The 72,089-nt window shown below is 43.3% G+C and overlaps 1 protein-coding gene, 2 long non-coding RNA genes and 1 pseudogene across 12 annotated transcripts; 2 read left to right on the top strand and 2 right to left on the bottom strand.

The window, feature by feature from the left end:
* Nucleotides 1–12,369: 12,369 nt before the first annotated feature.
* LOC131747617 (uncharacterized) lies at nucleotides 12,370–57,193 on the bottom strand. Of its 2 annotated transcripts, none has more exons than XR_010838404.1 (2): nucleotides 56,332–57,193; nucleotides 12,370–13,906 (listed from the first exon to the last, which is right to left on the bottom strand). It is a non-coding gene; the product is annotated as an uncharacterized lncRNA (long non-coding RNA). The 2 variants fall into 2 exon arrangements; XR_010838403.1 differs by lacking the exon at nucleotides 56,332–57,193 and adding an exon at nucleotides 15,142–15,423.
* On the top strand, nucleotides 15,573–45,111 carry ZNF596 (zinc finger protein 596). 9 transcript variants are annotated; one of them, XM_067022308.1, is made up of 8 exons: nucleotides 15,573–15,715; nucleotides 22,547–22,776; nucleotides 24,084–24,166; nucleotides 25,701–25,827; nucleotides 26,539–26,634; nucleotides 27,480–27,571; nucleotides 33,589–33,675; nucleotides 44,115–45,111. In XM_067022308.1, the coding sequence occupies exons 3-7, from the start codon at nucleotides 24,155–24,157 to the stop codon at nucleotides 33,613–33,615; spliced, it is 354 nt and encodes a 117-aa protein (XP_066878409.1). In that variant the 5' UTR covers nucleotides 15,573–15,715; nucleotides 22,547–22,776; nucleotides 24,084–24,154; the 3' UTR covers nucleotides 33,616–33,675; nucleotides 44,115–45,111. The 9 variants fall into 9 exon arrangements, with proteins under 9 accessions (XP_066878409.1, XP_066878406.1, XP_066878405.1 ...); XM_067022305.1 differs by lacking the exons at nucleotides 33,589–33,675; nucleotides 44,115–45,111 and adding an exon at nucleotides 28,049–29,559 and having other exon boundaries at nucleotides 27,489–27,571; XM_067022304.1 differs by lacking the exons at nucleotides 33,589–33,675; nucleotides 44,115–45,111 and adding an exon at nucleotides 28,046–29,559 and having other exon boundaries at nucleotides 27,489–27,571.
* LOC136793292 (uncharacterized) lies at nucleotides 56,556–66,236 on the top strand. Its single transcript, XR_010838405.1, has 3 exons — nucleotides 56,556–56,599; nucleotides 63,646–64,112; nucleotides 64,871–66,236. It is a non-coding gene; the product is annotated as an uncharacterized lncRNA (long non-coding RNA).
* A 3,155-nt stretch (nucleotides 66,237–69,391) lies between these two features.
* On the bottom strand, nucleotides 69,392–70,331 carry LOC131747594 (ubiquitin carboxyl-terminal hydrolase 17-like protein 6; annotated as a pseudogene).
* Nucleotides 70,332–72,089: the final 1,758 nt, after the last annotated feature.

Below are 72,089 nucleotides of genomic sequence, written 5' to 3'. Positions count from 1 at the left end.
AGATTGCCAACAAACCCATGAAAGAATGCTCAACATCATTAATCATTAGAGAAATGCAAATCAAAACTACAATGAGATATCATCTCACACCGGTCAGATTGGCCATCATCAAAAACTCTAGAAACAATAAATGCTGGAGAGGGTGTGGAGAAAAGGGAACCCTCTAGCACTGCTGGTGGGAATGTAAATTGATACAGCCGCTATGGAGAACAGTATGGAGGTTCCTTAAAAAACTACAAATAGAACTACCATACGACCCAGCAATCCCACTACTGGGCATATACCCTGAGAAAACTATAATTCAGAAAGACTCATGTACCAAAATGTTCATTGCAGCTCTATTTACAATAGCCAGGACATGGAAGCAACCTAAGTGTCCATCAACAGATGAATGGATAAAGAAGATGTGGCACGTATATACAATGGAATATTACTCAGCCATAAAAAGAAATGAAACTGAGTTATTTATAATGAGGTGGATGGACCTGGAGTCTGTCATACAGAGTGAAGTAAGTCAGAAGGAGAAAAACAAATACCGTATGCTAACACATATATATGGACTCTAAGGGAAAAAAATGTCATGAAGAGGTTAGTGGTAGGACAGGAATAAAACACAGACTTACTCGAGCATGGACTTGAGGATATGGGGAGGGGGAGGGGTGGGCTGTGACGAAGTGGGGGAGTGGCAGGGACATATATACACTATCAAATGTAAATTAGATAGCTGGTGGGAAGCTGCTGCATAGCACAGGGAGATCACCTCTGTGCTGTGTGACCGCCTGGGGGGGTGGGATAGGGAGGGTGGGAGAGAGGGTGATGCAAGAGGGAGGAGATGTGGGAGCATGTGTGTATGTATAACTGATTTAGTTTGTTGTAGAGAGAAAACTAACACACTACTGTAAAACAATTATACTCCAATAAAGATGTTAAAAAAAAAAAAAAAAAAAAACTCTAGAAACAATAAATGCTGGAGAGGGTGTGGAGAAAAGGGAACCCTCTTGCACTGCTGGTGGGAATGTAAATTGATACAGCCACTATGGAGAACAGTATGGGGTTTCCTTAAAAAACTAAAAATAGAACTACCATATGACCCAGCAATCCCACTACTGGGCATATATCCTGAGAAAACCATCATTCAAAAAGAGTCATGTACCAAAATGTTCATTGCAGCTCTATTTACGATAGCCAGGACATGGAAGCAACCTAAGTGTCCATCGACAGATGAATGGATAAAGAAGATGTGGCACATATATACAATGGAATATTACGCAGCCATAAAAAGAAATGAAACTGAGTTATTTGTAATGAGGTGGATAGACCTGGAGTCTGTCATACAGAGTGAAGTAAGTCAGAAGGAGAAAAACAAATACCGTATGCTAACACATATATATGGACTCTGAGAAAAAAAAATGTCATGAAGAGATTAGTGGTAGGACGGGAATAAAACACAGACCTACTAGAGCATGGACTTGAGGATATGGGGAGGGGGAAGGGTAAGCTGTGATGAAGTGAGAGAGTGGCAGGGACATATATACACTATCAAATGTAAATTAGATAGCTAGTGGGAAGCAGCTGCATAGCACAGGGAGATCAGCTCGGTGCTTTGTGACCACCTAGAGGGGTGGGATAGGGAGGGTGGGAGGGAGGGAGACGCAAGAGGGAAGAGATATGGGAACATATGTATATGTATAACTGATTCACTTTGTTGTAAAGGAAAAACTAACACACTATTGTAAAACAGTTATACTCCAATAAAGATGTTTTAAAAATATATATATGCATTCTAAGGAGGGACTTCCCTGGCCGTCCAGGGGTTGGGACTCTGCACTCCCACTGCAGAGGATGCGGGTTCCATCCCTGGTTGGGGAACTGAGATCCTGCATCCTGCATGCCACATGGTGTGGCCCCAAATTTTTTTTAATTAAAAAAAAATGCATTCTATCTAAATTAATGTACACATTCAGCACAATCCCTACCAAAAGTCCAATGACATTTTCCATAGAAACAGAACAAACCATCTTAAGTTGTGTGTGGAACCACAAAGGACCCAGAAGAGCCAAAGCGACCCTGAGGCAGGAGAACGTGTGGAGGCATCTTGCTCCCTGACTTCACACTTCCTTACGAAGCTACAGTCCCAAAAAAGTGTGGAATTGGCACAAAAACAGGCACGCGGACCAGAGGAACAGAGCAGAGAGCCCAGGAATCAACCTTCATGTATATGATCAGTTAATTCACAAGAAAGGAGCCAAGAACATACACCAGGGAAAGGACAGGCCCCTCAATAAACGGTGCTGCGAAAACCGGATGCCACATGACAAAGATCAACACTGCACTCTGTCTACACCCCACACAAAAGGGGCCAAAAACCCGGTTTTCCACATCAAGCCCTTCCCCTCCTGGGTCCTCTGAAGACAGACCCCCTCAGCAGTCGGCCACGCCCAGGAACTTTCTCCCCACTTTTCCTCACCTTTTCCCTCAGTAGCATCACCTCCTGGCACGTCCTGAGGAGTCCAGGCTCCTGTCAGCGTGGACTCGGCCCCAAGTGCTGCAGAAGCCGAAGCCGCATCGGGTGCTGATGAGACTGGGCTCCCATCAGCTGTGCGTGGAGCCAAGTCAGCAGGCAGGACGCATTCCCACAAAGGGTCAAGGAGGCGGGCTCACGTTCCCTGCCAGCCAATGGGAACGTGCAGACCAAGCCGCCCTCACAGTTCAGAGGAGGCCCCGCCCCCTGAGAGAAGTTCTGCTGAACCCATTAAACTGGAAATTCAAACCGAAATAGAACCGAATATCCAAAATAGTTAATGAACAATTAATTTGAAATGGTAAGGAATGAAATGAATGTAGAGACCAAATTCACTCAGATTTATTAACAGGCACTTAAAATGCAAAACTATCAAAATTATAGAGATAAACACAGAAAATCTACATGACCTTGGGTTTGGTCTGTAGATTATGAGCTTTGAGTTTTAACACACAACAAAAAAAGCCAATCCACAAAAGAAAAAAGTAATATTGTGGACTTTATAAAATTAAAGATTTCTATGCTGAAAGACCTTATTCAGAAAATCAAAAGACAAACCAAAAACTGGGAGAAAAATATTTGCAAAACTTGTATCTGATAAAGGATTTGGACTCAAAATATAGAAAGACCTCTAAAACAACCCCATAAAAAAATGGGTAAGGATCTGAACAGACAACCAGACAGAAAAAGATATACAGATAGTAAAAGTCATAAAAAACATGCTCAACATAACATACCGTTAGGGAATTACAAATTAAAATCATGATATATCAAACCCCACCTATTAGGACCGCTAAACTCCAAAAATATGACAATACCAATTGCTGGAAGGTGAGGAACAACAGGAACTCTCCCTGCTTACTCGTGGAATGCATGTACAGACACTTTGTAAGACAGTTTGGCAGCTTTTTCCAAAGCTAAACAAGTCTTACCTTGGGATCCAACAATCGTACTTCCAGTATTTAGGCAACTGCTTTGAAAATCTATTTCAAAATGCAAACAAGGATGCAATTATGCACAGCAGCTCTACTCGTAATGGCTAAAAACTTGAAGAAATCAGAATGTCCTTGAATAGATGAATGCATAAGCAAATTGAGGTACACCCATGGCAAGGCGAGTAGAATAAGCCACCCTAAAAGACACCTCTCTGGCATAAGAATGATTCTGATATGCTTTAAAAACAAACAAACAAAACAAAAAAACACAACCTCAGAAAACTGAGATTGACCTTTTGTGAAGGACATTTACAACAGAGACATCTCCATTTGTAAGGGTATGTCCCTCTTTGCACCAAAAATAGAAAGATAATTAATCTCAAGTAATTCTTAGCAGTGGAGAAGCTGACTTAAATCTGCAAACAATCATACCCCTGTTTACTGTGCTTTGCAGGATAACCTGCCATAACTGGCTTCCCCCCTTCCCAAAAATCTTTCTTCTGTTTTTAGCCGAAGATGGTATTTAAGGTGATGGCTTTGGTCATTTCAGGGAGTGACTCAGTTGTCCTTGGTATCCTCCTTGTATTCAGAAGGTATACATGTTATCAAACTTCTGTTTTTCTCCTGGTAATCTGTCTTTTATTAAGGGTGGGGGGAGTCTCAACCAAGAACCCAGAAGGGCAGAGTGAAAATTATTTTTCCTCCCATACATATGCAATGAAATACTACTCAACAGCAGAAAGGAATGCACCATCAACCTATGGAAAGACATGGATAAATCTTCAGTATATACTGCTAAGTGAAAGTGTCCAGTCTGAGGAGGCTGCACACAGTATGACCCCACTGATGACATTCTGGGAAAGGCAAAGCTACATAGATGATAAGCAGATCACTTCACTGGTTTGAAGTGATACTTTAGGATGGATACCTGTCACTATGCATCTGTCTAAGCCCACAGACTTGTATAGCCCAAAGGGTCAATCATAATCTATTCAAATTTAGTTATTTAGGGTGTAAGAGTGCCACAGGGTGGAATACACAATGTGACAGCATCTAACTGCATTAGAAATGCATGGAAAAAAACTCACTGTAGGGGATGGGGTATAAGGTGCTGACCTAAGTTACCTTTGGAAATGAACAGAATCTGTAGACTAAAGGCAAATGGACCATACATAAACAGTGGGCTTTATTTTATGAAGTTCTTTCCAGAGTGTAGTAGCTAACAATTACGAAACCTCTGCACATGTAACCTGAAGAGGAGAAATGAATTGATAAATGGCAGAGGGTGGGAGCCAGGCTCCTCACCGTGGGAGTGGGAAGTTACAGATAAGCAAAGGAACAAGAGAATGAAGCTGAGCCCCTGACGGCCACTCCTTTTTGGCTCTGAGTTGCCTCCGACAGGACCGCGGTCACCTGCACATAGTCTGCTGTGACCTACCTGCCCCCGTTGGCCTTTCCTCTCCCTCCCTGCGATGATTCCAGTGACATTTCCAGCCCGGACCCCTGTTCCAGGCCAGATGCATCTGTCCAGCCACCGCATCCCCATCTCACCTTGGGGGCTAACAGGCCCCTCAGAGGACTGTGATCCTGCAGCTCCCCACACCCAGGAGCAGCCCCACCTTCCCAGGTTGCCGAGCCCAGGCACCAGGTGTAACCGAGCAGGACCCTGTGGGGCCTTCCCAGGACAGACCCCTCCGCCATATCCTCTTCTGTAGCTCCTCTCTGAAGTACCTGGATAATAGTATCTGATGCACGCTTCCTGAGTTGTTTTACAGTTGCTAAAACCACCACCAAGTGGAAGAAATTAACTCCTTGATGATCATGAACACGTAGCCCCAGAGCTACTGGTGCCTAAGAATTTATCGTGTTAACCACCTGTGACCTCTCCATCAACCAATCAGAGAATTGTGTGCCAGCTCATCACACACCCTGCGAACCCCTCCTCCCTCACCAGGCCTTTAAAATGCTTTGCTGAAACCCTTCAGGGAGTTCGGGGTTTTAGAGCACAAGCCTCCTGTCCTCCTTGTATTGGCACTTTGACAACAAACGCTGAGCTTTCCTTCACCACAACCGGTGTCAGTAGGTTGGCTTTACTGCACTCGGGCAAGCGGACCCAAGTTTGGTTCAATAACACTGGGGTTTCCCAGTCTCCCCCTTCCTTGTGCCCCAGTGACTGTCAGCTCCTCCTCCAGAGTCTGTGGCCAGTCCCCACACGAATTCCCCTCTATACCCACAGCCCTGGCCCAAGCCCGACCTTGTGCCCGATTTCTCCATCAGGCCCTGACAAAGCTCCCCACCCCACGGTGCATCTCACATCCCACCCCAATGTGGTCTTTCTGAAGCACAGACAAGACCTTGACTCTCTCCCTTCTGTGATCCCCCAAAGGTTTTCCCTCATTTGCTGGACTGTCTGGTGGGGGAGGCATCCCCCACGGCCCTGAGAGTCCCCGGCATCCCCACTAGACAGCCGGTTCCCAGGTTCCCTGACACCGAGCACCTTAGCAGGCCAGGAGACCTGGGGGGCTAACAGGCCCCTCAGAGGACTGTGATCCTGCAGCTCCCCACCTCCCCTGGTTGCTGAGCCCAGACACCTGGTGTAACCGAGCAGGACGCTCTGGGGCCTTCCCAGGACAGACCCCGAACTGCTCACCTCAGGAGGGGGCTAGCACTGCCACTGCCTGATCAAAGGGAGCGGAGAAGGCTTCCCCAGCTGGGACACAAACTCTGCAGGAGTGGTCTCTCCCTCGGCCATCACATCACCCCCGTGGGACTTGAGGAAAGGAGGGACTGAGGCACATGTTAGTTCCTAAGCAGGATGGTGTGGGCTCAGTCGTGTCCCCCAAAATTCACATGCTGAATCCCTAACCCCCAGGACCCCAGGATGTGGCTGTATTTGGAGATGGAGTTTTTAAAGAAGTGATCAAGGTAAAATGCAGTCACTATGGTGGATCCTAGTCCAATAGGACTGATGTCCTACAAGAAGAGATTAGGACACAGATAGGCACGGGGGGAGACCATGTGAGGACCTGGGGAGAAGACGGCTGTCTAAGCACCAAGGAGAGAGGCCTCAGGAGAAACGCCTTGATCTCAGACAGCATCCAGGACTGGGAGATGTCTGTTGTTTTAGCTGCCCTGTCTGTGGTATTTGTTATGGCAGCCCCGAGAAGACACACACAGGGTAACTCAGGGCTCAGACTGGACAGAGCCCGCTCTCCATTCCCCCTGTACGTGAGTTACAGGAGCCCCAGGCACTGAGGAGGGGGGGGTCCCTGAGGAGAGGCACAAGATACAAGACCTTAGGCATAACATGACTACATTCACATTAAACGTGCCTGAACTATACTCACACAAGATGGTTTCATCCTGTATGTACGCCCACATCGGCACCTTCAGTCTGAACTGCAGACCTCTGGCTTCACCACCTCCACCGAGAGCATTAGCTTCACCTGCTGTGAACCACCTCCTATAGGATTTCCAGAACCACAAAGTATCGAAGAGCTTATGCTCATGTGTAATCACATTTCATTAGCCCGCGGGGACTGTGGGCTAGTGTCCCGGCAGCTCTGCCACAGCAGAACCTGTTTTCATTTTTCTTGCTCACGGCTACCCTGCACCTCCCAGCGAGCCCACTCCTTGCAGCTGGGACCACCAAAATGTCTGCGGCACTGTGTCTCATGTTACCAAGGGGAAGGGGTGGAGGTGGTGAGGGCCTTGGCCAGCCTGCATCCTAGGATGGAGGGCATGGTGCCCACGTGGTCACCCCACCCTGCTGGTTGGACCCCTCACCCGGAAGCAAGGAGGAGAAACAAGGTGGACACAGCCTGGGCTCTGGCACCCACCTGCCCTGGACTTTCACATGAAGGGGACAGAGACAGCTTGAGCTTCAGCCCATTTTGGGGGGGGACACTGTTCCAGTAATAAACATTTGCCCTAAAAGCCGAAGTGCTTTACAAAGCCCTCCCCAACTGTAACAGAAAGTAAGGCTTAATTTGATCACACTTTTCTCAAACCATAGCCCAAGCTGAGACCACCTCTCTGGTAATGGTGCTTCAGAGCAGCCCCTTTAAAAGATCCCTGGAGTTCGGCTCCTGGAGCTCTGCTTTCTGCTTAAAGGGGAAGGTTCCCTGACAATCTTGACAAACCTGCTCGGTTTCCTTGACAACAAAGTTTCGCAGTCTCCAGAACTCTTCGCCTTCAAACATTCCTATTCTAGGCTTGATGAGCCTAAAGTGACAGTGCCGTCGTCACGTGCCAGAAAGCAACTCCTCCAAGCCCATAGTTATTGGTTACATGATTGTAACCTATTGATGATGAAATCCCAGAAGAGCCAGCTTTTGCAAAGGTAGCCACTTCTGCACTTGGCACTAGATCCCCTTCCACGGACAGGATGGAGTGGCTGCTTTCACGGGCCCTGTGGTGGAAGAGCTCACCTTCTGATGAAGCCAGGCCTTGATCCTTTCCAGATGATTCCAGGGTTCTCATTCTCCCCAGACCCCCACCCACATGGCTGCTGTCTGTGCCAGTCTATACGGGACCTTAGTAATCTCCTAAAATGAGGGTTATTTTATACACAGATAACGGGTTGAATGGTGGCCCCAAAAGATGGTGGCCCCCAAGAACACATGAACAGGACCATATCTGGGAAAACGGTCTTTGTAGATGTAGTTAAGGATCTCGAGGTGAGGTCATCTTGGGTTAGGGTAGCCCTCAATCCGATTGACAAAGTCCTTATAAGAGACAAAAGAGGAGAGACAGACACAGAGGAGAGCCACGTGAAGACAGAGGCAGTGATGGGAGGGGTGCAGCTGCAAGCCTGGGGACGCCTGGAACCCCGAGACTGGAAAAGGCAGAAAGAACCCTATCCTGGAGCTTCTGGAGGGACTTCAGCCCTACAACACCTTGATCTCAGATGTCTGGTCTCCAGGACTGGGGGGGGAATGAATTCCCGTTGATTTAAACCACCCAGCTTGTGGTCATGTTACAGAAGCCACAGAACGGTCACACAGACCCTGCTCGGTAGGATCCTGGCAGTGTGGGTCTCATTAAGGGCCGACAGAGGCTGGAATGCAGAACCCTTAGAGTCAGCATTGGGCCCCCAGAAATCCTAAAGCAGTGGCTGGACACCAGAATGTTGAGGGGTCCGTCGGAAGCCCATCCCTAAGGGTGCCGGCTGCCCACGGCCTCCCCGGGTCCTTACACCTGTACATGTGGGGGAAGGTATCTCAAGCCTGATTGAGGCTATTTAATGTCAAGATTCATGTTGCTAATTAAGAACCCGCCCGTTACACAGATGAAAACCCAATCAGGACACTTACTACACTGATGAACAATTCTGAAGATGGTCGGAGGTGGTGAATTTTCTCACATGCAGCCAGCAGTCCCCACAAGGCGGGTCCTCATTGGAAAGCTCGTGGGCCCTGCGGAGGCGTCTCTGAGTAAACATTAGTTGAACCCCAGGCCAGCTGCTCCTGAGCTTTATCCACCCTTCCCAGGTAAGCAAACCTAAATATGTGCAAGGACCTTACAGGCTGGAGGAAAGGGCTTGGAGCCACACCAGGGACAGCACGCTTGCTGAATTGGCTCCTGCAGGCCAGGTGGGATGGTCCTGGCCCAGAGGCTCTTCGGAAAGCTTTCCATTTACCTACCTGAGTTACCCCTCCTGTCCCGGCTCCTACTTCTTTTTTTCTTGCTTTCTTACCTCTGCCTGGGGAGAACTTTCAACAGCATGTACCGGTGACACACCTTCTTCCTTAGCAGGTGGCAGCCTGGCAACTCCTATAGACAGTCCAGCAGAGCCCCACTTGGGCCAGGACACCCACAAGGCCGTGGCCGCTCACTCCCTCTCACCAGCCCAGCCCCGCGGCTGCTGATGGAGCAGAAAGTATGGCGTCAGGCACAGCTGCAGGGAATCTTGCTACCTGGAGGGGCGGGGAGGGGAGTTATATTGACCTCAACCCAGGCACACCTGGGAAGGGCTGGCTGGCCGGCCGGGTCAGGCTGCCCAGGCCAGCCAATCCTCGCCCATCAGGGGCTCATAGTTGCAGAAAATGGGCCTTGCTGTACCGGCCAGGCCCAAGGAACAGGTGTAGGGTCCTGAGAGACAGGATACACAAGGGGCTGCAGCTCTGGCTTGTTTTCTAATCATTTTAACTGGCCCATGAGTAGGAAACAACTTCAAGAAGACCCTGTCCACACAAGAGGAATCTGGAAGTCAGGGAGAGGAGGGGTGGTGGGTGGAGACAGAGGCCTGGTGCCCCGGCTGCAGTGGAAGCCTCTGGAAGACCCGGTGGAGGGAGGCTGCACAGAGTGAAGCCCAGGGTCACAGACCTGTCCAGGAGCTGCTGTCTGCTAGTTCAGATCCTGCTCTGAGGTGCTCAGGCTGGGGGTGCTCTGCAACAAGGGCTATGGGCACGGTTCCTGTGCGCTGAGCCCTGCCAGGGTGCCTGCCCAGGTGAGCTCCATATTCTAGGAAGGGCCTGCCCACGAGAGCCCCATGGGCTGGGAGGGGCATGCGAATGAGCGTCCTCTCTTTGCAGGCAGCACAGCTGCTTAGCAACTCCCCCGTGGGTGATGCTGGGGTGAGATGAGAACAAAGAGCTACTGCGGGCCCCCTGAGCCCCTGCCTGGGCCCATCCAGAGTGATGAGGTCAGTAGGCGGGTGCTGGCCACTGTGGTGCATGAGGGAAGCCCCACGGGTACCTCTCGTTTCTTCCACCTGACACCACAGAGGCCTCCCCAGGACAGAACAGACAGCCTGCCTGGGGCAGGTGGAAGCTCCTGGTGACCCTGCAGGGGACACAGAAGGGAAGGACCAGGCAGGATAGGAGTGGGTGCCCAGGTGGAGCCATGGGGTGGGGACCGAGGGGACGTTTCTGGGCCTAAGCTGGGAGTGGACAAGCAGGTGGTGAGTGTGACCCAGGAAAGCTGGCCTGGTGACGTGAGACTGAACCCACTTCAGGGTGACAAGCCTCCCGCGTGACTGCCCCGCCAAAAAAAAAGGATTGTGAGACGAATCCTGTTAAAAGGTTTTGTAACGTGAATCTGCTGAAGGGAAGGTTTTGCAAAGTGAATCCTCCTAAGAGGAGGCTCTGTGAGCTGGTCCCCTCAGAGGGGACATGTGGACCCTGCTGGGTGTGGGCAGTCACCCTGGGTGGGTGGTGGGTTCAGACCCCACTCTGGGGCCTCACCTTGTGCTTTGCCTAATAACCTTCCTTAACTGGGTACCCCCTTCCCCCAACATCTTTCTTCTGTTTTTAGCTGAAGATGGCACTTAAGGTGATGGCTTGGGCCATTTCAGAGAGTGACTCAGTTTTCCTGGGTATCTCCCAAGTATACAAGAAGTATACACGCTATTGAACTTCTGTTTTTTTCTCACTTATTACAGGAGGGCCTAAGCCAAGAACCTAGAAAGGTATAGGGAAAATTATTTTTCATCCTTACCCATGCACTTGAGTACTGTGCAGCCATAGCAAGGACTGGACCATCAACCCATGCAAAGACATGGATGAATTTTATGTATGCATTGCCAAGTGAAAGAATCCACTCTGAAGAGGCTACACAGTGTGACCAATTTACACAACATTCCGGAAAAGGCAAAACTACACGGATGGTAAACAGTTCACGGGGTGGGGTTGGGGTAGAAGTATTCCATGCAATTCTTTACTGATACACACCACTATGCGTTTGTCAAAACCCGGAGATTTTTCTCCAGCCCAATGAAGAAGGTAGGACATCCAGTTGGTGTCAGAGTATCAGTCGTTGGGGTGGGAAAAACTGCATGCACACCACACGTGCATTTGTGAGGCTTGAGAAACACCAGCCACAGTTCTCAAAGGTTATTAAACCCCTGCAGAATGTGGAAATGAGCATTAATCAGTGGCCCTTCCTCTCTAGTCAGTGATGGACACTAGGACTCTGCATGTTTGACAGGTGCACCAGGGATCCTTATGAGTGAAACTTGTGAAAGCATGGCTGACAAGATAAGGACCAGTTTTTAACATGGCTCGAATCTCATCAGGTATGGCCAGAGGGGTCATTTCAGGGTTACTCATATTTCCCTTGAACAGAAGCACTGGCATTTCCTTTATGGGACACATGCTGGTCTGCTTTACTGTCTCGTCCACACATGGCCTTTTTACTGGAACCTCCTTTTCATTCCCAACTTTGCCCTCCTGGACTTTATCTCATTCTATAGGAATCTGCTTACTTAGGCAGTCTCCTTCTGAAGAAAAGAAAAAAATTTTTTTTTCTAAATTCAATGTATGGCTTGCAACGTGAAGTAAGCACCAACCTCTATGGGAAATACCCTAAGAGACTTAAGGGCATGAGGCTACCTGGGATCCACAGAACTGTCCCAAGGCCTCTGTCAAACTAAGTGACACTCAGAAAAGTGATCAGGGGATGCGTAGAGGTGTCTCACTTAGGGTCCATGGATTAACTACTAGTCCTCCAAGCTCCCTGTATCTCCCCTTTCCCATATTATATAGCCTGAGATTCCACCTCCTAGGTTTGGGGACATGCATCTGTGCACATTATGGGAAAAGAGTACCCGGGGCAGCAGAAGAGGGAATGCTGAGAAAAAGAGAGAAACTCTGCTCATGACTGCTTAAACCTGGGAATTCTTGAGCTCTAGTTTTAGGTACGGAGGCATTTACAGAAAGAGCTCTTCAACGCAATTAGAGGGGTAAGCTGAGCTCGGGGGACATGAACTCAGCCCTAGAGACCTGGAAGAGCAGTAAGCAGAGCTGCTCCCCCTCCTCTATATGAAACCCAGGGTAGTTCCAGTTCTACTGCCTAAGAAAAAGGTATCTTCCAAAATTTAAATTGATTTTGGTTCACATGTTAATATGAAATAAATGTTAAACTTGGAGAAGATGGTATTTGTTCTAGGAAGCAAAAAATAATGCAGGAGGCTGCAAACAACAAAAGAATTTATTTTGGGGGGGTCTTAAGAATTGCAATTCAGGAGACACAGACTTGGTAACCCCAGAGGAGTGTTCAGGAGAACGGCAAGAGTCAGGGGCTTTTAAAGACAAAAAGCCACAAGGTTGTTAAAACTTTCCTGGTGAGAATTGTAATTAATGCTGATGCAAGTCAGAAAATATTTGTCCTTGGGAATCACAAGTTGTTTTAGGGTAGGGGTGCAATGCGTAGATAGGCTGTCATGAGTTTCTGGCAGATGTTCTGGATGACTTCATCAGGTCAAGGTCGGATTCCATCCAGGCTGAGAGATGCATTAGGTCACACTTCCTTAAGGGTCTCCCGGCTCCATTTTAAAGAACTCTCTCAGCAATACTGACTCCATTTTGATTTTCCTTTCACAGTTCTGGGAAAAACAGAAGTGTGTCTTCTTTTGGAAAAATCTATGTAGCATGAATAGTTGAGATCTGATCTTGCCAAATTCTAGCCAGCATGAACTTCAAATTTTCCAAAATAAATAAATAGATAGATATTAACTTAAAACATTCTTTTTCTACTATTTATCTATCTTATATGTATTAGTGTGTATATGTCAATGCCAATCTCCCAATTCATCCCACCACCGCCACCCTGCTTTCCCCCCTTGGTGTCCATACGTTTGTTCTCTACATCTGTGTGTCTATTTCTGCTTTGCAAACCAGTTCTGTACCACTTTTCTAGATTCCACATGTATGTGTTAATATACGATATTTGTTTTTCTCTTTCTGACTTACTTCACTCTGTATGACAGTCTCTAGGTCCATCCACATCTCTACAAATGACCCAGTTTCATTCCTTTTTATGGCTAATATTCCATTGTATATATGTACCACATCTTCTTTATCCATTTGTCTGTTGATGGGCATTTAGGTTGCTTCCATGTCCTGGCTATTGTAAATAGTGCTGCAATGAACATTGGGGTGCATGTGTCTTTTTGAATTATTGTTTTCTCTGGATATATGCCCAGTAGTGGGATTGCAGTCATATGATAATTCTATTTTTAGTTTTTTAAGGAACATCCATGCTGTTCTCCATAGTGGCTGTATCAATTTACGTTCCCACCAACAGTGCAAGAAGGTTCCCTTTTCTCCACACCCTCTCCAGCATTTGTTGTTTGTAGATTTTCTGATGATGCCCATCTAACTGCTGTGAGGTGATACCTCATTGTAGTTTTGATTTGCATTTCTCTAATGATTAGTGATGTTGAGCAGCTTTTCATGTGCCTCTTGGCCATCTGTATGTCCTTTGGAGAAATATCTATTTAGGACTTCTGTCATTTTTTGATTGGGTTGAAGACAAACATTCTTTGCTTGACCAAACTTTAGGCTCCTAAAGCTTCTCTTATGCCCATCTATGCACTTCCTTGTAAAATCCAGTTTTAGCAAGAATGCTGCTAAGTCAATTCAATGAGAATCCACCACCCTTGAAATCTGCTCAGGTTCCTCATTCTCTACTATTCCACAGGTGATGTCTGATCACCACGGAGTGTCTTCTGAAAGAAACCTGCTCATCAGTTTAGCCAGAATTCCCCTTACCCATGATGTTTCCTCTTAGTAATTTTCTATCCACTGACCCCCCCCCACCTTGCTCGTTGGCTATAAATTCCCACTTCATCCTGTATTTGGAGTTCAGCCCAATCTCTCTCACCCAATACAAAATCCCACTGCAGTGGTTCCTATACCAATTGTGGAGATAGCCCACCCCCAGAATAAAATCTTCCTTACGATGCTTTGTCGAGGAACATTCAATTAACTGTCAAGTTAAGAAGAAAACTTGATAGTTAATTGAATTAAGAAGAAAAAAGGGAATTTTTATTTGAACCAAACTGAGGATTATAAGTCGAGAAGCAGATTCTCAGAAAGCTCTGCCTGTTAGAACTCTAGGACATAGTCAAATACATTTTTGAGACAAAGGATCATACATCAAAATGACATACTGATATTTTACAGAAAGTTCACCAAGGATACATAGTCCAGGTAAGCCCATACAAAGCGAGCTGCAAGTCATAATTACCCGCTACAGAGCTGGGAAAGAACATTATTCTTTTAAGAAGTTACATTGCTAGCTTAAGAAGAAAGAAAAAAAATTGATCTTTATGGTTGAGCAGGCACCCCCATATTTGAGGACCTCTGGTTAACGTGTAATGCAGATGCACACAGCACGTTATGGAGGGAGGAGGTCCAAACACAGAAAATTTTATGTTTAATTTTTTTCTTGTCCCGCCTTAAAATATAAATTTATTTCATCAGCTTTTACAAGTATCACAAGTTTTTTCTTTAACACTAACATTCTTTCGGATAGCTGTGGGAATATAGATAAGGAAAATGGGAAAATATTTAGAAATTAACAACAAATTATGGGATGCCATCCAACGCTTGGCCCCATGAAGTCCCCGATACTGAGCCCAGGGCTACGTCTCTGGTGAACCGGGAGCAGAAATGGAAATAATGTTCGCTCTGGTTTCCATCGCCAGCATAGACAATTCCAGCCCTTGCTAAACTAAATAACCCATTCCAAGAGCAGGAACCACATACGCTGTTCGGGATCCCACCACGGCCCACTTGGACCCAGCGAGGACCCCTCCCGAGGCCGAGTCGCGCCCAGAGCACTCGCAGGACACGAGTCTCCAGGCGCGAAAGGGGATTTCGACCTAAATCGTTTTCAACATGTTAACAGGGAAACATCCCAGCATTCACTACGAAAGGCCTCACAGCTCTAAGCTCGTACCTGCAGTTGTCCAAAACATTTAACTTGAAGCCCCGAGGAAGCAGCCCGGCTCCCCGGACACCAGCCGAATCAAACGCACCCAAACGCTGAGACCAGAGCTGTGTCAGGCTGGGATAGGGGCCGACCCGGAAACGGCCGGGGGCGGGGCGGGAAGGCTCAGGCCTCGCCCACGCCGCTCCGCCCCGCCTCCCCGCTCAGCACCGCCCCACGCTGCTCCGACCCCCAACGGCTCAGGACGCGCCCACGCAGGTCCGCCCCGCCCCCGCTCAGGACGCGCCCCACACTGCTCCGCCCCACGCGCAGGCCACGCCCACGCCGCTCCACCACGCCCATGCCACTCCATCCACACCCACGAACTCCACCACCTCCACCCCTCCCACCCCCTCAGGAGACGCCACACGAGGCTCCGTCCCCACCACCGGCTCAGGAGACGCCCCACGCTGGGCACGCCACACTGGCTGAGGCCTTCCGAGGCTCCGTCCCACTCTGACCCCGCCTCCCCCTAAGGCCCCGCCCAGCTTGCGTAATTTCCTGCCGACGCGGAAGCGGATTTCGGGAGCGAAGGTTCCCTTGGGTGAGTGAGCCCCTCGGCTCTGAGAATCGGAGCTGCGCTCCACAGCCCCATCTCGACCGCGTCCTTCACACGCAGGTTCCGAGGGTCCCCGTTCTTGCTCCTCCGGCCCGCGTCGCCCTGAGACTCGGGATGCCGGGAGCTCGGCTGCTGGGTCCGAGTCCACGTCCGTTTCCGGTCAAAAGCGCTCCGAGGCCGTCCCCGTCAGGCCTTTCTGCCTTTGGTCTCTTCACCGTCTCCCGGCCCGACCCGCTCCGTGTCAGGTCCCCACTCGCGACGTGCACTCTCGCCCTCGCGACCCGCATCGCCCCTCTCGGCCCCTCAGGGTAGCCCGGGACGCCGCGCCCTCCCGCGGCCGTGGGACTCCACAGACCCAAGTGTCCTCCTGAGACCAACTGCCCATCCTGGGCCTCCTGCGGCCGGGCCCTGCCGCTCGCTGCCCTTCGCGGTCACCGGCTCAGAAAGGCCCTAGAGCCCTGGGCTGGGGGCAGGGGATCAGTCCTGTCCAGTGACACCCCGTGTCCTTCTGTCCCAAATCCTAATCGCTGGCGATACCGGCCAACGTGTGTCCACATTCCTGATGTCTCACGATAAAGTGTGCTGTTCTGGGCAGAGCATCTTTGTTCCACCCCTGTGGATGTCGAGTGGGCGGGGGAGGATGAGACAGAACAAGGAGATCGATGGAGTAAAGGAGAGTGAGGACTTGAAAAGTAAAATAGAGGAAGGAGGTAGGTCGGTGCAGTGGAATTGGAAAGACAAAATACAGGTGAAAAAGAAAGTGACCTGGGCAAGAAGCCGTATGGTACATGAAAATAGACAAAAAGGAGATCAAGAGGGAGATGGCCAAGGACAGAGTAGATGAGGGGAATTTCACCGACAGCGGTTGGGGAAAATAGAAGCATAGATTACAAATCATTAGATATTTTTTTTTAATTTTGAAATTTCTTTTTAAATGTGTTATGTCAGATTCAGATCATGAGGCCTCAGTGCTTTTCCTGTCTTTATTGTATACTAAAAGTATTCTTTAGTGTTTAGTAAAGAAGTTTTACACTATTTTTCAGTGCAGTTTGTAGGGATATTGATGATTTTTGTCTTAAAAGTCAAAACCAGGTAGTTTAAACAGGTAGTCCAGTATTCAACAGCATCCTTTCTTCTGTATGTGACTTTTTTTTTTTTTTTTTTTTTGCGGTACGCGGGCCTCTCACTGTTGTGGCCTCTCCCGTCGCGTGGGGCCCAGCCGTTCCGCGGCATGTGGGATCCTCCCGGACCGGGGCACGAACCCGTGTCCCCTGCATCGGCAGGTGGACTCTCAACCACTGCGCCACCAGGGAAGCCCTGTATGTGACTTTTTAATTTATTGGTCTGTGAGCTAGTTTCCAACTAAGTATACGCCCTTTTCAAATTCCCTTTGTTTGTTTGTTTTGCAAATATCGAACGATGGGCTGGATGGTTTTAGAAATTTGTTCTCGCAGACCTCATTTGTTCATGATGAATACATTATTCAGAGCTATTTCCACAGCTGAACTTTTGTGTTTTCCATGCCGATAATTAAGTGTTCTTAATGTTATATTTTTTGATATATTCATGGAAATGTATATTTTTATATTTATTATGGAAAAGAGAAATTAAATGATTTTAATCAGTATGATTAAAAACATGACAGAGAACTTGCCCTTGCTCGGGAGAATTAAATATGATCTGGAATCTTTAGGGGCAGGGGTGAGAATGGTAAGCCTTGCCACTATCCAGTCCAGACCACCCCATGCCTGTGAGGCCAGTAATGGTTACTCTCTCCTGTTCACATCTCTTCCTGCCCCCAAACACACACACATAGTACAAAGGCAGCTGGTAGGGAAACACCAAGATTTTTTAAACTAAGCACAGAGCAAAGTTATTTATCCAATGAGGAGATGACACTTGGCTCTGGGAAGGGAGCTTGGAGGAGAAAGGGCAATGCAGTTTGGATGTTAAGGAATGGAAGAGAGCCTGGGAAGCTCAGGAATAGGAGAAAAGGAGACCTCTGCCCATCCTTACTTGAGGATCCTGTGCTCAGCAGGTACTAGAAGACACTGTGAGGATGGTGACTTGAAAGGGAGGGTCACACCAACTCACATTCCCATATCTGCCATGTTATGTGTGGGCTTTACAGGATAGAAGGGTGTATAGAGTAAAGGGCAGAGAAACTTAGCTGTTGGTCTCCATGTAGGAGCTTATCGTCCCTGCTCCCTGATAAGACAGCAGAGGACTATTTTTTCCAAATGTTGAATTTCTCCCTACATATGTGGTTGTGGCCAGGAAGGGGATAAGTTATTTGAAGACCTGAATGGCACATTCTCAATACTCAGGAGTGACTTCTTGCCTGAGAGAGACACTCAGAGGAGGAAGAAGATGAGGAATCAGGAATAAATCTTTATCTGGAAAAGGTCAAATTATCTGTTGATTGTCTGTCCTCTCCTTCCTGAAATGCTGTTTTTAGGACGTGCTAAAATCTGACTGTCAGATATCCTGCCTAACACATTTCCTCACTCACTGATGGCCTCTCCTATCTCCAGACCAATTCTGTCAACCAGTGACATGGAACTTGTGAAGTGGCTCCATTTGGGGGATCATGAGAAATGCTGCATGCCCAGACATTGATTAGAGACAAGGACTGGGCACCATAGTGTCAGTAAGATTTGCCAGTAGGGATTGCATAGTGACCAGATCTGGATGTACCATAGACCAAGATTAAAGAAACTGCACACATTAGTACTGAATTAATGTAAGGAATACCTAAAAAATCATGAAGAAGGGGAAATCTGTTCTACCTGATTTTATAATACTTGAAGCTTAACAAAGTGAATCTGTGTATTTGGCCTCAAAATATTAATGATTTGCAATAAAAAGGAGAGATTAGAAACTTAGTCATGACAAATTAAGGTGGCATTTCATCCACATCATGTAGTATATTTTATTCCATAATTGTTTAAAAATAGAATCAACCCAAATGTCTAACAGTAAGAGGATTTTAACACTGTTCACACCACATCCGTCCCAGGGAGACCTTGGTGTTCATGGATTTGTAAAGAATTAACTTTTCTACAGATATTTGAGGGTTCCTCTTCTTTGGGTATGTTGGGGTTTCATTGCTGGGCCAAGAGATGACACGTTTCATTTTGTAATAGATTCTGCCACGATTCCCCATACACATATAATACACAACTGTAAAGAAATCCTCATCCATCATCAACTCCTGAGGTTTCCCCCATACTTTTACCAGGATTCATTTTAAATTAATTAATTAATTTATTTTTGGCCGCGTTGGGTCTTCATTGCTGTGCGCGGGCTTTCTCTAGTTGCGGCAAGCGGGGGCTACTCTTCGTTGCATTGCGCGGGCTTCTCATTGCAGTGGCTTCTCTTGTTGTGGAGCACAGGCTCTAGGAGCACGGGCTTCAGTAGTTGTGGCAGGCAGGCTCGGTAGTTGTGGCTCGTGGGCTCTAGACGCAGGCTCAGTAGTTGTGGCGCACGGGCTTAGTTGCTCTGAAGCATGTGGGATCTTCCCAGACCAGGGCTCAAACCTGTGTCCCCTGCATTGGCAGGTGGATTCTCAACCACTGCGCCACCAGGGAAGCCCCTCATTTTATATATATGTATTTATATATATATATATGGTTGTAGATTTGGATAAAATGACAACTCTGTTTTTAATTTCCATTTTACTAATTACTTAAGAGACTGATAGTTGCTCTTTATAGACATGTATGTGTAAAATGAATTTTTCTACTTATTTTTCTGCTTATAGTTTATAGTTTAATTATACAGACACACGTATGTGCGCACTTTGGTCTGATACATTGGTGAAGTGAAACCAAAATCCTTCCTTCATGGCCTTTGCTTTCTTTCCTTTGTAAGGTGTCACCTATTTCATAGTATAAAATATTATGTTCATTTAGTCATAATATACTGCTTGTTTCAACTATTTAATTTGAATTAAAGTTTCACATAATATAGGTTCAGATGTAATTTGACCTGTCTCTATTTTTTTTCCCTTTTCACAATTATTTTGGCTATATCCTCATCCCAGATCAAAATTGAGACAAAATTGACTTTTAGGATAATTCTCATTTTTTATGTGAAATAATCACATATGACTTTGGGGGTGGGGTATACTTGATTTACAATGTTGTGTTTCAGATGTACAGCAAAGTGGTTCAGTTATACATATACATATATACATTCTCTTAGATTCTGCATATGACTTTTAAATTTGAGTTGCACCAAATTTCTGCAGTCACTGAGACTTTTTTTGTCACCATGTCCTGTAGTCTGAGAATTTGGTTTGGTGGCTTTATTCATGTCGTATTTATGTCCTCAAAAAATTTTAAAATTTCTTTACATGGGTTTGCAAATTTATTTCAAGTGAGAGTCATAATATTTTGCTGTTGTACATAGAGACTGGCTTTTGTGTTTACTTAGTTTTAAAATTATTGTTACTAAACAGGAAATATTTATTTCAGTATATTAAGATTGGATTTGTTCTCTTTAAAAAATATTAGGTATGATAGTTAAAATGGATTCCCCCAATTTTTTTTGTTTGAAATCATATCTTCTGAGAATCAATACAGTTTCAGCTCTTTGATGCTATCTTTGAATTTCCTCTCCTTTCCTCTTTTCTTGGTCCTGATTCAAGCACCCAGTGCACTGATTTCTAGGATACTTCCTACTTCTATTTCCTTCTGATAATTTTTGAATAAATTAGACAGACCTCAGACAGGCCATCTTTATCCTGTGCCCAACCAAATAAGTTTAGTCCTCTGCTAACCTGTCTTTAGGTTTATATAGTAACACCATATTGTAACTTAATATTTATGTTTATTAAATTGTAAATGCATTAAGGGGAGAAAATAATCATGTCATTGTTTTGCTTTACTGTATGCCCAGCCCATAGCACTAAGTCTGACTTGTAATCGGTGCCCAACAGTATCTGAGAAAACAAAAAATTGTTTTATTTATGTTTCCTTTTCTTTTTCTGTCATATCCTTCCACCTCCCGCACCATAATTTCACTACCCACACCCTGTGCCAGACAACCATCATCTAATTCTTAAAACTCATTAAACCTTTCTGAATTACTTAACTCCATTCTTCAACAAATGGCTCATTTACAAACACAAGTCTTCCTGTCACTTTCTTGCTTTCAGTTCTCCAGTGAATTCCCATTAGCTTTAGGAGAAGGACCACTCCAATTACAGTGGCCTTTGGGCCCTGAAATCTACTTGCCTGACACCCTCTCCAGGTCTTCCTGTCACTCAACTGCCTTCCAATGTGTTCTCATTTCCTGGGGTACAGCACATTCTGTGATGTGTCCATGATTTTATACTTGTTCCTAAATCAGAAAGAAAAAACAAACTTCTGAACCTATTTCCATCTCTGGAAAACTGCCTCGGACTTTTTGCCCAGCTGAATTTTTAAGGTGTCATAAATAATGTGTGCATTTCTAGACAGCTTCCCCACCTCCACAAATGAAACACTTTAGTATATGTTCACAGAGTATCCTTGTCATTATTTCTTTTTTTTTTTTTTTTATTTCTTTAATCTCTTCTAAGCTAGTATTTTAACTCCATAAGGACAAATGATCTCTCTGCTTTATTCATCAGTATGATTTCACTCCCTGCTACAGTCTTGGCTCTGAATTGACATGAAACATATTCATTTATGGCAAAAGGAGATCATCACTTGCCTCAAATATGTTGCAGTAAATGGGCTGAAAAGACATAGACCATCTCAGAAATACATGAAAATCAAATAATTGATTAAAAGTAATACATACTAAATCCTTTTTTTACTGTAAAGTATAATTTTTAAAAAGAAAATTACAAAGAATTTCTTATGGGATCAAGTATTTCTTATGCCTATACCTAAAATGAAAATATATTGCTTGATTTTCCTTCAGAAATAATATCCTTCTATAAAGTAATGTCTTAAGATTTTTAAATGTTTAACTTCCTTTTTAATATCAGTTTTTAAAAATATGCTACTTAGATGGGAATTCCCTGGTGGTCTAGTGGTTTGGATGCAGGCTCTCACTGCCATGGCCCAGGTTCAATCCCTGGTTGGGGAACTGAGATCCCGCAAGCCCCACAGCACAGCCCCACCCCCAAAAACAAATCCTATTTAGAGACAGAAAGTAGAATGGTGGTTTCTAGGCATTGGGAGGAAGGGGGAATAGGGAGTAGTTGTTTAATGGGTACGGAGTTTCAGTTTTACAAGATGAAGAGTGTTGGAGATGGATGGCAGTGATGGTTGCACAATATTATGAATGTATTTAACACCACTGAACTATACACTTAAAAATGACTAAGATGGTAAATGTTATGTGTATTTTACCACAATAAAAAGAAATTAAATTCTGTCTACAATTAAATCAGTCCTGAAACTGATCATTTATTCTGGAAATCCTTAATATTTTGAGGATTGTAGGGTTTTGCAGTTTTTAGGACATGAGCTAGATCTGACTTGAAGAGACCTAACACTGGATGAGCTTTTTCTCACTTGGTAGCAAAAACAAAAGATATTTTCCTTCTGTAGATATTTATTCAGCACAAACACTTACACTTCTGTAGAGTCACACTTATGTCCACAGCCTGAGAAAGTGTTGGTAGATTACAAATCCTCCTACAAATAAAAATAAAGAGCAGGAAGGGGTCTCTTGGCTGCAAATTCTCAGTACTGCCCAGAACAACCAAAATCCATAAAACTCTGAAGTCTCTGAGAAAAGGCATGAAGTTTGCTTTTGAGACTCTTAGAAGAAGCAAAATTAAAGGATATAATTTGTTGTCCTTAATTTCATCTACAGGGTTTACCTAAAGAGGCATTTCTTGATACATTTATCTTGATTGGGACCCAAGTTAATCAGATTTTCCCTTTGGATTACAACACTGATGAGGTTGCCAACTGCATTAAAACAGAGTTCACCATCAAAATAATGCATTTTCTAGAAAGAGAAAGAAGCTCCGAACTCTGGAATGTTGTGTCAGCATCCTCGATAAATATTTGGTTTCACTGGATTTTCCATCTGTTTGGGTGGTGAGTACTGGAGATCATTTTCACCAGGAGGGATAGCCCTCCTTTATTTTGTAAATGATTTTTTGTGAAGAGAAGTGTTCATTTTGGTAGGAATTCAGTGACAGAATCTCTGAGGAATTGACATTCAAACAGATTGAAGGAAATAAGTATGGGGTAGGAAATTATGCTTGTGGATTTGAGTAGAAATGAAGGATAATAGTGAACAGTGCAGAAGTAATAGCAACGCTAAATTGTATTTGTGATGTTCTGAGAGAGCATATAAAATGTCAACACTTGGATGTCTGCTGAAGACATTGAAAAGTTTAGAGACTAGATAAAGAGTAATATTTGGGGAAAGTGGGAGATAATGTCCTGAGATCTATTTCCTTTCTAGTGTATGTTAGTTTCAAAAAAAAAAAAAGAAGAAGCAACTCAGAAATGGAATTCAGATATGAGTTTTGTCACTTTCAATTTAGAAAAAGTAATGGAAGAAATTGAAGCAATTGAATAAATATGTGGTCATACCTAGGCAGTGTACATAAGTAGAGAAGGATGAAGGAGTAGGATGGAGTCTTGAGATCTTCCAACAATATTGTTTGAGAAGTTCTTGGCAAGTGATAAGGAGTTAGAATGACAAGATTCCTTTGAAGACTGTAGACTGAGATGTTAGAGAAACCTAGGAAAAAGTATGTTCCCAAAAAGAGGTCATGTTATATACTTTTTGTTAAGCTCTAGGTAAAAGCCTGAGGTATGTACGTTGGATTTACTTATGCAGATATTATCGGTATGATAAGTTAAGTGGTGACTGGGATATGAGGATTTGGCAACTGCACCTTCATCTTTTAGTTTGATTGTAAAGGCAAGAAGGGAAAAGTAGGGATGGATTGAGGCACCAGAGGGCTGGAACAGAGCTGGAGAAACTGCTAGTGCACAGAGTAAGAATGATTCAACCTGAGAAGTTCCACAGTGGTTACTAGAGGTGAGGACACATGTGACATGAATCAGGGATCCCTATGGTTCGGAATTCGGAGGGGAATGGACAGTTCTGAACACCAGGGGTTAATTAGCATACAAAACTCAATGGTTTTTCACATTCTGCTCTCTAAATTGAAGGTATTTATATCTTCTTTACTAGCAACAATAGTCATAGCCTTCTTGCATTTGATCCTGGTAGAGGAGAGCTCTAGCTCTATTTCTCTTAGAGCACACTGCATGTTTCTTTTGGTTGTCCAGGGGACTACTTCCAGGTGAAGCGTTGGGGCTTCATGATAAGTGAATATGGAGGTTGTGAACAGCTAGAGTCTAATAACTTTTTTCTTCTTCCTCAGCTTTGCCTCCTGTTGCTTGGACTGTGTGTAAGTGAAAACCCAGAAGTCAGCTGGCAGCTGAGCTAGTTACAATGGAATCACAGGTAAGTAGGAAATTACTCTTTCTACTGAAATTGCATCTCTATTTTCAGTATACAGACATATTTCTCCTACAAGCACACATGTTCCAAGCACACTCGAGAGATTTTTCAAGGATCTGAGCTTCAGTTAAGTTTCCCCAGAATTCTGGAATGGTCAAGTTGGATCAAGGACTCATCAAGTGGTAACTCCTTCCCAACATCACACTAAGATATTCCAGTCTCTATTAATGCTGTGTATTCATGGAAGAGATGAGAGAGGTTTTCTTTTTCTCATCTAGACCTTGGCCTAGTTGGCAAAAAAAAAAAAAAAAAATTAGTCATTAACCACTTTATTAACTGTAATGAGCTTAGGATTGAAGTGAATACTGGTGATGAAGATGAGTGAGGAGGAAAACATTACAAACCAATAGAGGCAGATATTTCCACAGGTGAGGTCAGTCAATCCAGTGTTACAGGTGCTGGGGGGAGTCTTAGAGCCTCTGGCTTGAGCTGCTGAATCATGTATCCTTTATAATGAACACCTCAGTTTTGTAGAGATAAAAGCCTACACCTGCTGATCCCAAGACCTATATGAATTCTAGTCAGTTGTGCAGAATCCTGGATGTTGCTTTCAGTATTCTCTGCCATTTCATGAATAATAAACCTAAAAGTTATATTTAAGAAATATTTGCTAGATAGTTAGTACTTTACACATTAGCTCATTAGATCTTTCAGAACTCATAACAGATTATTAAACCATTTCACTGATGAAGAAACTGAGACCGTAAAGGGGAATAATCTAACCATAGCCATGCTTTTTTTAAAAATATATTTTTGGCTGTGTTGGATCTTCGTTGCTGCACATGGGCTTTCTCTAGTTGTGGCGAGCGGAGGCTACTCTTCATTGCAGTGCACGGGCTTCTCGTTGCACTGGCTACTTTTGTTGTAGAGCATGGGTTCTAGGCATGCGGGCTTCAGGAGTTGTGGCATGCAGGCTCTAGATCACAGGCTCAGTAGTTGTGGCGCACAGGCTTGGTTGCTCTGCAGCATGTGGGATCTTCCCAGACCAGGAATCAAACCCGTGTCCCCTGCATTGGCAGGCAGATTCTTAACCACTGTGCCACCAGGGAAATCCCACCATAGTTGTGCTTTAAAAGTGGCATATCATGGATACTTCATCCCTTGTGAGAAGTCTTTAAAAGATTTACTTGAAATTGGTTGAGAAGACTGTTTTCGATATAAGTTTTCAAGTGGAAATGTTATAATCATGATCTGGAAGTCGTAATTACAAATTTATTGGGAAATCTCCAGGGTATATTACACCACACATCATGTGTTATCTCTTTATAATGAAGTTTTATGTATCTAGAGTGTGTATGTCTCTGTAGGTATATCCGAAAGTCAGATTTCATGTCAACACTGAGAATGATGTGACTGGACCCAAAATACTGTTTGAGATTTCTGTACACTCAACCTCCACCTCCTTAGTGCTTGACACCTCTACCGTCCTCCCCTGGCAGAGATGGCCCTATCTGAAACAGTGTCCATAATATTTTAGGAATCAGTGACCTTCAAGGATGTAGCTGTAGACTTCACCCAGGAAGAGTGGGCCCTACTGGACACATCCCAGAGGAAACTATTCAGAGATGTGATGCTAGAGAACATCAGTCATCTGGTCTCAGTTGGTGAGTCTCTTACTCTTTATTATGTATGTATTCATTCATTCAACAAGTATGCAGAAACTTTCCCATTTCTTACTCCAAACTCTGTCTCGATCCTTTCATAACTCTCACAACTACCTTATCACAGTTTTCTTTACTTCTTACTTACATTTAGTTTGTCAGTCCCACTACAGTGTAATCTTCCTGACATAATTTTGTGTCTTTCTTGCTACTCAATCTCTGATGCTCAAACAGTGGTGGGAACTATTTTTGTATGGGTGAGTAAATGTATTGATTTTTTAAAATGTATTTCACAGCAAGGACTGGTTTGATCAGATCACAGTGTTAAAAATAACAGATATATTGTTTTCCACATAGAACTTAGATTTTTGTGGTGTATTTATTGAAAGTTGTATTTATTGGATTGTTTTTGGAGGCTGTCTTTTTGGATTCTTTTTGGATATATTAAAACACCATAGAATGAAAATATTGCAGATTCCAGTCTGTCTTTGAACTTGGGCATGGGTATTAGCTGTGATAGGTTCTTAATGTCCTTGGGAACAAGTTCAAGAGCTATCATTTTGCTGGTCAAAGAGTATACATGTTGTTTTCAACGTACTCTTCTCTGTGCTGACCCTCAGAGGTTATTTTATTCTTCCTCATTAGTCTGCCCTGTACTGATGCGCTGTTATGAGCACAGAACTCAAAATCCACATATCTTTCTCCTACAAACAGGCAATCAGCTCTACAAATCAGATGTGATTTCCCACTTGGAGCAAGGAGAGCAACTTTCAAGAGAAGGGTTAGGTTTTCAGCAAGGCCAGAGTCCAGGTGAGATCCAAGAAGCTGTGCTTTAATAGGAGGAGGAGCCTGGTCAGTGAGTGAATAGGCCTAAGAAATATCACATGAAGATATCTAAGTTTAGTGATATTTTTAAAATTTAGACAATATCATAGAAAAAATTTTCACATGATATCATACCTTGCAGGTATCAATTTTCTATTCATGTGTCTTTCTGCCTTTGGGTTTGGCTTTAGGCAAGGTGAAATATATATACTCACTGGAGTTAATAAACATTCACAGAAAGTCCCTTTTCATGGTCCTGTTCTATGAATAGGATCTTCTCTTTTCCTCAACTTGCCATCTTCTTTTTTTTTCTTCCTCTTAAGTGTTTGTTTATTTATTGGCTGCCCCGGGTCTTCATTGTGGCATGTGGGCTCTAGTTGTGGCACGTGGGCTCAGTAGTTGTGGCTCCCAGGCTCTCTAGTTGTGGTGTGGGCTCTAGAGTGCATGGGCTCAGTAGTTGCAGCATACAGGCTTAGTTGCCCTGTGGCATGTGAGATCTTAGTTCCCTGACCAGGGATCAAACCTGCATCCCCTGCGTTGGAAGGCAGATTCTTAACCACTGGACCACCAGGGAAGTCCCCACCATCTTCATTTTATTTTTTCTCATATTTCAGTCCTGAGAATGACAATTGTTACAGTCCTATAATGTGTTTCTTCTCTTTAGAATATTCCTTAATTTGATGTTCTTTCGTTTTTTTCTCTTCAGACTATTCCTTAATTTGACATTCTTTGCCATCTGCGTGTCAGTATTTGAAACATACACAAATGGGCATTAGGTCTCTTCACCATTTTAATTCCTAATACCACTATAGAGATTTATTTTTTTCCAGTCATTTCAGATAGAGAAGATGATCTGAGAAAACAAGAAATGATATCCATGCAACATATCTACAAGAAGGACACATCTGTAATCAGTGCAGTGGTAAGCTTCATGGGTGTAAACGTGTTCTTCCAAATGAAGACCTAGGAATTGAATAAGTTGGGAATTTGGCACACTTACCTGATTTAATTAAAGTTGGGATCATGGGTTCCCACAGGAGAAAATTTTAGTTAGTTTGGTTTTAGGGAAGAAACATTAACCTGTAGTCAAAACCATAACTTGAGGTCTTATATAAACAGACAATTATATAATCATGGCTTATATTCCTAATCACTGAAACATAATAATGTCTTTAACATCTGTATAAACAGATGTCTCTGCAGTTGGGTTACTACAAAAGATAAAATCTGTGCTTGCAAGAGAGTAATATCCCATATTTATGTAAATAACAGGGACACTTTTTTAACTGGAGTCTGTCACTGAATGATTACTCTAGAATTTATATGTAGAGGAATGAATGAAGGAATGAATAAATGTGGGCAAACCTGTAACAGTCTCTCATTTCCTTTCAAAAAGCAGAGATCTCACAGTCAAGAGGATCCTTTGGAATGCAATGATTTCAGAGAAAAATTTACTGAAATCTTAACATTAACTCAATATGTGATACCTCAATTGGGAAAGAAACCCTTTATCAGCCAAGATTTTGGAAAAGCCATCAGTTACTTGTCATCCTTTAATATACATAAGCAAATTCATGCTAGAAGTAAATCATATGAATGTCATCAACGTACGAATGCCTTTATTCAAAGTTCTGCCCTTAGGCAGCACAATAATACTCAAACTGGAGAGAAAACATTTGAATGTCATGTATGTAGGAAAGCCTTCAGTAAAAGTTCTAACCTTAGACGACATGAGATGATTCACACTGGAGTGAAACCACATGGATGTCATCTGTGTGGGAAATCATTTACTCATTGTTCTGACCTTAGAAAACATGAAAGAATTCACACTGGAGAGAAATTATATGGATGTCATCTGTGTGGGAAAGCTTTCAGTAAAAGTTATAACCTTAGGCGACATGAGATGATTCACACTAGAGAGAAACCAAATGAATGTCATCTGTGTGGGAAAGCCTTCACTCATTGTTCTGACCTTAGAAAACATGAGAGAACTCACTTTGGAGAGAAACCATATGGATGCCATCTATGTGGGAAGACATTCAGTAAAACTTCATACCTTAGACAACATGAGAGAACTCACAATGGAGAGAAACCATATGAATGTCATCTATGTGGGAAGGCCTTCACTCATTGTTCTCACCTTAGAAAACATGAGAGAACTCACACTGGAGAGAAACCATATGAATGTCATCTATGTGGAAAAGCCTTCACTGAGTCTTCTGTCCTTAGACGACATGAGAGAACTCACACTGGAGAGAAACCATATGAATGTCATCTGTGTTGGAAAGCCTTCACTGATTCCTCTGTCCTTAAGCGACATGAGAGAACTCACACTGGAGAAAAACCATATGAATGTCACCTATGTGGGAAAGCGTTCAATCACTCTTCTGTCCTTAGACGACATGAAAGAACTCACACTGGTGAGAAACCATATGAATGCAATATATGTGGTAAAGCCTTCAATAGAAGTTATAACTTTAGATTGCATAAGAGAATTCACACTGGAGAGAAACCGCATAAATGTTATCTATGTGGGAAAGCCTTTAGTAAATATTTTAACCTTAGACAACACGAGAGAACTCACGCTGTAAAGGTAGTAAATGTGGAAGATTCACCACCCGTAGCTTCAAAGTATAAACACTATTGTGGACTCACACAGTGAAGAAATACTATGTTTATATTCAGTGTATAAGAGCCTTTATTCGTCCTTATTACTCCACTTAACTAAAGTTAATTCAAAGTGGAGAGAATCCATATGTATGTCACGTATGTAACAAAATATTTAGCAGTGGACTCAGGTGGGAGAACTGAAACTGCAAATGGAATGAATGTGGGAGAATCTTCATCCTCAGCTGTAACTGTTAAACTAAATGGATAAATCACATGTCAGAGAAATTCTATATCTGTAAATCAGTGTGGAAATGCCTTGAGTTATAAATTATCCTTTAAATAAATAAGTAAACTGCACAAGAGAGAAATTCTCTCATTTAACTTAGCACTACCCTTAGCATTCATGAGAAGATTCAGTGTCAGGTAACTGCTAAAAAAAGAAATAAGTGGGAATAAATTAGTACATGCAGGAGATTGAAGATATTTGGAACATCCCATTTCTGGAATGCCTAATATATTTACACTTATTCATGTAATGACAAAGTACTGCCCCTCCTAGTGATGCATAAAACACCCAGAAAGCTGGGAGAGCAAAAAGAAGCCAAGATAATCTGATCTTGCCCATATTCCCCTGTCACAACAGCCATGAATCCACAAATCACCAACTGGGAATGATACCCATGAGTCCCAGCCCCTCCCATATACAAATACAGAAGGCTAAGAGAGAAAAAGTTGGAACTTCTCTGCTGCCAGGGTAACAGAAGGGCTGGTTCTTGGTACTCATTTGAACATGACTAATATCCGTGTTTCACAGGTGGCAAAACTGAGAACAAATGCTTATAATTCATTTATCCCATGTTTTTCTGGGGGATACATATGGACTCAAAGTGAAGGGATGGGAAAACATATTCCACATAAATGGAAATCATAAGAGCAGAGCTAGCTATACTTTTATCAGACAAAATGGACTAATTCAAAAACTGAGTTCATGAAGAGGATGTAACATTTGTAAATATGTTATACAATATAATACCAAGACTAACTGCACAAAATATTTTATAATGATGGAATAGAGGAGGTCTTCCAAAATAAAAGGAGACAACATGAAGGAAATATTTATATTTTATCATTAAAAAATTATAACTAAAATGGATCAAAATGCAGGCACGTGTACATGTATAAGTCTGTGTGTGCACAATAAAACTACAGAATATAAAACAGTATGTAAAATTACATGAAAAGTTGGCCAAGAAACTTAACTTACATGTACATGTCTGTGAAATAAAATGCATTGATAAATTTTATTCAGTAATCAGTGATGTGGAAAGAGACAAACAATACTTATTTTTCCACATACATAAAAAATAATGTAGTATCAAGTCCTATTTAAAGCTGAGTGAAAAGCCCACATTCTGGTTGTGGGTGAGGATATCACTGCAGCTTTAGGTAGGGGGTAGCTTGCCAAAATCTGTCAAAATATGAATGCACCATAACTTGAACCAGCAACCAAACTCCAACTTGCCCAAATAGGGGAACACTGACATCTGCAGATAAGTCATTATGCTCAGAAACAGCCACAAAAAAATTCTTTACAAATCCAGGAACATCAAGGTCTCCTTAGGATAGATGTAGTGTGAGCTATTTTAGACATTTAGGTTGATTGAATTTTTAAAAAGCAGGGAATAAAACACACCCCATCATGTGGATAAAATGCAGTCTTAATTTTCACTGTTACCAGTTTCTGAATTCTCCATTTTATTCTAAACAATATTTTGCGGCCAAATTCACACTGATTCACTTTGTTAAGGGTGGGATGTGTTATAAATTTAGGTAGATCAAGTTTTCCATTATCAATCTTGTTTTCCAGCTATTCCTGCAGATTAATAAAAAGGTTTCTGTGCACTTCCTTTAATACCTTATCCATAGAGAATTGACAGTGCATCCAGATGTGACCACTGCTGTGCTATCTCATTTAAACTATAGTGCTCATTCCCCATTCAGGTCACATCTGAGTGTGAAGTCCTTCCCATGATTATCCCCCAAATGGAGCCAGTTCACAAGTCATGGTAAGATGGAATCTATCCTGAGATGGAAGAGGGCTCAGGGAAGGCCATGAGTGACTGTGAGCAAATGTGTTGGTAAGATACATGAGAGTTAGAGATTAGGTCCTGGAGAAAAAAAAGTGTTTTAGGAAGAGAAGGTAACAACCAACAGAGAGGATGATTCTTAAGAAGCATTCCTGACTCCTCATTTCAAACCAGCTTTCTAAGATAAGATCTAAGTTGTTCCTGGGTGTTTGAAAATATGCCTTTCAGCATACCCCCTTCCTGTGACACAACCATACAGATAAGGAGGAATTCACTTGTGGATATGACAGTCATCTGCTGTCCACTAAAACACTGGAAATTCAGGGTCAGTAAACTACATAGAGCCTGCAGTTTGGTTTTTCTGTCCTTCAGACAGTCCTCTTATCCTGATGAAACCCACATATTACTTGGCAGCAGTGGGTGTGTGGGAGGGACTGACCTACCCTCAAAGTTGGAGACATCGAAGACACTTCTAGTACCTGATGAACATAGGATTTCCAGGAAAGGATGGGCAAAGATTTTCATTTATCCTAATTCTAAGCTTCCCAGTGTCCCACCCATTCCTAGCTCCTTCATCCCCTATAGCATTCTTTTCATTCTCTAAGCTCGGTTCACATAGCCAAGTGTCCCCTCCAAATGGGAGAGATATTTACATTCTATGCTTAGTTTTAAAAATCTTGGTCCTCCCCTACCCAACTGACTGGGAACTCCGTGCATGTGTTGGACAGGCAAGGAAGTCAGTGGGAGAAGCCAATAGAATGTAGAAACCACTAGCCTCAGAGGAATAATGTAGCCTGAATGGAATAGGGCAAGGTTTACTTTATCACTCCTACATCTAAAGATTATAGACCATATTTCATACTCTCAAATGAGAGTAACTTTTATGGTTTTAATCATAATTATCTCAAGTATTTAACATCTCTTTTCTAGACATTACATTAAACTATCAGAAAGTATACAATTAAGAACAAATTACCATCACTGGAAATCATGAAGGAAAGCCAGCTATGTAAACACCTCTATGCAGTGAAAAGCCAGTGAAAGGCCTTTTCAAGGCCTCAACCGATGGGCCTTGTTAGAACAAAATTCAGGTACAATTCAGTCAGTCCTTGAACATTTACAAAGAAAGGATAAAGGGAGCTTATAGACTTAGTGGGAAACTTTAGTTTACAGACCACTAAGTTAAAAGATCACATAAGGGAATTGATGAAAATTATTATTAGACAAACTGGTTAAACAAGATTTTGACTGTTAATACAAAAAAAGTTTTGTCGATATGCTTACCAAGTGCATATTGAAATAGAATAATATTATTTAGTAAGCTCAAAAGAATATTTTCAGCATACAATAAAGAGTGGAAAATGATTGACATATAATCTGAAAGTGACACAATAAATTTAAGAGAAATAATTTTTAAAACACTGTAATGAATTTGAGATCTATCATTCTTTTACTCTCTTCCTATTCTGTCCTACTCCATCTCTCTGCTGATACCCTTTTTGTCTGTTTTCATTTAACACACTGCTTCTTGCCCAGGTCACCGTCTGACTCTTCTCATATCTGGAAAGTCCATCGGACCAACCTGTTCCTCCATCTTCTATGTTACCCTCTCATTTTCTCCCTCCCTGACTCACTCTGTCTCCCTGGTTCTCTCTTTTTCTCTCTTCCCCCTTCCCCCTCCCCTGCCCTTCATCTCCACATTTACAAGGATGGAATAAAGATGCCACCTGTGCAGGAAGAGTTCACATCAGGAATGTAAACAAGCCCTGGCAGGCACCACCAGTGGGATGGGATCTGGGACAGAGGACACAGGTGTTACAAGACAGGGCCAGTCACCTTTCCTAGCCAGGGCTCAGGGGTGCCAACTAAAAATCAGCACATGTCATCTTCCTCTATAAGGACTAAGTCACAGACTGCTACAGCTGCTGACCTCCAACATCCCCTGAAAGGAGATCAGGATGGAGATGAGGAAGGAGGCACTCTGTGTTCTGGGGAAAACTGGCAGAACAGGTCTTCAGATAGTTAGCTGTTCTGCTCCTCGTGATGAGCAGCAGGCCTCTGCCAGAAGTTGTGCTTGACTGCACATACCGCCTTCACTGCAATCCTTTATAACACTGACCTTCCCCTACTTCTCTGGAGCGGTTTCTCAGAGCTATCTGAAGTGCTGTCTCCTGGGCTATTGTCCTCATTTTGCCCCAAATAACACAGCTCACAACTCTCACCTTGTGCATTTTCTTTTCAGTCGACAGGGGCTTCCCAGAGGCAGTGACCGCGAAGGGGAGACCTGTGGAAGTAGAGGGCCCAGCTCCATGAAGCCAAGGATGAGGAGGTTAGTCCTCTCCCGAGGACTGAGGTCTGCAGAATCCCAGGGCCAGGGAGGGTGTGGCATCCTGGGGCTGCGTTGAGGGCCAGGATGGGTAATGGGAGGCGAAGGGTGAGAGTCCACGTCCTGAGTGGGGACCTGGCACAGCACGAGGCAGGAGACGGTAAAGAGACCAAATGTGGAAAGGTCGGCAGGGACCTTTGAGTGCTTTTAAGCAGAAAAGGAAATGACCCGAACTCTGCTGCCTGGCCTCCAGGCGTTTCAGGATGAGGCATTCTCCCTGAGGGTGGGACAAGGGGGTGCAGTGCCTATGACAACTGCAGGGACCCACAGACCCAGGGGTTAGACACTTCAGACACGCCCTCTTGTCATAGGAGTCAAGCACTACTGCCTCTACAAACTGTCCTTTCCCCCATCCCGCCTGCCACGTCAAAGCTTCTGTGTCCATGTTTACATGCAGTGGGTGTCTGAGTGATGACAGTGTCACCCCACCACATCTCTGAGACTCTATTTCCTTATGTGGGATTAAGTCCAATGAAAGCTGAAGGGTAAAAGGAAGTGACAGTGCTTTGAAGTATAATTTAATTCGTTTTCTTTACTGTTACTAGAATTAAAAATTTTTTCCAGGTATTCCTTTGCAAAGCCCCCTCATTAAAGAACTACTCCTTTGGGGGGAGAGATTCAGCCATACCTAACACATCTTGGTGAGAGTCAGTCGGATGGCCTGGAAAAGATGTGGCCTCTCTAAAGCATAATGCAGTGCACATAAGGGAACCTATTTCCATATTCCTGGGGTGGCAAGGGAACTTTCCTCCTCAAGGTACCCCTGGTCCTAGTACATGTGACCATCAAGTGACCTGAGGGTACTCACATGTAAGGGACCCTCAGCTTGAGATGTCTGCTGTGAGTTAAAGTACAGAACCCTGGTGAAATGAAGCAGTTCATATGTTTGGTTTAGATAGATACAATAAGGGAGATTCCAGTTCCCCTTCATGGGGACATGAGCACATTAGAGGAGTTAGTGAATAGGGTGTTTCCCAGTGTTGAAAATGTTTGCAAGGCTTTTGTCCTACTGAGATTCTGCTGAGATCATCAGGATGCTTATGCAGCAACTCTTGTCTCATTTTTTTCATGATGAATTGTATGTTTATTTTAATATTCTAACAATGCCATGTTGGAAGTGAAGAAAACACAGCCATCCAGGAGTGGAAAGTGGGGAATGAAGAACATAAACACAATGAGTAATGGCTGATAACCTTCACATCCAGCCTCAGATACACACTTTAGAGGTCCCAGAGCTCCCATCATAGGGAATCACAAGTCATTTCCAAAGACAGACCTTCATGAACAGAGCAACACAGAAATACCCACATACCCCATACTGCTGTGGTTCTCCACCACCACATCTGTCCAGGGGCCTCTGAGAAAGGATCAGAATGTCCAGTTCTTTGTGAGGGAAGTTCACAGTCAATATTTGAATTTGGCTCCTTCATACTCAGTCAGGAGCCCTTTCCTTCTACTATTCCTGGAGGAAGAATGAGTATTCCAGATGAAGGAAAGAATGGTAGATGGCTTTTGAGTCATCTTAAGTGTCATAATTCCAAAAAGCATGTACTGGGTTCTGAGTCCCTCCTGTTTTGGATGTTAGGCCACTATTTCTCATAAGATGCCTTCCTGTCAGAATGAGTACTGAGGACTAAGGGCAGCTGGGGGTGTGGGGATCCACAGGCCCTGAGAGCCGAGTCTTTCGGAACCTCACCTTTACTCAAGGTCCCTCCAGTGCCCACTCCTGTGCACAGGGTACCAACTTGCCTCCACAGAACCAGACACTACCCCAGAGACAGGCTCCCCACAGCACCTGTCTGAATGCGGTTCCTGCTCCACAGGCTGCACACGTGGGGAGGATCTCCAATTAGCACTCTCCCCTCGCAGGTTCAGTATCTGCAGCAGCAACCTGGTTCTTTCACTGACTCTAGACTCCAGGCCCCTGGACCAGTGACAAGGTCTCAGAACACAGCAGAATTTGTAGCACATATCATTCTTCCACCAACTCTGAAATTTCCCCTAGATGTCCTTGCTTGCTTTCCACCCCCCACCATTTCCACTTCTTCCTTCCTGCATGCAATGAATATTACTAACTGCCAGGATGTTGAGGATTAAATTACATAATGTATTGAGGTCCCCAGAACAGTGCCTTGTACACAGTGGAGCCGAACAAACCTGAGAGCACACAGGAGATGCTCAGTAAAGCTTGTTTTAGTGAATCGATGCATGTTGTTTCTCAAATACTGTCTTGCTCAGACACTGCTGATTTCTCTATTCTCTCAATTTGATAAGGGTCAACAAATAATATAATTTGGGGGAGGGGGGTAATGGGTGATATTGCTGGAACCAAATCTATTTGTGCTGAGAAATGATGTTGTGTCCCAGCATTTCCATTTTTAAGTTAAAAATAAAATTTTGGGGGCTTTCCTGGTGGCGCAGTGGTTAAGAATCAGCCTGCCAATGCAGGGGACACAGGTTCAAGCCCTGGTCCAGGAAGATCCCACATGCCGCAGAGCAACCAAGCCCGTGTGCCAGAACTACTGAGCCTGCGCTCTAGAGCCCACGATCCACAACTGCTGAGCCCACGTGCCACAACTACTTAAGCCTGTGCACCTAGAACCCATGCTCCACAAGAGAAGCCACCACAAGGAGAAGCCGGCACCACAACAGAGTAGCCCCTGCTCGCCACAACTAGAGAAAGCCCTCATGCAGCAATGAAGACCCAACGCAGCCAAAAATAAATAAATAAATTTATAAAATAAAATAAAATTTCATCAGTCCCTCCCAAACTTCTTGAATCATAATTTCCTACTGTTGAACCCCTGATCTCCAAGAGATTTACCTGTATATTAGAGCTTAAAAAGCAATATTTACTTAAATAATTCTCAACATTGCTTTCCCATTGGAAAACCTTAGGTATTGTAAGAAATACCATCACTCCAGAAATTATTTCAGTTGTTCTGAGGATGAGCCTAGCATCAATACTATTTTAACAAAACCTTCATGACCCCTTTATTTGCAGATCAAAGAACATTTATTAACCCTCAGGTGATTCAAATATCAGGTTGCTATCTATATTAGATCTTAAACTTCTTTGACTCTTGTGGTCATCAGAGGATTCCAGAAAGAAGTTTTTCTGTGCTTCTCTAGACTTTCAATCGCCAGAAATTAAGACCCACGACACTCTGTTTCTGTTGTTTTTGTTTCAAAATTCATGACACAGTGATGAGGCAGGAGTACCGCTATCACCACTGCTGGAAATGAAGATGCAAAAAGGTTGTCTTAGGCTGCTCTGAGCCCGTGCCTCTAAGCTAAATCCCCAAGGGTGTCCCGGAAAAGGTGGTGCTAGAATGGAAAGGGAGGAAGACAGCAACACACCAGCAGGAACAAACGTAAAATTTTCTATGTCCTCCAGAAGCCCTGCAAGGTTTGTATAGGCATGTGTTACCCTCTGCTGGCCTGGGCACACTGAAAATGGGATCTACCAACAGCCCCTCTGAGATATGAAAACCAAGATGTCGTACCTCAAAGGAGCTGATTAGAGCAGAAGGTAGAAGGGCACCCAGATGGCAAGGGCTGAGACTGTGCTGGACGTATAAGGTATGTTGTAGGCGAGGCTTCTCCTTGCTGGGTACGGATCTGGTTCCTGTCTTTGTAGGGGTTGGCCTAACTCCAGTGTCCAAGGATGGGCAAACCCTGGACCAGGTCCTCTTTTCCTCTCTCTGGTAGTTCTCTTCTCCTAAGTGTCTCACAAGTTCCCAAGTTTTCCCATGCTCTATTCAGGTTGGTTTTCTTTTCCCTCCTGATGTTTGTCTTTGCCTTGCAGAGCAAGTTTCCTGGCACAAACCTAGAACTAAGACTTCAAACTACCCAATGGGCCCAATGTCAGTATCTTGTTATTCAGTTAGAGATGTCTGTATTCTTTTATCTCCTTAGGTGTATTATTATACTTCCTCATATTAATGTCATAAGGATAATAATCACTATAGTTATTTATTAAGTTTCTTATTATGGATTTGTGTGTGTGGTTATAGCTACACAGCATTGACTAGTGATTCTCTACTTAAGAAAGAGGTCTGATTTTCAGAAGATGATTGCCAAGGGTTCTTGAACAGACACACAATCACAGTCTCCCGGGCTCCTTGCCATACCACTTGGTATCTTTTCAATAAGCAAAACCCTTATTTTTCAATTCCAGCTCCAGAAGCAGGGACAAACCTGTGAGTAGGTGAGTTCCAGATGAGGATTCCATTGATCTTAGTGAGGCCCTGCTCACTTTATAACAGCTCTTCAGGGACCAGGAATCTCTTTTTCCATCTGAAGAGACCCAGGGAAGTATTCCTTGACCTGCTAGAGAAACCACAAAGATTTGTATGTCAACTCAGGGATGCAGAAACCATTCTTATCTTCCTGAAAAGGTTGTAGAAGGTATCTCAACCTAACAGAGCATTGTCAGAATTTTCTATGTCACTTCAGGAGATCCAAAGTACCATTGCTGAAAACTGAGGAGCACAGAGGATAAGCCACACCTGCCAGAGCCTCTTCAACTATTCTAAGTCCTCTTGGGTGCCCAGAGGAGCCAGGGGCTGAAATGGAAGGCAGGGAGAGTGCAACACACCAGAACGATTAATTGGAGAATTTTATAAGTTCTATGTGGCTACAAGGAACCTCTAGTGCCTGCTCATGTCACACCTTAACAGCTGGGCGCTCCAATAGTAACATCCTCCAACAGCCCCAGAATGATATATATGAACACAGATGTCTGGACCTCAAGGGGCCTGGGTTGATCAGATGGCAGAAAGAAAGCTAGGCACTGAGAACTGAGATAGCACTGGGGGCTTAATGTATGTTACTGGTGGGGTTACTGTATCCTGGATGTAAATCTGGGGTCAAGCTTTGTCAGCCCATTGACCTGAATCCTGATATCTGGTGGGAATACTTTTCTTTAAAGTATTTATTTATTTATATATTTGGCTGTGCTGGGTCTTAGTTGCAGCATGTGGGATCCTTGTTGCGGCATGAGGGATCTTTTAGTTGCAGCATGCAGGATCTTTAGTTGCAGCATGAAGACACTTAGTTGCGGCATGTGGGAATCTAGTTCCTGACCAGAGATCGAACCCAGGCCCCCTGCATTGGAAGTGTGGAGTCTTAGCCCCTGGACCACCAGGGAAGTCCCTCTGGTGGGAATCCTATGACTGGTAGGCTCCAGACCTGCATCCTCCACCTCTGCTGGGGAGATCCCTCTTCCCAGGGTTGGCACAGGAGATGCCTCATTGGCCCATATTCCCCTCCTTGGTTTTTACTTCCCTCCTGTTCTCATCCATGACTTTCAAAACACATTTTATTGTGCAGACCTAGGGTTCAAACTCCAAAATATTCCAGGAGGTCCAATAACAGTATCTGGTCACTTAGGTAGGAGAGTCTGTATTCTATTCTACAATCTCCCTAGGTTTCTAATTATTATCATTTTTATAGTTACTTTTATTGTAATTAGGATAATCATTATCAATGTTGTTACTCATTATGCTTTGTATTATGGTTTTTGGGGGGTTTTGTTGTTGTTGTTGCTTTTTTGTGTGTGTGGTACGCGGGCCTCTCACTGTTGTGGCCTCTCCCATTGTGGAGCACAGGCTCTGGACGCGCAGGCTCAGCGGCCATGGCTCATGGGCCCAGCCGCTCCACGGCATGTGGGATCTTCCCGGACCGGGGCACGAACCCGTGTCCCCTGCATCGGCAGGCGGATTCTCAACCACTGTGCCACCAGGGAAGCCCTATTATGGTTTTTTATTATGCATTATTTTTGTGGTGGTAGTTATACAGCACTGAGCAGAGTCTCTTTTCACCTAGGTGTCAGGTTGACTGAAGATAAGGGAAGGTCCCTCAACATACCTACACATTCACAGTTCTCCCAGGTTCCTGCAGTAGCCTTTTTTTTAAAGTGAAAGCACGTTCATCAGTTGTTTTTTAATCGTATTTTTAAAATTAATTTATTTTTGGTTGCATTGGGTCTTCGTTGCTGTGCATGGGCTCTCTCTAGTTGCACTGAGCAGGGGCTACTCTTCATCACAGTACATGGGCCTCTCATTGCAGTGGCTTCTCTTGCTGTGGAGCAGGGGCTCCAGGTGCACGGGCTTCAGTAGTTGTGGCACATGGGCTCAGTAGTTGTGGCTCACAGGCTCCAGAGCACAGGCTTAGCAGTTGTAGCACACGGGCTTAGTTGTTCCACGGCACGTGGGATCTTCCTGGACCAGGGATTGAACACATGTCCCCAGCATTAGCAGGTGGACTCCCAACCACTGTGCCAGCAGGGAAGTCCCCCTGCAGTAGCCCTTGAGGCCTATTTGTCAGATAGCCTTTTGAAATATTAGAAGTCTCTTTCCAGAGGCAAACCCTGCCTGGGCATCTGGAAAATTTTACAAGTCTTATTGAGGGCCCCCAAACTGTTTTGCTGGCCTTAAGGACCCAGAAGGCTATCTTAGACGAGCCAGAGCCTTCACATAATTTTCTAAGACAATTCAAAGGCACAGGAGGTGCTGTTACCTTCCTGGAAAAGCTGCAGAGGGCATCCTTGCGCACATGAGCCTCCTCAGAATTCTAAAAGTCAGCACAGAGGCTGGAAATCTGGCTTTTAAAACAAGTGAGGCTCAAGGGAGGCATCCTAGGCCCTCCTGAACCTCTGGGAATGTTCTACATCTCCTTCGGTGTCCGTGAAGAACTGTCTGATTTCCTGAAGATGACGGAGGGTTCCCAAAGCACACACCGCTGCTCTCTGGCTCCCAGGTTAGCTCCACAGTCACTTCCCCCAGGGAACTTCCAGAAACTTTCCAAATACACTGCCAGATGCCTGGACTGGCCTTTTTATTTTTCCTCAGGAAAAACTCAGGGAGGGCATCTTGCCTGTCTGAGCCCCTGGAAAATATTCTAAGTCACCATAGGTCCAGCTTTGAAGTGGTTGCCTATTTGAAGTGGATGCCTCAACAATCAAAGCTTAACTCAGGCACTTGTATTACAAAAAAGAAAAACCAACTGTCACGATATACATTACAGACATTTAAATGAACAAAAATAAGAGTTGTCTCGAATGACAGATTGTTTTCCAGATGAATATTTATGCCCTATCTTGTTTTTACTTATTTCAAAGTCAGCATTTCAGAATAATGACTACATGTAAATAATAGTCCATTTCATTTTTTAAATAAGAAAAATTAATATTGTTACTATGACTTAGTTGGGTTACACAAGAAATCAACATGACCAGCTAGTCTAGAACATCATTCTTGAAATAAGCAATATTTACAATAAACAAAAAATACATCATTGGCAAACCATTAATTTAATTTAGTTTAAACCTCAATTAACGAATATCTACATTAAATTTGATAGTTTCCCTACATTATTTCTCCTGTTTGACAGAAATCATTAGCTCAATGAAAGGGGGTTCTGCTGCCCCCAAGTGATCTCTTTCCGTCATAGAACCTCCAGATGTAGCATGGGCCTACTTACACCTTGGTTTTGATGTAGCAAAAGTGATTTAGGACTTCCAGGTACAGAGTTGTAAGAGACTAATTTTGTGTTACTTTAAGTCACCAGGTCTGTGGTAATTTTAGAGTAACTGTAGGACATTATCCATGGAAGAATATCAATACAATCAACATTTAGATGGAATACAGTATGACCATGAGCAAGGTACCTTGCTTTAAAACAGGTTAGGGAGCTACGAGCAGAATTGGGAAGAGCACAAACAAATAAATCAAATCACCTACACTGCTATCTTTATGTTTATATGTTTGATTGTTACAGATTATGATTTTGATAAGAATACAGTAGTCCTTTAATAACTTGATTCTATTTTTAAAAGTGTATTGGTGCAGACATCTTCCATCAGAACTACTGTATGTTATATTGTGTACAAGTTCACAGAAAATGAATTTGTCAAAACTCAATTTACCAAATATAGCAAATTTCCCACTCACCAACCTCACTGATTTACCAAAACGTAATTTGTGTCAAACATAGATACATTTTAAGTAGATTTCTATTTGGAAGGAATGATTTTTTAACACAATTTAAGGTCAGCTACGTATTTCTTTTGACCAGTTACCACTGGATTTAATAGATCCAGTAAAATAAATTTGTTGACTTTCAGTGTGGTTTAGTCTTCTAATGAGTTAACATTCATTTAGAGATGTATACATTCTGATGTTGTGTACATGCATGCATACATTCACAATATTATTCAGCCTTTCAAAAGAAGGAAATATTGCCATTTCAACAATGTGGATGAACATAGCTGATGTTATGCTGAGTGAAATAAGCCAGACACAGAAAGACAAATACTGCATAATATCACTTACATGTGGAATCTAAAAAAGTGGAACTTACAAAAACACAGAGTAAAATGATAGTTTTCATGGGCTTGAGGTAGAGGAAATGTGGGGCTTTTTTAGTTGTAAGATGAATAACTTTTGGAGGTCTAATGTAGAGCATAGTGATTATAGTTTAAAATACTGTATACTGAAACTTGCTAAATGAGTAGATCTCAACACAAAAAAAAACAGTAAATATGTGAGGTGATGGACAGGTTAATTAGCTTGATTAAGGGAATCATTTCACAATGTGTATGTATATCAGAACATCACATTGTACACTTTTAGTATATACAGTGTTTGTCAATCACACCTCAGTAAAGCTGGAACAAATAGTTGGAAAAAAGGAAAAAAGCAAATAGAGAACAGTATGGATCCTCTTGCTGCAGATTCTGTGCTGTAGTAACTATAACAATGAAAAACCTCAAAAACAGTGAAACCTCTGGGAAAGAACAGGAAGTTTGCTCTGAGACCTTTAGAAGAAGTGCAGAAGTAAAGGACTTGGTCAGTTTTTAAAAGTTGTATCTACATGATTTACCTAAGCAGGGGGATATATTTTGTTACTGGGAATGCTTGGCTGGATTTATCTTGACAGACACTCAAGTTATTTAGGATGTGTCCTTTGGGTTACATGGTGAGAGAGGTTAGATGGTTGATGGGATTATAGTTCATGAGGTTATATGATTGATGAGGTTATCAACTGCATAAAAAGAGAACTCACATCAGAGCAGTGTTTTGTGTAGAGAAGTTCTGAGCTCTGGAGTGTGGTGACAGCAACCTCAGGAAAGACCTGGCTTCATTGGATTTTCCATCCATTTGATTTCTGGTAAATAATGAAGATAATTTTCACAAGAAGGGACAAATGTCATTTATTTTTTAAATGAATTTTAATTGAAAAATGATCACATAATCTGTCTACAAGAATTTGGGGTAGGCCCCTTGAGGGTTGGTTCAGTTGTTATGGACATGGAAGTTTTCTAGATTAATAATTTCTACGTCGTGGTCACAGGGAATTGTACCTAACCTTAGAATTCAGGTAATATTTTTTTGCAGTTATACCAGTGGAGAGCACAGTAAATAAATAAATGAGTTGCCTAAATGAATAGTAGAATTATATTTAACACAAAGGAGAGGGAAAGAGGAAGGCTAACTGCGGTTGAGATTTAGAAAAGGGATCTTTGAGGAGTTAACATTTAAACCAAGACCGAAAGAAACTGTGTATGGTGTGAGAGTGTATGTGTGGATGAAGAATGCTAATAGGTCTCCGTGTAGGGATGAGAGCAATACCTAATTGTATTTGTGTGGTTCTCTGAGGGCATGTGAAAGATCAACCCCTAAATGTCTGGTAGAACCATTAATTAACAATGCCAAACAGAGGAGTATGATTTATATCTTCATTTTGGTAGGGAAGGTAATGTCCTAAGACATATTTCATTTTAGTAGCACATGATTATGCAATTAGAGTTGGTAGGTCAGGATTCCATAATCCCTGGATCAATGTCTTGATCAGCAGAGGTGGTAAAAGCTCGGACAGACATGAGAATCCCTGGTCTTTCTACTGAAGTGAGTAAATGTGGATTAAACAGGCAGGTACAGCGAGGAAGGTCAGGCTGAACACAAAGTGGATCGGTGGACGGCAAGTTCCCAGTTGGTAGGAGAACCTGGGTGGGGAGTGATTCTGTGAGATGAGCTGAAAGGGGAGAGGCTGGGATTCCAGGGTGGGGCCTCTGAGTCCTTCCCTGAGAGGTGATGATTCCTGGTGAAACCTAGGTGTGGCGTGAACTCCTCACGACAATCCTGCTGAGCAATTTGAGTTTGGGAAACAGACCAAAATTGAAAGGCCAAATGACCCATTTCCAAGCCGTGCAATTTTGTTACGTTACTAAAGCTCTGTAAACCCCTGTTCACAACATTGGTTCCCTCAGTAAAGGATTCAAAATCAGCAGGGTTATTGTGAGGCTCCATGAAGCCTCTCTATGGAACTCTGCAAGCAGGGATCTCATTTAATAAAACTTTTCTTTTTTTTTTCTCTAGACCTAGGAACAAGGAGATGTGTTGAAACTCCTACAGAGAGGACCATCAGAAGGGTGTACAGATCTCACACCCAGGCCTGAAAGATGGGGAACTGCCTCAAATCCAGCATCTTGGATGACAGCTCTGTTCCTGAGTCTCCATCCCACTGGGTGGGCCCAGGCAGGAGGAGACGCAGGGGTCAGGAACCACACCCGGAACAAGTTCCATATCCCATCTATCTTCCAACACCCAGCCTGCTTCACCAAGCAGCACAGCTGACGGAAGAGGAACAAGTGAGGTTAGCTCAAAGAATCAGCCTTAAAGAGCACCTGCCTCAAGGAGTGTATGGAACAGATGGATTTGAAGAAAAGATCCAGGAGGAGTGTGTGATTTGTTGCTTGGAGTTTGTGTGGGGGGACTCCATCAGATCTCTGCCCTGCAAGCACTTCTATCACCTGAACTGCATCAATGAGTGGTTGACCAGGTCCTTCACCTGCCCCTACTGCCGCAGGCCCATGGATGGCACACAGCCTTCATCCCAGGACATTAATTGAGCCAGGATCCCTTGTTTGATTTCAAGTGTCCCATCATTTTTAGTGATTTTGATATTTTGTCATCGTGTCTAAATAGCCAGGGATTAGGAATTAAAATCATGCACAAAGATTTCCTAAAACTTCCTGTCATGTTGCAGATGATGGCAAACAATTTATAATGTTTTAGAAACTTAGGGAGATAATAGCATGTAAAGCCTTGACCAAGTGTTCAGAAGTGTAATTATATCTTAGCATTTTTCCAGTACATGGGATGTGTACCATGTTGCAGCAGCTATACATGTTGTATTGTGTCTGTTGAAGATTAGGGAAAAGATAATGGTTACTTTTCCTAAGAGATATAACTTTCTTCTCCTAAATCCCAACTGGCATTTGGACCAAGGTTTTATGAAAAACTACAACTTATACAACTGAACTAAAATGAAATCCAATTATATATGAGTGAATAAATGAAGAATCTTATTTTCAAAAAACCCTCCTAAATGGTCTTATCTTTTTGTTCTCCATCATTTTGAGGCATTTAACTTTTTGTCTTGTAAGTTCAATCAAGGTGAACAGAGTGTGTCCCAGGGAAGAACAGTCCTGAGTAGGTTTATTAGCTGTGTAATTATGGTGTGTTCATGTAATTTAGCTGTGTTTGTGTAAAGGGATAATAAAATAGTTTTCCATCTAAAAGTCAGAGTTGAGGGAGTGATATTGCTGGAGAACCCACGTGGTGGAGGGAGGCAGAATGATTCAGGATGAGTGTATGCAGAGGTTTGACTTGGATTTGCAATCATGATTTGGAATCATGGAGTGAACTGAACTTCTGATCACTGTGGGCTAATGAGCATATAAACCTCCGTGTTTTCCACACTTTTATCTCTCAAATGGAGGTGTTTATATATTACTCATTAGCAAGAATAGTCATAGTCGTCTTCCTTGTGACCATAGGCAAGGAAAGCCCTCCCCTTCTTTCTCTTAGAGCACACTGCATGTTCTCAGTGATTAGGGCCACATCCTCGTGAAGGACTGATGTTTATGAGATGTGGGTCTGGAAATTGGAAAACTGGGGTCCCATGGCTTCTCTGTCCTTCCTCAGCTTTGCCTTCTTGATGCTTGTACTGGTGACCCCTCCCCTTTCATCCTCTCTCCTAGTTCAGACGAACTTGTGAGTCCCACCTAAACCACCCAGACCCTAGGTAAATGCCCACCACAGCTCTCAGTGCTCCATCTTGTGCAAACTGTTCCCCTCAATTCTCTTCCTCCTCTGTCTTGGACCCTGACCCTGTGGAAGCAGAGGGAGGTTAGGTGACTGGACACCCCCTGGGCACATAGAATCCTCTAGTCCACCCTGAGACATATATGTGGGACATTCTCTCCACTGAGGCTGTCCAACCAGTGCTGAGAGTGAACAAAGGGAATCTGGCTCCAGGGGATAATCGCACCACTTTCTCAGACCTCCTAGGACTATAAGCCATTTTTGATCTCCTGTTCCCAAAACACCCAGCCAAAGGCACTTTAGGTTTGATTTCCCATAGCAATCCTCCCAGGATCTGCACAAACATTACAACTCCCTATCCAATCTTTGGGGATAAGTCTCTGATGACTGTGTAGGGAGTATCTTCTCTTTTCTCTTCTTTAAAATTTTTTTTCTTAATTTAACTATACTTGATTTACAATATTGTGTTAGTTTCAGGTGTACAGGTTCACATTCTTTTCCATTATAGGTCATTACAAGATATTGAATATAGTTCCCTGTGCTATACAGTAAATCCTTGTTGTTTATCTATTTTACATATACTATAGTGGTGTGGGTCCTCTACTCCTAATTTAATCCCATACTCCTAATTTATCACTCCCCCTTTCCCCTTTGGTAACCATAAGTTTGTTTTCTATGTCTGAGGGTGTTTCTGTTTTGTAAATAAATTTATCTGTATTATTTTTTAGATTCCACATATAAGTGATATCATATAATATTTGTCTTTTGCTACCTGACTTACTTCACTTAGTATGATAATCTCTAGGTCCATCCATGTAGCTGCAAACTGCACTATTTCATTCTTTTTTATGGCTGAGTTTTATTCCATTGCATATATGTACCACATCTTATTTATCCATTCATCTGTTGATGGACACTGAGGTTGCTTCCATATCTTGGCTATTGTAAATAGTGCTGCTATGAACATTAGTGTGCATGTATCTTTTCAAATTAGTGTTTTTGGTTTTTTTGGACATATACACTAGAGTGGAATTGCCAGGTCATATGGTAGTTGTATTTTTAGTGTTTTGAGAAACTGCCATACTGTTTTCCATAGTGGCTGCACAAATTTACATTCCTACCAACAGTGTACTAGGGTTCCCTTTTCTCCACATCCTCGCCAACATTTGTTATTTGTGTTCCTTTAGATGAAAACCATTTTGACAGGTGTGAGGTGACATCTCATTGTGGTTTTGATTTGCATTTCCCTGATGATTAGCGATGTTGAGCAGCTTTTCTTGGGCCTGATGGCTATCTGTATGTCTTCTTTGGAAAAATGTCTATTCAGGTCTTCTGCCCACTTTTTAATCAAGTTGGGTATTTGTTTGATGTTGAGTTGCATGAGCTGTTCATATATGTTGAATATTAACCCCTTATCAGACATGTTATTTGCAAATGTTTTCTCCCACTCAGTAGGTTGTCTTTCATTTTGTCGATGGTTTCCTTGGCTTGCAAAAGCTTTTACATTTACTTAGATCCCATTTGTTTACTTTTGCTTTTGTTTCCTTTGTTTCAGGAGGTATATGATATCAAAAACTGTAATTGTGAGGGGAGGAGAGTATATATGAAGGATTTTTTATTTTTTTGGTGGTATGTGGGCCTCTCACTGTTGTGGTCTCTCCCGTTGCGGAGCACAGGCTCCGGACGCGCAGGCTCAGCAGCCATGACTCACGGGCCCAGCCGCTCCGCGGCACGTGGGATCCTCCCGGACCGGGGCACAAACCCGCGTCCCCTGCATCGGCAGGCGGATTCTCAACCACTGTGCCACCAGGGAAGCCCCTATATGAAGGATTTTAAAAATGCATTTGGAATTAAGAGATCAGCAACTTAAAACAATCATGAATATATATAGACTGATATCATTTACCTCAGTATTATAATTATTTATATTTATACCATTCTGATTATTGTCAAGTAAAATCAAATCCAGACTTATATAGGGAGAGACTTTAATTAGAAAGAAAGGTTATTGCAGGAATTCCATGGTGGTCCAGTGGTTAGGACCCCTCACTTTCACTGTCATGGCTCCTCAGGTTCAATCACTGGTTGGGGAACTAAGATCTCGCAAGCTGTGCTGCACAGCCCAAAAAAAGGGAAGAAAGAAAAGCTATTATTCTTTAGAGAGAGAGAACTATCTGATTGCAGAGATCAGCAAGCATCTCAAAGTCAAACAAAAAAAGGATTTTCTTTCACATGGTAAAGGGGGTAAGTGGTAAGGGGAAGTTGGGCACTAGGAGGAGCTTAAGCCAACTGCGTGACCAGTGTGGTGTGGAGGGAAATATGTCTTGCCATAGCCCATCTATCCAGGCTTCCCATGTCTCCAACCCCCTCTGCTTGCTTTCCATGTCTGTCCTCAAGTATCTCTACACACTGTGCCGTAGTTTGGTTATACGTTTGCCTACTGAAGGGCATCTTGGGTCCTCACAGATTTTGGTCATTGTGCATAAAGCTGCTGAATATATTGCAAGCTGTTTATTCTGTGGACACAAATTTTCAGAACAGTTGGGCAAATATACAGGGACACAAATGATGCATCGTATACTGAGACCATGCTTACATTTCTAGGAACCTACCAAAATGTCTTCCATAGTGGCTGTACATTATGCATTCCCACCAGCAATGAATCAAATTTCCTGGTGTTCCCCATCCTCCTTTGTGACTCACATTATCAGTTTTTTCAGTGTTAGCTATTGTGTAATAAGTGTGCAGGGTATCTCATTGCTCTTTTAATTGGCTGTTTCCTAATGAGAAGTAATATTGAGCATGTTTCTGTATGTTTGTTTCCTATCTGTATATCTTGCATGATGACCTTTCTGTTCAGATACTCAAGCATTTTTTAATTGGGTAGTTTGTTTTCTCTATGTTGAGTTTTACAAGTTCCTTGTATATTTTGGGTACAAGTCCTAAACATTTATGTTTTGCTAATATTTTCTCCCAGTCTGGGACTTGTGTTTTCATTGCTTGAATTGTTTCTTTGGTAGAATGAAAAATTTTAATTTAATAAGGTCCATATTATCAATTTTTTTCCTCATAGATTGTTGTTTTGATTTTGTACATTAAGCTAATTAATGTTTATTAAAATTCATGTATATTTTGTTTTCTTATGTCACTTTTTGTTTTAAATTTTACATTTAAGTATATGAACTATTTTGAGTGAACATACATGTAAGTCTTGTGTCTTTGTTCATTTCATTGCATATGGTCATCCATTTGTGCCATCATCTTTTGTTGACTGTATTTCCCATTGAGTTGCCTTTTCTTCTTTTACTATGATCATCGACTGTATTTTCCTGGGTCTGTTTGTACACTCTCTGTTCTCTTCTTTTTATCTATCTATTATTTCTCCAATGTCAGGCACTCTTGTTTACTGAAGATTTATAATAAAGTTTGGATTAGGAAGTGTGGTTCATCAACTTTGTTCTTCAATATTACCTAGTCTACTCCAAGTTTTAATAGAATTAGCTGATAGCTTCAAAATAGCTTGATTTGTATTGGGATTGCACCGAATTTATAGATCAAGTTGGGAAGAATGAACATCATAACAATATTGTGTCTTTCAATCATGATCAAAGGATACCTCTCCCCTGATTTACATTTTCTTTGTTTTTTTTCAACAATTTTTTTTTCTACACACAGACTTGTACATATTTTGTTGGAGCTATACTTGAGGATTATTCGGGGGGGGGGGTGCATTGAAAATTGCATTGTTTTTCTTTCCAATTCCAATCATTAAGTGTTAGTGTATGGGAATGCAGCTGACATACTTTGCTTCTTGTTATCTCCGTCCATTCCAATCAAAGCATGGTGTGGTAGGCTCCATTTGGTGTTAACTTTCAAAATCGTGGCCTTGAATAATCCAACACTGGATTTCAGTTACTCAGACAGAGACTAGGAGAGGGTGCCAGGAAGCACCGAACAGCAAGCTCCGCGTGTCTTCTACTGCCCCCTGGCCCCTCAGACTGCAGGCGGTGCGAACCCTCCTGTGGGGACCCTCCTGGCGCACATGCGCATTCCGCCTGCTGACAGCACGGCATCCTCAGTGAGGAAAGCTTTTCCTTCTCCGATGACTCACCAGAGCGTACTGCCAACTTCCGGACGACATGGGACGGCGTTGCCCTGAGGAGAACGCTCCCTGTCCACGCCAAGGGCTGAAGGGGCTGTGGGCATGTCTCCCCGACGACTTCCTTAAACTGCAGCAGAGCCCCTTGATTTCCTGGGTGATCCCACGTGGTTTATTCTCTACTTTCTCAGGTAGTATTTCAGCAGGACTGACTCTTCAAAAACAAAACCCAAGAACAACCGTCGTTGAGAGTTTGGATGGATAGTCATAGAATGCTGTGGTGTTTGCTATGGATTCAGGCTTGTTTTGAGGGAGGAACCCCTACACAGATTCAGAGAGAGGGAAACACGTGGACACTCGTGACGGGAATATGCGAATTGTCAGGCCCTTCCGGGGGGATGAGGGTGCGGGCCCTGCAAGCCTGGCCATGAGAGAAAGGGAAGTGGGGCGTCCACCCCCGGGCTTCTGTTAATATTCAGTGGTTAGTTCCCCCACAACTGTAACATACTTTAAAAATATCAGACGGTTGCAGAGTGTATGTCTTCTAATGCTCACGTTATTTTAAGTCCATACATTATTTATACCAAAACCGTAACTTATCACACTTTGAAATGAGACTACTGTCAGCTGTCTTTCTCCCAGGTCTGTATGAGATGATGTAATTTGATATAAAGAGTGGAAATTTCGGGAGAAATCTTTTTAAATGGATCAGAAAGGGGTAGTGCCTTGTGATTGTGAGAATTAGAATATGCATACCCCTCTCGTATGATTCAAGGCTTTCTGAAAGTTGAGCCCTCTTCACATCCGCGGTGATCTTCCACCTCCTCATTCTGAGAGAGCTCTGCATTTTGTGGCAAAGGCCAGTGGGAGATTTTTAATATGACCCTTCGCCTGACCCACGATTCTGGGGTTGTTTACTCTCCAGGTAACCAAAACCTTCAGGACTGACCACATCATTTTAATATTAAGATACAGTGAATTTTAATTTGATTTTAAGTTTTGAGAGCAATAATGGCACTTTATTATTTTTTTTTAAGTGGAGTCTCTGACCGGGGGTGTCAGGTCCCCTGCGGGGCCCTTAGCATATGCAGGCCTCAAATCTCTCTAGAGTTAAAACTAAGAAGCAGACTTCAGAGGATGCTGCCACAACTTTACTTTTTGTTTTTTGTTGAGGTATAACAGACATAGAACACGATATTAGTTTCAGGTGTACGACATAATGATTCAGTGTTTGTATATCTTGTGAACTGATCACTATAAATCTAGTTTACATCCATCACCACACAGTTACACAGATTTGTTTCTTGTGATGAGAACTTTTAAGACTTACTCTCTTAGCAACTTTCAAAGATGCAGCACAGTTTTAATAACTATAGTCACCGTGCTGTGCATGACATCCCCGTGACTTATTTACTTTATAACTGACAGTTTGTAGCTTTTGAACCCCTTCACCCATTTTGTGCACCCCACACTCCCCACCTCTGGCAACTGCAACTATTCTCGGTATCTGTGAGCTAAATGTATTTATTTATTTATTTATTTATGGCTGCGTTGGGTCTTTGTTGCTGCATGCAGGCTTTCTCTAGTTGCGGCAAGCGGGAGCTACTCTTCCTTGTGGTGCACAGGCTTCTCATTGCGGTGGCTTCTCGTTGCAGAGTATGGGCTCTAGGCACACAGGCTTCAGTAGTTGTGGCACTTGGGCTCAGTAGTTGTGGCTTGAGGGCTGTAGAGCACAGGCTCATTAGTTGTGGTGCACGGGCTTAGCTGTTCCATGGCATGTGGGATCCTCCTGGACCAGGGCTTGAACCCACGTCCCCTGCATTGGCAGGCAGATTCCCAACCACTGCACCACCACGGAAGTCCCTATGAGCTAAATTTTTAAAAGATCCCTCATGTAAGTGAGACCTTCCTCTGTCCGACTTATTTCACTTAGAATAATGCACTAAAGAACCATCCATGTGGTCACAAATGGCGAGGCTTCCTTCTTTCTTATGGCTGAATTAAAGCAAGGAAACAGTTGGTCAGGAAATGCAGAACATTTTTACCGTGTTGCTTACTTTAATTGGCTCCAAAAATGTTTGACTTTTTCCCTTAATGAAACAATCATAATAGGTAGGACTTAACTCTCTTTGTATTTTGACCCATAGTGTCCCATAAAATAAACTGGAAACATAAAATCATATACGTTGCCGACGAGTTAGTGTGTAAACACCTGGCTCTAAATTTACCATGAGCTGAAAAGGACTTGGTGTCATTGGGTCCACCTGGGCCCATGTCCACGTGGACACCCACACCAGGGCAGCCTTTCTGGGCCTGAAATACTGCCAGGCAGAACCAGGAGACCAGAGAGAAGCAGGAGAGCCTGCTAGCACTAGCATGCACTCCTCTTGGTAAAGAGTTTCCTGTTTAATTTCCCATTTTAGGGAAATTAGAATATTATTCATAGTGAGTTTTGTGCAACCTACAACTAGAAATCAGCTTAAGTCCTCTTCCACCTTGATTATAAATATAGGGCTCCTCCAAGTGGAGTTCACTCATGTTGTTTAAGGATAAATTAGAAATGAAGGTATTTCCATAATGAATATAGTCATAGAATTTCTCCCATGTAGCATTCTGATTTGTTTCAGTTTAGACCTGTGGCTGAAGACTCTTCCGCGTTCATAACATTTACAGAGTGAGTTCTCTCATGTCTTCTAAAGCAAGAGCTTGTAACAAAGGCTTTCTCACACAAATGACATCCAAATGATTTTTCTCCAGTATAAGTTCTTTCATATTCTCTAAGACAACAGCTTTGAATAAAGACTTTCCCACAGAGATGGCATCCAAATGGCTTCTCTCTAGAGTGAGTTCTCTCATGTCACCTAAGGCAAGTGCTGTGAACAAAGGCTTTCCCACATAGATGACATTCATATGGCTTCTCTCCAGTATGAATTCTCCTGTATCTATTTAAAGATAAAGAATGACTGAAGGCCCTTCCACACTGATTACAGACATATGGATTCTCTCCTGTGTGAGTTATTTTGTGGAAATGAAGATGAGAGTTTTGGCTAAAGTGTTTCCCACATTCATTACATTTAAAATGTTTCACTCCAGCATGACTTAAGTCATCTTGGGTCAGTGTGCAGCTGTGAGTGAAAACTTCATTGGTCCTTTTTTTTTACAATGACACCAATCCCTTCATAGGAGACCCACTCTCATGACCTCATCTACACCTAATTACCTCCTATAGGCCCCACCTCCAAATACCATTATATTGGGGGTTAGGGCTTCAACATATGAATTTGCTTGGGGGAGGGCAGGGGGAGACACGGACATTCGGTCGATAATAGTAAATAAACCAAAATCAGCAGAGTTTTTATGAGGATTAATTAAGCAAATATGTTTAAATCTCTAAGCAGAAAGTAATGTTTAATATAATTTCTGTTGTTCTTATTTTCTGAACTTTAGGTACAAGGAGGTGTGTTAAATCTACTTTTTTGTGATATATCATTTTTCCATGAAACACATTTAATTTTGGTGAAAATTTCAAGTTCACTAATACTTTCAAATATTGGGTTGGCCAAAAAGTTTGTTTGGGTTTTTCCATAATGGACCACAGCTCTTTCTTTCTACCATGTCAAGACACAGTGAGAAGGCAGCCTTCTGCAAACCAAGAACAGGTCCATCACCAGGAACCAAATCTGCTGACACCATGACCTTGTACTTTTCAGCCTCCAGAACTATGAAAAATAAATGTGTGTTATTTAAGCTACCAAGTCTGTGGTATTTTGTTATAGCAGCCCAGGATGACCAAGAAATTCACCTATCTAACAAATGACACGAACATGGTTTCAGAAAGCTCGAGACACATCTGTTAGATGTGAAACATGCATGGTGCCAGCAAGATAAATTTATTGGGTTATCGTTGGTGATTTTAGTAAGTCAAAGCATGAGGAAATGTAAGGAAATGGTAACAACATTTTCAACTTTCAGTTTGATTGGGAAGGAAAAGCAGAGCAGAAACTAGAGAGAAGATAGGTTCAGATGAAGATTTTGTTTCAAAGTGGAAGAATCTTAATAGTTTAATATTGAGTAGAGAGATCAAGGAGAATAGGACATATGTCTAGTAAAGTAGATTTAATATAGAAGGAATAGCATAAAGTTCCTAAGATAGTAAGAAAGACAAGGACTTAATTGGAGAAATTGGAATGACCCAGGGTAGAGAGGATACTTCAATTTACAGGAGAGCAGTAGTAATGGATGGGTATGAATGCAGGGATAACTGTAGATTTCCGGACGGTCATCTGAGGTTTGACTTGCAGTTTCTCAAATGATCTAATTCATCAGCGTAGTAGGGGGCAATCCCTTCTGTGGAGACTAGTAAAAGTGAGTGAGTGAGTGAGTGAGTGAGTGTGTGTGTGTGTGTGTGTGTGTGTATGCATCTGAGTGTGTGTGTGTGTGATGAATAAGGTTTGAAGTGCTTATGGAGTTGGAAGGATACTTTTGTTGGCAGGATTTCCAGATATATATGAAAGTTTCTGGGAGTTAGCTGTATTTAAACCAGTATCAATATCCTAGTCATGTGTTTGTCAGATGCAGCCACTGAGTAGTGAGGAATTTGGAGTCACCAGGATTGGTGTAGTAAACACCAACTTTTACTACAAATGTAGTAAAAGTTCCAATAGACATAAGAATTGTTTGTTTTGGAAAATTATATTTAAAACCTAAATAAATTACTATTAAATTATAAACTGTATTAGTATACGAAGTATACCTTAAAGTATGAGTTACTAGATGATACTTTATATTTTGTTGAAGACGGCATAGAAAAGCCTGTCTGAGGAAGAATTATCTAAAAATTACCAGATTGATGAAGAGTAGGAATTAGCCTGGAAACCAGTACTGGGTAATAGAGGAGGGAGACAGAGAACGTTCTCCATAGAAGAAACAACCCTTATTGATAAGTTGGTTAGACTGATGACTATCAGGGGGAGAGGAAGAAGTCTGTGCCATGCATGCTCCAAGGCTGCTTTTCTGATGCCTGAGTACTACCCCCATAGATACATATTTTGGTGAGGTTGGCATAAGGCTTAACACTCTCCAGATAATGTTCATGTGCAGCAAAGTTTGAGGACCATTGGAGGTGGTGGGCAAAAATAATGTATCACTCATACAATCTTTTAGGTGATGTTCCAAGATTCACCCACAAAAACAGCCCATGTACAAATAAAAATTCACATGATTATGTTGAAATAGTATATAAACTCAAGGAGAGTAGTTTAGGAATAATCTCCATTAAAATAAACACTGCTTACATAGGACTGCATTTCCTCCTAAAAAAAGGGACTAGTTCTTTAGTGAGGTAGTTTTTCTAAGGAATCCCTGGAAACTCTTCTTTAAATAGTAATAATGACAATGAAAACATAAACTGAAGAAATTATTCTTCAATGCAATGTCACTTCTTTTAACTTCTCAGCTTTCATTAGATCTAATCCCCAGCCAAGGAAACAGAGACTCAGAGATGTGGTGTAAAGACTGGTTTACTCATAAGGTACCCATCTCATGACTCAGCTTCTCCTAGGGAGATATGTATCCCATATGGACCCAAGAGGAATCACTACAGTCGATATGGAAACTCCCAAGCACATATTATGTATAAACCTAAATGCAGAAGACTTGGTGGAGGTGATTGGGAGGCTGGATGAGTTACACATGCAGATATATATCACTTGACTCTTTTGTAAGCCTCATCCTAACTTTACATAAAACACTGAGAAATAGAAAACAAAGAGATTAAAATACCTCACATTTTTTAAATTAAAAACTTTCAGATAGCTCTGTGATACAGAAAAAGAAAAATGTGAAACTACAATATATTTAGAAATTAATGATAAGCATCCACGCTTGTCCCAAAGGTCTTGCATTCATAAATCACCTCAAGACAAGTGAAACTGAACAAGTGAAGTGTAAGGAGAAAAGAATTTACATCTACACACGCAGTACATTTTATTCTTGCAAAGCAATGCCTCAGCCCCTCAGCCTCGCAGCCCAGGTCCTGGCCCCATGAAGTCCCCGATACTGAGACCAGGGTTGCGTCGCTAGTAAACAGGGAGCAGAAATGGAAATCATGTTCGCTCTGGTTTCCATCACCAGCACAGACAATTCCAGCCCTTGCTAAACTGAATAGCCCATCCTACGCGCAGGAACCACACACGTTGTTCGGGATCCCACCACGGCCCACTTGGACCCAGCGAGGTCCCCACCCAAGGCCGAGTCACGCCCAGAGCACTCGCGGGACACGAGTCTCCAGGCGCGAAAGGGGATTTCGACCTAAATCGTTTTCAACATGTTAACTGGGAAACATCCCAGCATTCACTACGAATAGGCCTCACAGCTCTAAGCTCGTACCTGGAGTTGTCCGAAACATTTAACTTGAAGCCCCGAGGAAGCAGCCCGGCTCCCCGGACACCAGCCGAATCAAACGCACCCAAACGCTGAGACTGGAGGTGTGTCTGGCCGGGGTAGGGGCCGACCCGGAAACGGCCGGGAGCTGGGCGGGAAGGCTGAGGCCTCTACCACGCTGCTCCACCCCTCCTCTCCTTGACTAAGGCCCCGCCCCGCTTGCGTAATTTCCTGCCAAAGCGAAAGCGGATTTCGGGAGCGAAGGTGCTCTCGGGTGAGTGAGTCCCTCGGCTCTGAGAATCGGATCCGCGCTCTACAGCCCGCTCCTGACGGCATCCTTCACACGCAGGTTCTGGGGGAGGGGGGGTCCCCGTTCTCGCCCCTCCGGCCTGCGTCGCCCTGAGACTCGGGATGCCGGGCGCTCGGCTGCCGGGTCCGAGTCCACGTCCGTTTCCGGTCAAAAGCGCTCCGAGGCCGTCCCCGTCAGGCCTTTCTGCCTTCGGTCTCTTCACCGTCTCCCGGCGCGACCCGCGCCGTGTCAGGTCCCCACTCGCGACGTGCACTCTCGCCCTTCGCGACCCGCATCGCCCCTCTCGGCCCCTCAGGGTAGCCGGGGACGCCGCGCCCTCCCGCAGCCCTGGGACTCCACAGACGTCAGTGTTCTCCTGAGACCACCTGCCCATCCTGGGCCTCCTGCGGCCGGTCCCTGCCGCTCGCTGCCCTTCGCGGTCACCGCCTCAGAAAGGCTCTAGAGCCCCGGGCTGGGGGCAGGGGACCAGTCCTGTCCAGTGACACCCCATATCCTTCTGTCCCAAATCCTAATCGCTGGCGACACCGGCCAACGTGTGTCCACATTCCTGATGTCTCACGGGACAGTGTGCTGTTCTGGGCAGAGCATCTTTGTTCCACCCCTGTGGATGTCGAGTGGGCGAGTGGGTGGGGAAAAAGGGACAAAGAGGGAGAGCCAGGGAGACAGCTAACAAGGGAGAGTGAGGAAAAAGACTGCAAAGTAGAGGATGGAGAGTGGGTGGATCCTGTGGACTTGGCAAAACAGTAAGAGTGGGAGAGTGAGCTAAGCAAGAAGCAGTGCGATCAATGAAAATAGACAACAATGGAAACAGAGATGGAGGAGGGCAGAATAGGAGGAGAGGGCCTTCATCAATAGCAACAGTAAGGGCAACAAGAGGATGGATCCCATCCCATTCATTAGCTGGCTTTGTAGTTTCCACATTACTTTCCTTTTGAAATGTATAGTCTCAGGTTTGGTTAGTGGCCTCAATGCTTTTCCAGTCTTTATTACATATTGAAAATATTATTTGGTACTTTACACTATTTTAACGTGTTCTTGGTAAGGATGTTGGTAATGTTTTTATTAACAGTCAAACCTAGTTAATCATTCTAGTATATAACAGCTTCCTTTCTTTGCTTTTATGATCTTTTGACTTAGTTGGTCTTGAGCTAAGGTTTCCAACTAAGTGTTTGTTCTCTTCAAGTTCCTTTTGTCTTTCCTCTACAAATGTTCAAGGATGCAGTCATCCTTGCCACTTCTAGCCACCAAGGGGGACAGGTACAAGTCTTTCCCTGGGTCCCCTGAGAACTTAAAGAATTTGTCATTTCTCAGTGTGTGCCTCCCTTAGTGCCTTCCAGTCCAGCACCAGCCTTTCCTGGGTATCTGAGGGGACTTAGAACATTTCCAAGCAGGCCTAGAAAGCTTTCCATGAGACTGCATTTGGGTAGTGGCATTTCCCAGGCTCCTGAACTGACCTAGAAAATTCTGCAGCAGGATTAACTGGCATAGACACCCTCTCCATTCTTTCCAGGCAGACACTAGTGGCTCTTGGGTCCTCAGGGCCACTTAGAAAAATCTTAAGAGTGCCAGGCAGGAGATAGATGAAATTCACTGATGTTCCATGTTAACAAAAGCAGTTCCTGGCTTGACAAACTTTTTTTTTTTCCTGCTGGCTCTTATGGGCCAAAATGCCCTGCCTCGTGTTTTTACTTTTCCCATGTCCCACTGGAAAAAGAGGTTTAAATAGAGGAGGGAGGTGGTCTGGTGCACTTGGAAAGACAGTAAGAGTGAAAGAGAGTGAATAAATACTATATTTTGGTGTTTAATTTTTGCTAGAGACATGCAGTGTCCATTTTTCCTCTTCAAATGTTTTTCATATGGTACAGTTTCACTGAGCTTGTTTTGATATTTTTAGAATGAAAATTAAAATGTGAAATTTATAAGGCTTCTCTTCAAGAAATGGTATCTATGAATTGCATAATGTTTTGTTTGAAATTACAGAAGAGCAACAGTTGGCCTAAAGAATCTAAGTTCATACTGTGTAAGGAGTCCTGCACACCTTGTTAGACAGTAGTCATACCTTATTTGGCAGCAGCCTTAGAAAGAGATGCATTTACGGGCAGCAGGAACTCACTTTCATGGAGCTCATGGTTTCTGTCAACTAGGCCAAGTGATACATGGAACCTATCAAATTAAATGTAGGAAACTACTTGTATGGATTTTATTTAATTGCGATATGGTTTCCAAATGGTACGTTATATATTTATTGTGTTTTGCTTATATGAAGGATGTTGTAGAATAGGTGGTCATACTGATTTTTTTTGTGTAATCCAACTCATAGGAGCAATACTCATTTTTCTTCTTTCTTTTAAAAAAATACTGTAATATGGGCTTCCCTGGTGGCGCAGCGGTTGAGAATCCGCCTGCCGATGCAGGAGACACGGGTTCGTGCCCTGGTCCGGGAAGATCCCACATGCCGCGGAGCAACTAAGCCCGTGAGCCATGGCCACTAGGCCTGCGCGTCCGGAGCCTGTGCTCCGCAATGGGAGAGGCCACAACAGTGAGAGGCCCGCATACCGCAAAAAAAAAAAAAAAAAAAAAAAAAAAAACTGTAATAGAAATTAGCAAAAATGGTAGGGCATGAAAATTCACTTGGAAAACAATTTGTCATTCAGAGACAACTCTTATTTTTGGTTCATTTAAATATGTTTGTGTGTATGTTTCCTCCAGGGAAGCTGGACTCAGGATCCATCTTTACTTCCCTCCAAAGCTCCACCTACACCAAATATTAAGGCCGCAGCACTCTCTCATTGCTGACCACCTTGCTATACTTTCTGCTGGCCACCTTCAGGTCGGACATCTGGGCTTGTACTTTTTGTTTAGAGCTGTTCATGGGCCATGGGATTGTTCCCTCGGCATCCTCAGAGTTTCCTGGCTGTGAGGCTGTGACCTGGTGTGGCATTAATGGTTCCCTGGTTCTAGGATATACTTAGAAATTTATGCACAGGTGAGGACTTCTCTCAAGACTTCTGAACTTGCCTTGGTGGTTTGTTGGCCCTGAGAGGTCTCAGGAAATTTGAAGTGACCCTTGTGGCCCAAAGATGGCCTCCAAGTAACTTCAGGCAGCCATGGACCCTTGCTGGACCCTAGATAACTTAGAATATTTTCCAGGGGCTCAGGCAGGACAGGATGCCCTTTTCAAGCTTCCCCTGTAGAAATGGCAGTTCTGAGCATCTGGAAGGGGACTTGAAAATTTCCAGGCACTCGTCAGGAAAAATGCCATCAGGAGGTACTGTGGTAGATCAGGAACACCTCTGTGTGTTGTATATGTTGGAAATAGTCATCTTAGCCAGTAAATCAGACTGTGACTGGATAGAGAAATGTTATTTAATGTCTTATAACAACAACAACAATGATAAATAATAATATCAGGAGATGGGAGAATAGAGTATAGACTACCCTGAATGAGTGACCGAGCGCCCAAATCAGTACTTATAGGGTGGTTTGAGTCGCAGTCGTATGTAGTTCTGTACCTCGAAATGTGTTTCTTGAAGCTGGAAGACCACGCCAGAAGGGAAAAGCAAACCATCAGAAGTCAGGCAGAGGTGTAATTGGGGGATTCCTGGGGGACACTAGGGCTGTGATAGGCACTCACCCACTGCCCTAAACCCACCTGCTTTCTGGAGAGCAGCCAGCTAGCTGATGGGGTGCAGCTCCCTGCCAGGAAGGCAGGACTCCTGAGCCACGCTCACATTCCTGCAGCGTAGCAGCCCTGCCTACCTAGAACATTAAGCCCCCAGCAGCGTGTGATCCTCACCACCACACTGCCCTCTGCCCTCTGCTCTTCTAGGCCCAGGAGGTCCAGACATCTCTGTGTGCAAATCCCCGAGCCCTGGGCCACTTGAGGGCTTTGAGCTCGGTGATCCAAAGCCAGTAGGTGAGACATGGGCTGGTCTTTGTCCATTAGCAAACTCTGGACTTCATGTCTTCCTACGCCATCACTTAACCACCCTCATATATCTGTACCCCACTCACCTTTCATCAGCTCTTCCTGGAGAAATCATTACTTTCTGTCTCTGAGACCTCTTTCTAGTAAGTGATTGAGCTCTACTGGATAAAATAACACCACATATTGTATTATGATACCATAAGCTTGAAACTAGTAACGTAACTACTACTAATGGTCATCCCCCAAACTGCATAGAAATCATTCACTAATTCCACATAAACATGCTAAGTGTCTTCTTTGTTTTTTGTGTGTTTGTTTGTTTAATTTATTTATTTTATTTTTGGCTGCGTTGGGTCTTCGTTGCTGTGCGCAGTCTTTCTCTAGTTGCAGCGAGCAGGGGCTACTGTTCATTGCGGTGCGCAGGCTTCTCTTTGTTGTGGAGCACGGGCTCTAGGCACGTGGGCTTCAGTAGTTGTGGCTTGTGGGCTCTAGAGCACAGGCTCAGTAGTTGTGGCACACGGGCTTAGTTGCTCCATGGCATGTGGGATCTTCCTGGACCAGGGCTCAAACCCATGTCCCCTGCATTGGCAGGCTGATTCTTAACCACTGTGCCACCAGGGAAGCCCTAAGTGTCTTCTTTGTACTGTTAGAATACATCAGTGTGAAGAATAGAGTTCTTTGCTTTTTGGAGCTAACACCCAGATCTTTTCTATAGTCAGACTTTTTCTATAAGTGGTCAGATATTAAATATTTTATGCTTTGCAGGTGTCTTTGTGACAGGTTCTCAGTTTTTCCATAGCTGTACAAAAGCAGCCATCAACCAAACATAAACAAATGAGTGTGGTTGTATTCCAATGGACAAGGACATTGGAAAAGGATTAGAATTTCATATATAATTTTTACACATCATGAATGTTCTTCTATTGGTATTTTTCAAAATTGAAGAACCTGAAGACACCTCTTACCTGAACTGTTAGGGTGCAGCAAGTAAGATTCGCACATGATCTGTAGTTCTAGGACCCCTGACTTGCATCATTGTTTGCATATCCAACTCTTTCATCCCTAACAACATTATTTCAAATATTCTCCACTTCACCCAACTTCTGCCCTAACTCACTCAGTAGATGTGCTGGACCCCACTTCATAAAGAAATTAAACCCCATCTCTTTGGAAGTTTTCTTCACCAAATCTTAAAAAAAAAAAATCCCTTGTGGTACATCTATTCAATGGAATATTTACTCAGCCATAAAAAAGAATGAAATAATGTCATTTGCAGCAACATGGATGGACCTAGAGATGATCATACTAAGCGAAGTAAGCCAGAGAAAGACAAATACCATATGATATTGCTTATATGTGGAACCTAAAAATGGTACAAATGAATTTATCTACAAAACAGAAATAGAGTCACAGATACAGAAAACAAACTTCTGGTTACCAGCGGGTAAGGGGAGGGAGGGATATATTGGGAGATTGGGATTGACATATACACACTACTATATATAAAATAGGTAACTAATAAGGACCTACTATATGGCACAGGGAACTCAATACTCTCTAATGGCTTATATGGGAAAAGAGTCTAAAAAAGAGTGTATGTATGTATCTGTATAACTGATTCACTTTGCTGTACACCTGAAACTAACACAACATTGTAAATCAACTATACTCCAGTAAAAATTATTTTAAATAAAAATTAAAAATAAATAAATACAGGTTTTTGGTTTTATGCTAGTAGCATTTTATTGAGGTATACTTTATATACAGTAAAATACACTAATTGTTGCAAAAAAAACAAAAACATAAAAACCTTTGTGTTCCTAACTTCCTTTACTCCTTCCATCATGTTATAATAAAAAATATACCCTTACAAGAGTCTTCCTTGACCATTCCAAGCTGAGAAAGTTGCTTTTACTTGCCCATACTTTTTACCTGGGTATGCCTTGGTTTAACATTCCATCTAAGGACATGTCCATCTCTCACTTGGAATCTCCCTTTCTTCCCCTTCTACTTCCATCCAGAGAAAGCTTTTTTTTTAAATTATTTTATTTATGGCTGTGTTGGGTCTTTGTTGCTGCGCATGGGCTTTCTCTAGTTGTGGTGCACGGGCTTCTCATTGCGGTGGCTTCTCATTGCGGAGCATGGGCTCTAGGTGCACAGGCTTCAGTAGTTGTGGCTCGCAGGCTCTAGAGCGCAGGCTCAGTAGTTGTGGCGCACGGGCTTGGTTGCTCCGCAGCATGTGGGTTCTTCCCTGACCAGGGCTCGAACCCATGTTCCCTGCATTGGCAGGCAGATTCTTAACCACTGCGCCACCAGGGAAGCCCAGAGAAAGCTTCTTTTAAGGGTTCTTGTAATTAGATTAGATCTAACTGCATAATCTTTCAAGTTCAACCGATAATGACCTTAATCACATCTGCCAGATCTCTTTTGCCTTGTAACATACCATAATCATGAGAGTTACATGAGGGGTGGTATCCTGGGGGCAGTTTTGGCCTAAAGCAACTTCTTGAAAATATGCATACTGCTGGTATCCACCCCAGACAAGAGGGGAGTGACTGCTGAGTGATATTTCTCATTTCCACATTTCCCAAGGATTCCTAACCTGTGGGGATTATGGTTGGTGTGAGTCAAGAGCCCCGAAGTCTGGGGCTATTAGGATCTTCTTGTCTCCCTTTCAATTGTGTTCTGGCTACTTTAATTGTGCCCAAGAGATTGTGGCAATGAATTCTCAGCACATTTTTTGTAAAATGTAAGGCAATTTTTTATTTGCTGTGCTTTCTTTATCTTAACAGTTTGGTGTTATTTTCTGGCACAGCTTCTATCTATAGGTGATACATCTAGACAGGCAACTTAAGACAGGTTCAAATGGAGAGACCCCCATACACACACAGAAGGCAACAGGGGCAACGAAATGGTCTCAGGGATCTGTGGGGATGGGTTCACCTTGAACTCTTGCCCTTCTGCTCACTTATCACCTGCAAACTGCCCTTGTTGCCCCATATGTAAATAAGAACAGCCAAGACTCATAATCTTCCAGGTTTCAGCACTTTACACTCACGAAACCATTTCCACCCCTTAACAGCCCTGTGAGGACAAGGACCATCTCCGTTTGTGCATCGCCCAGCATGTGAGGATCCTGGCTAGAACCCAGGCAGGCTGAGTCCAGACTCTGGGCCCTTGACTCCTGAGCCATCTGGGCTCAGTATTCTTCTGGCCTTGGCTCCTGCCCCCCAGGATGATGGCGGTCACATGGGTGATGAAGATGCCCATGGAGGTTGTGTGGATCCAGTAGGAAGAACAACTGCCGACACTGGTTGAGCACTTGTCGTGAGACAGCTCAGGCAGGCCTGTCTCAGATGAAATCATTTCCAAGCCTGGGGAAGTGGTGCCTGGTCATGGGAGCTCCTCTGGACGTCCCAGACCCAGCACAATCTGGAGCGATGGAGAGAGAGGGCCTGGGCCTCAGATGTCGTTCCTGAAGGATAACTGTTCCTTGACCCTCTGGTCCCTGTACCCCAGAAGAGGTTCAGAATTGCTCACAACTGAGAGGTGAACAGGGATAGGGACGAGGAATGGAGAAGGGGCTGCGTTGTGGCAGTGTGGTCGGCGGGGTGCGGGCGGGCGTGTTGACTCTGTACAGAGCAGGCATGCTGTGCCTTCTCAGTGTGCTGTGCATTTGACGTAAAGATGGCCATGAAGCCCCCTCCAAGCCGCCCCTTGGTTTCCCCTATTTAGCAGTTGGAGAATCCTGTAACCAGTGTCCTGGCTGAAGAGAAGTGCGTTCCACCTCAGAGAATTCTGGGGTACACTGTATGGTGGGAATAGGGGCTGCTTGACTGTCAACAGCTCCAGATCCCCATAAAAGCCTGGAGAGACTAAGGTCTGGAAATGCAAGCTACAAGGGCACAGGCTTGGAATTTCCCTGTCAAGGCTTCTAGGAGGACCGGGAGGTGGATGGTATGTTGGGTGAGTATAGAGTACATGTCCGGGCTCAGAGGAGAGGAGGCTGTGAAGCCCATAGGAGCTAGGTCTCCTCTCCACCCGAGTCCTCCACTCCCAGTCAGCATCAGGGAACATGCCTCACCGTACAGACCTCGGTGTGACTCCAGTCCATCCCATGAGTGCTGATATGGTCACATGGTCAGTGACTCTTAGAAGTCTTTATCTTTTCTACCATCTCCTTGGGCTTGTTATCATCCTCAACCTCATTGTCATTGTTCTTGTTAATCATCAGTATTGAAGTTATTACCACTATTATTATTTATCATTCTTGTTATAAAACAGTGCATGAAATTCTCTGCCCACAGAGAGCTTCTGATTTACTAAAGAGGCTGACAGAGGGTCCCCACAGTACCTCCCAGTAACTTCTAGGGAAGAGCATCTGGGAATTGTCAGAGGCTGGAAGCAGTCCATGTGAGCAAGGGTGGCGGTGGGAGGACGTGCTCGTGCTGCCCGAGACCCTGGAACATGTCCTAAGTGAGGGACAGCAGCTGCTCGTGCCTGGCAAGAAAGGCTGGAGGGGAAGCCCCGGACCTCAGAGCCTCTGTGATTTCCTGAATCCATGTGGAGGTGTTAATTAGATATGTGTACACCTACCGAAATGTGGGTTCATACACTGTAACAGTTTAAACAGCACAATTTACATTGTAAACCATGTAAATGTGGGAGGTCTCACATTTCTTTTTAAAAGTTTTTGTTTCTTAAGATCCCACCCAGGTAAGAGATGACTAAATTTTGCCACAATATAGAGGAACATTCAGTTTCTCTTGCTTCAGGGAGTGTTTTCTCCACAAGCATATGCCATTTATGCACAGCACTAGCCTGGATTGTGGAAATCCACATTTAACCTGAAATCCTGTGCATGGCTTAAGGGGCCAGTATTCAGAGACCAAGTTTCAAAACAGGCAGGCTCTGAAGTAACATTTTTGAAGGAAGCTGGGAATTATTTTATACTTGATGTGATTATTCTTCCATATTAGAGACAGAGGCATGTTGGTAACACTGCAGTTTGTAGTGAATAAGATTTCTGAAAGCACATAAAGTTTAGGAAGGAAAAACCTAAAATCTCTGTCCATCATGCTGAACACACAGAGGCCAAAAAATACATTCGCATTCTCCATGCCTTAGTCACTGACTGTGCTTCTGAGCCGTTTCAGACACCATTCACCTGCAACGGAGGCTGAAATGACGTGTCGTGGGTTGAATCTGTGACCCCAAAAAGATAAGCCCAAGTCGTAACCCCAGGGATCTGTGAATGTGAACTTATTTGGAAATAGAGTGTCTGCAGATACAGTTAAAGATCTCAAGTTGAACAATGAGGTATCACCTCACACCAGTCACAATGGCCATCATCAAAAAATCTACAAACAATAGATGCTGGAGAGGGTGTGGAGAAAAGGGAACCCTCCTGCACTGTTAGTGGGAATGTAAATTGATACAGTCACTATGGAGAACAGTATGGAGGTTCCTTAAAAACTAAAAATAGAATTACCATATGACCCAGCAATCCCACTACTGGGCATATACCCTGAGAAAACCGTAATTCAAAAAGAGTCATGTACCACAATGTTCCTTGCAGCTCTATTTACAATAGCCAGGACATGGAAGCAAACTAAGTGTCCATGGACAGATGAATGGATAAAGAAGATGTGGCACATATATACAATGGAATATTACTCAGCCATAAAAAGAAATGAAATTGAGTTATTTGTAGTGAGGTGGATGGACCTAGAGTCTGTCCTACAGAGTGAAGTAAGTCAGAAAGAGAAAAACAAATACCGTATGCTAACACATATATATGGAATCCAAAAAAAAAAAAAAGGTTCTGAAGAACCTAGGGGCGGGACAGGAATAAAGATGCAGATGTAGAGAATGGACTTGAGGACATGGGGAGGGGGAAGGGTAAGCTGGGACAAAGTGAGAGAGTGGCATGGACATATGTACACTACCAAATGTAAAATAGATAGCTAGTGGGAAGCAGCCGCATAGCACAGGGAGATCAGCTCCATGCTTTGTGACCACCTAGAGGGCTGGGATAGGGAGGCTGGGAGGGAGACGCAAGAGGGAGGAGATATGGAGATACATGTGTATGTATAGCTGATTCACTTTGTTATACAGCAGAAACTAACACAACCTTGTAAAGCAATTATACTCCAATAAAGATGTTGAAAAAAGATCTCAAGTTGAGTTTCCTTAATTTATTGTGGACCCTAAGTCCAGTGAGTGGTATCTTTGTCAGAGACGAGAGGGAGTGTGAGCCGCAGGGAAAGAGGCCACGTGGTGGCGGAGGCTGAGATGAGCCAGCAGAGGCCAGGAGCTGCCAGAACCTGGAGGGCAGGGGGCGGGGAGGCGGTCCCCAGAGTCTGTGGAGGGGATGTGGCACTGCCAGCACATTTTGGGGGGCTTTGAGAGAATAAGTTACTCTTGTTTTAAGCTCCCAAGTTTGTGGTAATTTGTTATGGGAACCTTAGGAAACTAATATAGTGTCCTTTGTGACATCTTCTATTTTTTCAAAATGATTTCTCAAAATGACATCACTTTTATTGTTTATTTGATACTCTCAGATAAGATGCAAGTAATGCGTACAAGTATGAACCATAAGAAAAAAGCCACTGTACATCCAACAAATATGGTCCCCGTGTGGGAGTTTACTCTCTGCCGCTTGGCTCCCGTCCCACATGCACACTAACGCACACGGCTGGGCCTGTGTGTTTAGGAGGGTTTCTTTGGGGAGATGCTGCCTTTCAGTGACAGTGGGCTTATTATCAAGTCAGTTCCCACAAACACTGGGGAACAGCCTCAGAATTTGTGTTTTTTAGTGTCATCGTCTTGGAATTATTCATATAATTGAAAGTAATTCCCATATCTGCTTTGTCCATAATTATTTGCCCCTTTTTTCATCTGTGTTTTGTTGGTTTCTAGTATTACTCTTACATGATGTGCCCCATGTGAATTCAGGTTATAAATCTTTTCAAGAACAGCTTCTGTGACATCCTCTTTTTTTTTTTTTTTTTTTTTTTTTTTTTGCGGTATGCGGGCCTCTCACTGTTGTGGCCTCTCCCGTTGCGGAGCCCAGGCTCCGGACGCACAGGCCTAGCGGCCATGGCTCACGGGCTTAGTTGCTCCGCGGCATGTGGGATCTTCCCGGACCAGGGCACGAACCCGTGTCTCCTGCATCGGCCGGCAGATTCTCAACCACTGCGCCACCAGGGAAGCCTGACATCCTCTTTTTTGTTCTATATATATATCGCTTGTATGCTTGTCATTTTTACTCTTCCTTTTTGCTCTTTTGGATGTTTGCCGCTATTTTTCCAGTAACCCATTGTTTTAAATACTCAGTTTTCCCAAGCCAACATGTTCTAACATGTAAGTGTATGTTAGGAAATGTTGAAAACTGGTGACATTGTTATTTTTTGCTGTAAATGTTTCTGAATTCCTCTGCACCCCACTATGTATATAAAAATTAATTGAGTTTTCAGGAAGTTCTTATATAACTTCTATTTTAATGAACTGAAGCAAGTAAACATAGCATATAGCATTTAGTTTGTTTCCCTGTATTTATATCTTTATGGATTTGGACATTTGCTATTTATAATTTAGTTTCAGTTTCATACGAGCTTTCTCTTTATTGCGTGGAAAGATCACACAATAAATAAATAAATTAATAATAATGATAATTAATAAATAAATCTTTCCCTAAAAGATTTCCCTCTTTTAGGGAAAGAGGATAGATAACTTTTGAAGATAGAGGTGGCAACCAGGAGAACTCTACAAGATATTAATACTATGCAGCCAAAATACAGGAAAAAAAACTATTCCTAAAGCATTTACATGTCTCCATAAAAAGCTCCACCATTAAGGCAAAGTGCCTTCTGCCCCCATTTCAAATAAAACTTTCCCTGCTGTCTCTATAACCCCAAAAGTTTATGAATCTTCACACATAGAACGCCAACACACATTCCCCACATCTCTGAATTTTACAAAACATAAGCTCAAATACAAAATCTCATATCTGACCAAGGCAAGGTGATATGCAAAAAATACCTCTGTTCTCATACTTAGCTCTGATACACTTATCCTATCTATGCCACCCACAAACCACAAAATCTATACTAAGAATCCCTCCAAATACTTAATTGCTCAGCCTGGTACTCCCTGAGAGCTCACCCTGAGACCTCTTTTGACAACCTTTCAGCATATGTACAACACCCAGTCCCACTAGAAAACCTCCGAAATCAAATATGCAGAGTTGTTAAGGAGATTCACACGTATCCCGCACATGTTTCAGGGCATGGAGGCACAGTTTCCCTTCTAAGGCCTCGGCTCTGGATCCGTCACCGTTACACAGTGGCACAAGTGTACACGTCACCAAACCTCACCTTTGTTTCTTCACCCCAGAGTGACTGTGTGTATGTGCTCATTGCACACGTGTGCCCTCAACACTTGTACCAAGATAACTGGAATACATGCACAGGCTCCTCGCCCTTCTTGTGTTTTCTCTTGGTACCTCTGGCACTCTGCCCCAGACAAGGGAGTTTGCTACTGTTCTCCTCCACCTGAGCTGGGATGTCCCTGAATGAAACGTTCAGCAGGTAGTTTTCCTGCTCTGGAGATTCTTCTCATCCCACCTCTTTATTTTGACTCCTGAAACACAACTGCACTGCAGCGCCCCAGGGTGAATTCTGTTTTCCTGAGGTTGAATTCAGGCTTTGGTCAGTTTTGTTCTTGGAGAAATTTCCACTGGTCTAAGGTGATTCCTTTGGTTTGTGTTTCTTCCAAATTCTCCTGTGACTCAGGAGCTTGGATGTAGGCGTCTCCTTCAGGGCTTCCTAAATCTGCTCCCGTGGCTGTGTCATCAGCCCAAGGGCTGTTGGTTCCCTACCTATTGCCAGACTCCCACACTTTCTTTCCAGTTCACTCTTCTTAAAGAGGACATAAGCAGTTTGGCTCAGGAAAGAAGTCATGTCACAGGTGGCTACCTTAGATCATCCATTATCCCACTCTTTTTTCCCCCAGTTTTTGCATATCAGAAGTGACGTCCATTGAGACAACTCAAAGCGGCATAGACCAGCACAGCTTAGAGTAAATAGACAAGTGGTCCTGCGTTCTGCTGAGACAGGAAGATTTGCACGTCAAGACACTCAGGATATGGTTACTCAGCAATTTTGTCGCCTGTGAACTGTTTCAATACAAGGATGAGGACCTTAGAGGGAGTGTGCAAAGTAAACATCTTGGCAGTAGGCACCTTCTTTAGACAAACACCACAACGACAGGAGTTTTCGCGGTCCAGCTCTTTGGGCTTCATCGACTATCCTAAAGCTTGGCTCTCACTCTGAGCTACGTTGATATCCAGCTTAATGTCCAGGTAAGGGTCAAAGGTGTTTAAAATGCCCTTGCAATGGAGACACTTGATTTAAGGTCTCCAGCACCCTCCAAATATTGGTCGTGTTAGGGTGGTGCCCCTGAAGTGACACTGTAACTACTTGTCGCCTTGCAAACGTGCCTTCTGCATGGCATTGACAGTGAACATCAGAAATTCATGGGCATCTTCCTGCTTGTGTGTATGGAAGCCAGCAACTCACGGATGTGATGGCTTGATAACATCACAATCATGATGGCTCGCCTAGTACATAGGATGCATCATCCTTAACGCCGACAGATCTGAGAGTACCCCTGAGTCAGTGTAGAGTTGGCAAGGGATGGCGTATATGTCAGATTTTGCAGTGCTGCATTCATGTAGCAGGCGGTCCCCATATTCCAGAGTCCCATAAAGTCTCTTTTAAGTCAGACAAGTTTCTCGGGAGGAGTGAGCACTGTTGCCACAGAAGCAAAACCATCATGCAGGTTATGGTGTCTGTGATGGTTTTTCTGCTAGAGTGAGACCCCAGTGGACTTCAGCACCAGCTGTGGGTGCCTGAGCAGGTTTGCGTTTTGGAAAGATAATGAACTGAGCCTCACCTCCCCAGTGGAGAAAAGTAGCTTCAGTGTCTCAAACTGGCTGTACCATTTTACATTCCCAGCAGGAGTGAGCGAGAACACCCGTTGTCCCATAGCCTTGTTAACACTTGGTGTTGTCAGCGTTCTGTGTTTTAGCCATGCTAACAGGTCTTTTAATTTGCAGTTCCCTTATGACATGTTGGATCTTTGCCATCTGTATGTCTTTGGTCAGGTGTCTGCTCAGATAGTTTGTGCACTTTTAATTGGGTTGAACTTTTAAATTTTCTTTTAAGATTTATTAGTATTATTTATTTATATTTGGCTGCGTCAGGTCTTAGTTGCGGCACACAGGGATCTTTGTTGAGGCGTGCAGGATCTTTCGTTGTGGCACGCGGGCCCTTCGTTGCGGTGTGTGGGCTTCTCTCTAGTTGTAGCGTGCAGGCTCCAGGGCATGTGGGCTGTGTTGTTTACAGCACACAGGCTCGCTAGTTGAGGTGCGCAAGCTCAGTAGTTGTGGCCCGAGGGGCTTAGTTGCGGCATGTGGGATCTTAGTTCCCTGACCAGGGATCGAACCTGAGTGCCCTGCATTGTAAGGCGGATTCTTTACCATTGGACCACCAGGGAAGTCCCTTAAATTTTAATGAAGTCCAATTTATCAATTTTTTTCTGACATGAATCATGCCTTTGGCACTGCACCTAAAATGTCATCTCCAAACCCAGAGTCATCTAGCCTTTCTCTTATGTTGTCTTCTAGGAGTTTTATAGTTTTATATTTTACATTTAAGTCTGTGATGCATTTTCATTTGATTTTTATGAAGGGTGTAATATCTGCATCTAAATTCATTATTTTGCCTGTGGCTGTCCAGTTGTTCCAACACCATTTGTTCAAAAGACTGTTGTTTCCTCATTGAATTGCCTGTGTGCCTTTGTCAGAGATCAGTCCAGTATATTTGTATGACTCTCTTTCTGTGCTTTCTATTCTGTTCTATTAAACTGTCTGTTCTTTTGTTTATACCACAATGACTTGATCACTGTAGCTTTATGGTAACTTTAAGTATTAAAGTTGGGTGGTGTCACTGTTCCAACTTTGTTTTTCTCCTTCAATGTTAGGTTAGTTTTTGGTCTTCTGTCTTTTCATATAAGCTTTAAAATCAATTTGTTGATACCCCCAAAATAATATGCTGGGATTTTGACTGGCATTCTATTGAATGTGCAGGTCAAAATCAGGAAGATCTGATATCTTGACAGAATTGTGTCTTCCTCACCATGTACATGGACTAGCTTTACTTTTATTTACATATTTATTGATTTCACTGAGTTTTGTACTTTTCTTCATATAAGTCTTATATATCTTTTATTAGATTTATGCCTAAGGATTTCATTTTTGGGGTGCTAATATAAATAATTTATTTCAAATTCCAGTTGTTCATTGCTAACATATAAGAAAGTGGATAGCAGGGAAGCCTGTATTCTGTTGTAAGGTACTTGCAAGTGGCATGGTGTCACTTTAAAGTAGACTTAGATTAGTTGTAAATGCATATTGCAAACTCAAGGACAGTGACTAAAACATTTTCTAGAAGTATGATTGAT

The sequence above is a fragment of the Kogia breviceps genome, chromosome 20, assembly GCF_026419965.1.
Source record: "Kogia breviceps isolate mKogBre1 chromosome 20, mKogBre1 haplotype 1, whole genome shotgun sequence".
Taxonomy (NCBI): domain Eukaryota; kingdom Metazoa; phylum Chordata; class Mammalia; order Artiodactyla; family Physeteridae; genus Kogia; species Kogia breviceps.
This window is presented reverse-complemented; position numbering and strand designations above follow the sequence as displayed.

Coding starts and splice junctions, on each gene's coding strand:
- ZNF596 (XM_067022302.1), top strand. Junction 25,828..26,538: donor CAGTCATCTGGTCTCAGTTG/GTGAGTCTCTTA, acceptor TCCTACAAACAG/GCAATCAGCTCTACAAATCA. Junction 26,635..27,479: donor TCAGCAAGGCCAGAGTCCAG/GTGAGATCCAAG, acceptor ATTTTTTTCCAG/TCATTTCAGATAGAGAAGAT.